Raw genomic sequence first — 70,322 nt, 5'->3', positions numbered from 1 at the left:
GCGCCGGTGGCGGGGAGGCTGACGGTCGCCGCAAAGCCCGCAGCCCCACGGGCTGTGGGGCCACGCGAGCGGCTGCCAAAGAGCTTTCCAACGAGGCACGGCTTTCCCTCCTGGCTCTTCGGGCGTGGGAGCTGTCGCCAGAGCCGCGGCCCTACCGGAAAATGCTTCGCAGGCTCGTGCGGCGGCGCCACGTGGGCGCCGGTGGCGCAAAGGCTGACGGCCGCCGCAAAGCCCGCAGCCCCACGGGCTGTGGGGCCACACGAGCGGCTGCCAAAGAGCTTTCCAACGAGGCACGGCTTTCCCTCCTGGCTCTTCATGCTTGGGAGCTGTCGCCAGAGCCGCGGCCCTACCGGAAAATGCTTCGCAGGCTGGTGGGGCGGCGCCACGTAGGCGCTGGTGGCTCCGAGGCTGACGGCCGCCGCAAAGCCCGCAGCCCCACGGGCTGTGGGGCCACGCGAGCGGCTGCCAAAGAGCTTTCCAACGAGGCATGGCTTTCCCTCCCTGCTCTTCGGGCGTGGGAGCTGTCGCCAGAGCCGCAGCCCTACCGGAAAATGCTTCGCAGGCTGGTGCGGCGGTACCACGTGGGCGCCGGTGGCGCCGAGGCTGACGGCCGCCGCAAAGCCCGCAGCTCCATGGGCTGTGTGGCCACGCGAGCGGCTGCCAAAGAGCTTTCCAACAAGGCACGGCTTTCCCTCCTGGCTCTTCGGGCGTGGGAGCTGTCGCCAGAGCCGCGGCCCTACCGGAAAATGCTTCGCAGGCTGGCGCGGCTGTAGCTGGTGGGCGCCGGTGGCGGTGAGGCTGACGGCCGCCACAAAGCCCGCAGCCCCACGGGCTGTGGGGCCACGCGAGCGGCTGCCAAAGAGCTTTCCAACGAGGCACGGCTTTCCCTCCTGGCTCTTCGTGCTTGGGAGCTGTCGCCAGAGTTGCAGCCCTACCGGAAAATGCTTCGCAAGCTGGCACGGCAGCGCCACGTGGGCACCGTTGGCGGCGAGGCTGACGGCCGCCGCAAAGCCCGCAGCCACACGGGCTGTGGGGCCACACGAGCGGCTGCCAAAGAGCTTTCCAACGAGGCACGACTTTCCCTCCTGGCTCTTCGGGCGTGGGAGCTATCGCCAGAGACGCGGCCCTACCGGAAAATGCTTCGCAGGCTGGCGCAGCGGCGCGACGTAGGCGCCGGTGGCAGCGAGGATGACGGCCGCCGCAAAGCCCGCAGCCCCACAGGCTGTTTCGCCAGGCGAGCGGCTGCCAAAGAGCTTTCCAACGAGGCACGGCTTTCCCTCCTGGCTCTTCGGGCGTGGGAGCTGTCGCCAGAGCCACGGCCCTACCGGAAAATGCTTCGCAGGCTGGCGCGGCTGCACCTGGTGGGTGCCGGTGGCTCCGAGGCTGACGGCCGCCGCAAAGCCCGCAGCCCCACAGGCTGTTTCGCCAGGCGAGCGGCTGCCAAAGAGCTTTCCAACGAGGCACGGCTTTCCCTCCTGGCTCTTCGGGCGTGGGAGCTGTCGCCAGAGCCACGGCCCTACCGGAAAATGCTTCGCAGGCTGGCGCGGCTGCACCTGGTGGGTGCCGGTGGCTCCGAGGCTGACGGCCGCCGCAAAGCCCGCAGCCCCACAGGCTGTTTCGCCAGGCGAGCGGCCGCCAAAGAGCTTTCCAACGAGGCACGGCTTTCCCTCCTGGCTCTTCGGGCGTGGGAGCTGTCGCCAGAGTTGCGGCCCTACCGGAAAATGCTTCGCAGGCTGGTGGGGCGGTGCCACGTGGGCGCCGGTGGCTCCGAGGCTGACGGCCGCCGCAAAGCCCGCAGCCGCACGGGCTGTTTCGCCAGGCGAGCGGTTGCCAAAGAGCTTTCCAACGAGGCATGGCTTTCCCTCCTGGCTCTTCGGGCTTGGGAGCTGTCGCCAGAGTTGCGGCCCTACCGGAAAATGCTTCGCAGGCTGGTGGGGCGGCGCCACGTGGGCGCCGGTGGCTCCGAGGCTGACAACCGCCGCAAAGCCCGCAGCCCCACGGGCTGTGGGGCCACGCGAGCGGCTGCCAAAGAGCTTTCCAACGAGGCACGGCTTTCCCTCCTGGCTCTTCGGGCTTGGGAGTTGTCAGAGCCGCAGCCCTACCGGAAAATGCTTCGCAGCCTGGTGAGGCGGCGACACATGGGCGCCGGTGGCAGCGAGGCTGACGGCCGCCGCAAAGCCCGCAGCCCCACAGGCTGTTTCGCCAGGCGAGCGGCTGCCAAAGAGCTTTCCAACGAGGCACGGCTTTCCCTCCTCGCTCTTCGGGCGTGGGAGCTGTCGCCAGAGCCGCGGCCCTACAGGAAAATGCTTCGCAGGCTGGCGCGGCTGCACCTGGTGGGCGCCGGTGGCGGGGAGGCTGACGGCCGCCACAAAGCCCGCAGCCCCACGGGCTGTGGGGCCATGCGATCGGCTGCCAAAGAGCTTTCCAACGAGGCACGGCTTTCCCTCCTGGCTCTTCGTGCTTGGGAGCTGTCGCCAGAGTTGCGGCCCTACCGGAAAATGCTTCACAGGCTGGTGGGGCGGCGCCACGTGGGCGCCGGTGGCTCCGAGGCTGACGGCCGCGGCAAAGCCCGCAGCCCCACGGGCTGTTTTGGCAGGCGAGCGGCTGCCAAAGAGCTTTCCAACGAGGCATGGCTTTCCCTCCTGGCTCTTCGTGCTTGGGAGCTGTCGCCAGAGTTGCGGCCCTACCGGAAAATGCTTCGCAAGCTGGCGCGGCGGCGCCATGTGGGCGCCGGTGGCGGGGAGGCTGACGGCCGCCACAAAGCCCGCAGCCCCACGGGCTGTGGGGCCACGCGAGCGGCTGCCAAAGAGCTTTCCAACGAGGCATGGCTTTCCCTCCTGGCTCTTCGGGCTTGGGACCTGTCGCCAGAGACGCGGCCCTACCGGAAAATGCTTCGCAGGCTGGCGCAGCGGCGCCATGTGGGCGCCGGTGGCAGCGAGGCTGACGGCCGCCGCAAAGCCCGCAGCCCCACAGGCTGTTTCGCCAGGCGAGCGGCTGCCAAAGAGCTTTCCAACGAGGCACGGCTTTCTCTCCTCGCTCTTCGGGCGTGGGAGCTGTCGCCAGAGCCGCGGCCCTACAGGAAAATGCTTCGCAGGCTGGCGCAGCGGCGCCACGTGGGCGCCGGTGGCAGGGAGGCTGACGGTCGCCGCATAGCCCGCAGCCCCATGGGCTGTGGGGCCACGCGAGCGGCCGCCAAAGAGCTTTCCAACGAGGCACGGCTTTCCCTCCTGGCTCTTCGGGCGTGGGAGCTGTCGCCAGAGAAACGGCCCTACCGGAAAATGCTTCGCAGGCTGGCGCGGCTGCACCTGGTGGGTGCCGGTGGCTCCGAGGCTGACGGCCGCCGCAAAGCCCGCAGCCCCACAGGCTGTTTCGCCAGGCGAGCGGCCGCCAAAGAGCTTTCCAACGAGGCACGGCTTTCCCTCCTGGCTCTTCGGGCTTGGGAGCTGTCGTCAGAGCCGCAGCCCTACCGGAAAATGCTTCGCAGGCTGGTGCGGCTGCACCTGGTGGGTGCCGGTGGCTCCGAGGCTGACGGCCGCCGCAAAGCCCGCAGCCCCACAGGCTGTTTCGCCAGGCGAGCGGCTGCCAAAGAGCTTTCCAACGAGGCACGGCTTTCCCTCCTGGCTCTTCGGGCGTGGGAGCTGTCGCCAGAGCCGCGGCCCTACCGGAAAACGCTTCGCAGGCTGGCGCAGCGGCGCCACGTGGGCGCCGGTGGCGGCGAGGCTGACGGCCGCCGCAGAGCCCGCAGCCCCATGGGCTGTGGGGCCACGCGAGCGGCTGCCAAAGAGCTTTCCAACGAGGCATGGCTTTCCCTCCTGGCTCTTCGGGCTTGGGAGTTGTCGTCAGAGCCGCAGCCCTACCGGAAAATGCTTCGCAAGCTGGCACGGCAGCGCCACGTGGGCACCGTTGGCGGTGAGGCTGACGGCCGCCGCAAAGCCCGCAGCCACACGGGCTGTGGGGCCACACGAGCGGCTGCCAAAGAGCTTTCCAGCGAGGCACGACTTTCCCTCCTGGCTCTTCGGGCGTGGGAGCTGTCGCCAGAGCCGCGGCCCTACCGGAAAATGCTGCGCAGCCTGGTGAGGCGGTGACACATGGGCGCCGGTGGCAGCGAGGCTGATGGCCGCCGCAAAGCCCGCAGCCCCACAAGCTGTTTCGCCAGGCGAGCGGCTGCCAAAGAGCTTTCCAACGAGGCACGGCTTTCCCTCCTCGCTCTTCGGGCGTGGGAGCTGTCGCCAGAGCCGCGGCCCTACAGGAAAATGCTTCGCAGGCTGGCGCGGCTGCACCTGGTGGGCGCCGGTGCCGGGGAGGCTGACGGCCGCCACAAAGCCCGCAGCCCCACGGGCTGTGGGGCCACGCGATCGGCTGCCAAAGAGCTTTCCAACGAGGCACGGCTTTCCCTCCTGGCTCTTCGTGCTTGGGAGCTGTCGCCAGAGTTGCGGCCCTACCGGAAAATGCTTCACAGGCTGGCGCGGCGGCGCCATGTGGGCGCCGGTGGCGCCGAGGCTGACGGCCGCGGCAAAGCCCGCAGCCCCACAGGCTGTGGGGCCACGCGAGCGGCTGCCAAAGAGCTTTCCAGCAGGCATGGGTTTCCCTCCTGGCTCTTCGGGCGTGGGAGCTGTCGCCAGAGCCGCAGCCCTACAGGAAAATGCTTCGCAGGCTGGCGCGGCAGCGCCACGTGGGCGCCGGTGTCGCTGAGGCTGACGTCCGCCGGAAAGCCCGCAGCCCCATGGGCTGTGGGGCCACGCGAGCGGCCGCCAAAGAGCTTTCCAACGAGGCACGGCTTTCCCTCCTGGCTCTTCGGGCTTGGGAGCTGTCGTCAGAGCCGCAGCCCTACCGGAAAATGCTTCGCAAGCTGGCGCGGCAGCACCACGTGGGCGCCGGTGGCGCCGAGGCTGACGGCCGCCGCAAAGCCCGCAGCCACACGGGCTGTGGGGCCACGCGATCGGCTGCCAAAGAGCTTTCCAACGAGGCATGCCTTTTCCTCCTGGCTCTTCGGGCGTGGGAGCTGTCGCCAGAGCCGCGGCCCTACCGGAAAACGCTTCGCAGGCTGGCGCAGCGGCGCCACGTGGGCGCCGGTGGCGGCGAGGCTGACGGCCGCCGCAGAGCCCGCAGCCCCACGGGCTGTGGGGCCACGCGAGCGGCTGCCAAAGAGCTTTCCAACGAGGCATGGCTTTCCCTCCTGGCTCTTCGGGCTTGGGAGTTGTCGTCAGAGCCGCAGCCCTACCGGAAAATGCTTCGCAAGCTGGCACGGCAGCGCCACGTGGGCACCGTTGGCGGCGAGGCTGACGGCCGCCGCAAAGCCCGCAGCCACACGGGCTGTGGGGCCACACGAGCGGCTGCCAAAGAGCTTTCCAACGAGGCACGACTTTCCCTCCTGGCTCTTCGGGTGTGGGAGCTGTCGCCAGAGACGCGGCCCTACCGGAAAATGCTTCGCAGGCTGGCGCAGCGGCGCCACGTGGGCGCCGGTGGCAGGGAGGCTGACGGCCGCCACAAAGCCCGCAGCCCCACGGGCTGTGGGGCCACGCGAGCGGCCGCCAAAGAGCTTTCCAACGAGGCACGGCTTTCCCTCCTGGCTCTTCGGGCGTGGGAGCTGTCGCCAGAGCCACGGCCCTACCGGAAAATGCTTCGCAGGCTGGCGCGGCTGCACCTGGTGGGTGCCGGTGGCTCCGAGGCTGACGGCCGCCGCAAAGCCCGCAGCCCCACAGGCTGTGAGGCCATGCGAGCGGCTGCCAAAGAGCTTTCCAACGAGGCACGGCTTTCCCTCCTGGCTCTTCGGGCGTGGGAGCTGTCGCCAGAGCCACGGCCCTACCGGAAAATGCTTCGCAGGCTGGCGCGGCTGCACCTGGTGGGTGCCGGTGGCTCCGAGGCTGACGGCCGCCGCAAAGCCCGCAGCCCCACAGGCTGTTTCGCCAGGCGAGCGGCCGCCAAAGAGCTTTCCAACGAGGCACGGCTTTCCCTCCTGGCTCTTCGGGCGTGGGAGCTGTCGCCAGAGTTGCGGCCCTACCGGAAAATGCTTCGCAGGCTGGTGGGGCGGTGCCACGTGGGCGCCGGTGGCGCCGAGGCTGACGGCCGCCGCAAAGCCCGTAGCCGCACGGGCTGTTTCGCCAGGCGAGCGGCTGCCAAAGAGCTTTCCAACGAGGCATGGCTTTCCCTCCTGGCTCTTCGGGCTTGGGAGCTGTCGCCAGAGTTGCGGCCCTACCGGAAAATGCTTCACAGGCTGGTGAGGCGGCGCCACGTGGGCGCCGGTGGCTCCGAGGCTGACGGCCGCGGCAAAGCCCGCAGCCGCACGGGCTGTTTCGCCAGGCGAGCGGCTGCCAAAGAGCTTTCCAACGAGGCACGGCTTTCCCTCCTGGCTCTTCGGGCTTGGGAGTTGTCGTCAGAGCCGCAGCCCTACCGGAAAACGCTTCGCAGGCTGGCGCAGCGGCGCCACGTGGGCGCCGGTGGCGGCGAGGCTGACGGCCGCCGCAGAGCCCGCAGCCCCATGGGCTGTGGGGCCACGCGAGCGGCTGCCAAAGAGCTTTCCAACGAGGCATGGTTTTCCCTCCTGGCTCTTCGGGCTTGGGACCTGTCGCCAGAGACGCGGCCCTACCGGAAAATGCTTCGCAGGCTGGCGCAGCGGCGCCATGTGGGCGCCGGTGGCAGCGAGGCTGACGGCCGCCGCAAAGCCCGCAGCCCCACAGGCTGTTTCGCCAGGCGAGCGGCTGCCAAAGAGCTTTCCAACGAGGCACGGCTTTCTCTCCTCGCTCTTCGGGCGTGGGAGCTGTCGCCAGAGCCGCGGCCCTACAGGAAAATGCTTCGCAGGCTGGCGCAGCGGCGCCACGTGGGCGCCGGTGGCAGGGAGGCTGACGGTCGCCGCATAGCCCGCAGCCCCATGGGCTGTGGGGCCACGCGAGCGGCCGCCAAAGAGCTTTCCAACGAGGCACGGCTTTCCCTCCTGGCTCTTCGGGCGTGGGAGCTGTCGCCAGAGAAACGGCCCTACCGGAAAATGCTTCGCAGGCTGGCGCGGCTGCACCTGGTGGGTGCCGGTGGCTCCGAGGCTGACGGCCGCCGCAAAGCCCGCAGCCCCACAGGCTGTTTCGCCAGGCGAGCGGCCGCCAAAGAGCTTTCCAACGAGGCACGGCTTTCCCTCCTGGCTCTTCGGGCTTGGGAGCTGTCGTCAGAGCCGCAGCCCTACCGGAAAATGCTTCGCAGGCTGGTGCGGCTGCACCTGGTGGGTGCCGGTGGCTCCGAGGCTGACGGCCGCCGCAAAGCCCGCAGCCCCACAGGCTGTTTCGCCAGGCGAGCGGCTGCCAAAGAGCTTTCCAACGAGGCACGGCTTTCCCTCCTGGCTCTTCGGGCGTGGGAGCTGTCGCCAGAGCCGCGGCCCTACCGGAAAACGCTTCGCAGGCTGGCGCAGCGGCGCCACGTGGGCGCCGGTGGCGGCGAGGCTGACGGCCGCCGCAGAGCCCGCAGCCCCATGGGCTGTGGGGCCATGCGAGCGGCTGCCAAAGAGCTTTCCAACGAGGCATGGCTTTCCCTCCTGGCTCTTCGGGCTTGGGAGTTGTCGTCAGAGCCGCAGCCCTACCGGAAAATGCTTCGCAAGCTGGCACGGCAGCGCCACGTGGGCACCGTTGGCGGTGAGGCTGACGGCCGCCGCAAAGCCCGCAGCCACACGGGCTGTGGGGCCACACGAGCGGCTGCCAAAGAGCTTTCCAGCGAGGCACGACTTTCCCTCCTGGCTCTTCGGGCGTGGGAGCTGTCGCCAGAGCCGCGGCCCTACCGGAAAATGCTGCGCAGCCTGGTGAGGCGGTGACACATGGGCGCCGGTGGCAGCGAGGCTGACGGCCGCCGCAAAGCCCGCAGCCCCACAAGCTGTTTCGCCAGGCGAGCGGCTGCCAAAGAGCTTTCCAACGAGGCACGGCTTTCCCTCCTCGCTCTTCGGGCGTGGGAGCTGTCGCCAGAGCCGCGGCCCTACAGGAAAATGCTTCGCAGGCTGGCGCGGCTGCACCTGGTGGGCGCCGGTGCCGGGGAGGCTGACGGACGCCACAAAGCCCGCAGCCCCACGGGCTGTGGGGCCACGCGATCGGCTGCCAAAGAGCTTTCCAACGAGGCACGGCTTTCCCTCCTGGCTCTTCGTGCTTGGGAGCTGTCGCCAGAGTTGCGGCCCTACCGGAAAATGCTTCACAGGCTGGCGCGGCGGCGCCATGTGGGCGCCGGTGGCGCCGAGGCTGACGGCCGCGGCAAAGCCCGCAGCCCCACAGGCTGTGGGGCCACGCGAGCGGCTGCCAAAGAGCTTTCCAGCAGGCACGGGTTTCCCTCCTGGCTCTTCGGGCGTGGGAGCTGTCGCCAGAGCCGCAGCCCTACAGGAAAATGCTTCGCAGGCTGGCGCGGCAGCGCCACGTGGGCGCCGGTGTCGCTGAGGCTGACGTCCGCCGGAAAGCCCGCAGCCCCATGGGCTGTGGGGCCACGCGAGCGGCCGCCAAAGAGCTTTCCAACGAGGCACGGCTTTCCCTCCTGGCTCTTCGGGCTTGGGAGCTGTCGTCAGAGCCGCAGCCCTACCGCAAAATGCTTCGCAAGCTGGCGCGGCAGCACCACGTGGGCGCCGGTGGCGCCGAGGCTGACGGCCGCCGCAAAGCCCGCAGCCACACGGGCTGTGGGGCCACGCGATCGGCTGCCAAAGAGCTTTCCAACGAGGCATGCCTTTCCCTCCTGGCTTTTCGGGCGTGGGAGCTGTCGCCAGAGCCGCGGCCCTACCGGAAAACGCTTCGCAGGCTGGCGCAGCGGCGCCACGTGGGCGCCGGTGGCGGCGAGGCTGACGGCCGCCGCAGAGCCCGCAGCCCCACGGGCTGTGGGGCCACGCGAGCGGCTGCCAAAGAGCTTTCCAACGAGGCATGGCTTTCCCTCCTGGCTCTTCGGGCTTGGGAGTTGTCGTCAGAGCCGCAGCCCTACCGGAAAATGCTTCGCAAGCTGGCACGGCAGCGCCACGTGGGCACCGTTGGCGGCGAGGCTGACGGCCGCCGCAAAGCCCGCAGCCACACGGGCTGTGGGGCCACACGAGCGGCTGCCAAAGAGCTTTCCAACGAGGCACGACTTTCCCTCCTGGCTCTTCGGGTGTGGGAGCTGTCGCCAGAGACGCGGCCCTACCGGAAAATGCTTCGCAGGCTGGCGCAGCGGCGCCACGTGGGCGCCGGTGGCAGGGAGGCTGACGGCCGCCACAAAGCCCGCAGCCCCACGGGCTGTGGGGCCACGCGAGCGGCCGCCAAAGAGCTTTCCAACGAGGCACGGCTTTCCCTCCTGGCTCTTCGGGCGTGGGAGCTGTCGCCAGAGCCACGGCCCTACCGGAAAATGCTTCGCAGGCTGGCGCGGCTGCACCTGGTGGGTGCCGGTGGCTCCGAGGCTGACGGCCGCCGCAAAGCCCGCAGCCCCACAGGCTGTGAGGCCATGCGAGCGGCTGCCAAAGAGCTTTCCAACGAGGCACGGCTTTCCCTCCTGGCTCTTCGGGCGTGGGAGCTGTCGCCAGAGCCACGGCCCTACCGGAAAATGCTTCGCAGGCTGGCGCGGCTGCACCTGGTGGGTGCCGGTGGCTCCGAGGCTGACGGCCGCCGCAAAGCCCGCAGCCCCACAGGCTGTTTCGCCAGGCGAGCGGCCGCCAAAGAGCTTTCCAACGAGGCACGGCTTTCCCTCCTGGCTCTTCGGGCGTGGGAGCTGTCGCCAGAGTTGCGGCCCTACCGGAAAATGCTTCGCAGGCTGGTGGGGCGGTGCCACGTGGGCGCCGGTGGCGCCGAGGCTGACGGCCGCCGCAAAGCCCGTAGCCGCACGGGCTGTTTCGCCAGGCGAGCGGCTGCCAAAGAGCTTTCCAACGAGGCATGGCTTTCCCTCCTGGCTCTTCGGGCTTGGGAGCTGTCGCCAGAGTTGCGGCCCTACCGGAAAATGCTTCACAGGCTGGTGAGGCGGCGCCACGTGGGCGCCGGTGGCTCCGAGGCTGACGGCCGCGGCAAAGCCCGCAGCCGCACGGGCTGTTTCGCCAGGCGAGCGGCTGCCAAAGAGCTTTCCAACGAGGCACGGCTTTCCCTCCTGGCTCTTCGGGCTTGGGAGTTGTCGTCAGAGCCGCAGCCCTACCGGAAAACGCTTCGCAGGCTGGCGCAGCGGCGCCACGTGGGCGCCGGTGGCGGCGAGGCTGACGGCCGCCGCAGAGCCCGCAGCCCCATGGGCTGTGGGGCCACGCGAGCGGCTGCCAAAGAGCTTTCCAACGAGGCATGGTTTTCCCTCCTGGCTCTTCGGGCTTGGGAGTTGTCGTCAGAGCCGCAGCCCTACCGGAAAATGCTTCGCAAGCTGGCACGGCAGCGCCACGTGGGCACCGTTGGCGGCGAGGCTGACGGCCGCCGCAAAGCCCGCAGCCCCACAGGCTGTTTCGCCAGGCGAGCGGCTGCCAAAGAGCTTTCCAACGAGGCACGGCTTTCCCTCCTGGCTCTTCGGGCGTGGGAGCTGTCGCCAGAGCCGCGGCCCTACCGGAAAATGCTTCGCAGCCTGGTGAGGCGGTGACACATGGGCGCCGGTGGCAGCGAGGCTGACGGCCGCCGCAAAGCCCGCAGCCCCACGGGCTGTTTCGCCAGGCGAGCGGCTGCCAAAGAGCTTTCCAACGAGGCACGGCTTTCCCTCCTCGCTCTTCGGGCGTGGGAGCTGTCGCCAGAGCCGCGGCCCTACTGGAAAATGCTTCGCAGGCTGGCGCGGCTGCACCTGGTGGGCGCCGGTGGCTCCGAGGCTGACGGCCGCCACAAAGCCCGCAGCCCCACGGGCTGTGGGGCCACGCGATCGGCTGCCAAAGAGCTTTCCAACGAGGCACGGCTTTCCCTCCTGGCTCTTCGGGCGTGGGAGCTGTCGCCAGAGTTGCGGCCCTACCGGAAAATGCTTCGCAGGCTGGTGGGGCGGCGCCACGTGGGCGCCGGTGGCTCCGAGGCTGACGGCCGCCGCAAAGCCCGCAGCCCCACGGGCTGTTTCGCCAGGCGAGTGGCTGCCAAAGAGCTTTCCAACGAGGCACGGCTTTCCCTCCTGGCTCTTCGGGCGTGGGAGCTGTCGTCAGAGCCGCAGCCCTACCGGAAAATGCTTCGCAGGCTATCGCGGCTGCACCTGGTGGGCGCCAGTGGCGGGGAGGCTGACGGCCGCCACAAAGCCCGCAGCCCCACGGGCTGTGGGGCCACGCAAGAGCCTGCCAAAGAGCTTTCCAACGAGGCATGGCTTTCCCTCCTGGCTTTTCGGGCGTGGGAGCTGTCGCCAGAGCCGCCTCCCTACCGGAAAATGCTTCGCAGGCTGGCGCGGCTGCACCTGGTGGGCGCCGGTGGCGGGGAGGCTGACGGTCGCCGCAAAGCCCGCAGCCGCACGGGCTGTTTCGCCAGGCGAGCGGCTGCCAAAGAGCTTTCCAACGAGGCACGGCTTTCCCTCCTGGCTCTTCGGGCTTGGGAGTTGTCGTCAGAGCCGCAGCCCTACCGGAAAACGCTTCGCAGGCTGGCGCAGCGGCGCCACGTGGGCGCCGGTGGCGGCGAGGCTGACGGCCGCCGCAGAGCCCGCAGCCCCATGGGCTGTGGGGCCACGCGAGCGGCTGCCAAAGAGCTTTCCAACGAGGCATGGTTTTCCCTCCTGGCTCTTCGGGCTTGGGAGTTGTCGTCAGAGCCGCAGCCCTACCGGAAAATGCTTCGCAAGCTGGCACGGCAGCGCCACGTGGGCACCGTTGGCGGCGAGGCTGACGGCCGCCGCAAAGCCCGCAGCCCCACAGGCTGTTTCGCCAGGCGAGCGGCTGCCAAAGAGCTTTCCAACGAGGCACGGCTTTCCCTCCTGGCTCTTCGGGCGTGGGAGCTGTCGCCAGAGCCGCGGCCCTACCGGAAAATGCTTCGCAGCCTGGTGAGGCGGTGACACATGGGCGCCGGTGGCAGCGAGGCTGACGGCCGCCGCAAAGCCCGCAGCCCCACGGGCTGTTTCGCCAGGCGAGCGGCTGCCAAAGACCTTTCCAACGAGGCACGGCTTTCCCTCCTGGCTCTTCGGGCGTGGGAGCTGTCGCCAGAGCCGCGGCCCTACAGGAAAATGCTTCGCAGGCTGGCGCGGCTGCACCTGGTGGGCGCCGGTGGCTCCGAGGCTGACGGCCGCCACAAAGCCCGCAGCCGCACGGGCTGTGGGGCCACGCGATCGGCTGCCAAAGAGCTTTCCAACGAGGCACGGCTTTCCCTCCTGGCTCTTCGGGCGTGGGAGCTGTCGCCAGAGTTGCGGCCCTACCGGAAAATGCTTCGCAGGCTGGTGGGGCGGCGCCACGTGGGCGCCGGTGGCTCCGAGGCTGACGGCCGCCGCAAAGCCCGCAGCCCCACGGGCTGTTTCGCCAGGCGAGTGGCTGCCAAAGAGCTTTCCAACGAGGCACGGCTTTCCCTCCTGGCTCTTCGGGCGTGGGAGCTGTCGCCAGAGCCGCAGCCCTACAGGAAAATGCTTCGCAGGCTGGCGCGGCGGCGCCACGTGGGCGCCGGTGTCGCTGAGGCTGACGTCCGCCGGAAAGCCCGCAGCCCCACGGGCTGTGGGGCCACGCGAGCGGCTGCCAAAGAGCTTTCCAACGAGGCACGGCTTTCCCTCCTGGCTCTTCGGGCGTGGGAGCTGTCGTCAGAGCCGCAGCCCTACCGGAAAATGCTTCGCAGGCTATCGCGGCTGCACCTGGTGGGCGCCAGTGGCGGGGAGGCTGACGGCCGCCACAAAGCCCGCAGCCCCACGGGCTGTGGGGCCACGCAAGAGCCTGCCAAAGAGCTTTCCAACGAGGCATGGCTTTCCCTCCTGGCTCTTCGGGCGTGGGAGCTGTCGCCAGAGCCGCCTCCCTACCGGAAAATGCTTCGCAGGCTGGCGCGGCTGCACCTGGTGGGCGCCGGTGGCGGGGAGGCTGACGGTCGCCGCAAAGCCCGCAGCCGCACGGGCTGTTTCGCCAGGCGAGCGGCTGCCAAAGAGCTTTCCAACGAGGCATGGCTTTCCCTCCTGGCTCTTCGGGCTTGGGAGCTGTCGCCAGAGTTGCGGCCCTACCGGAAAATGCTTCGCAGGCTGGTGGGGCGGCGCCACGTGGGCGCCGGTGGCTCCGAGGCTGACAACCGCCGCAAAGCCCGCAGCCCCACGGGCTGTGGGGCCACGCGAGCGGCTGCCAAAGAGCTTTCCAACGAGGCACGGCTTTCCCTCCTGGCTCTTCGGGCTTGGGAGTTGTCGTCAGAGCCGCAGCCCTACCGGAAAACGCTTCGCAGGCTGGCGCAGCGGCGCCACGTGGGCGCCAGTGGCGGCGAGGCTGACGGCCGCCGCAGAGCCCGCAGCCCCATGGGCTGTGGGGCCACGCGAGCGGCTGCCAAAGAGCTTTCCAACGAGGCATGGCTTTCCCTCCTGGCTCTTCGGGCTTGGGAGTTGTCGTCAGAGCCGCAGCCCTACCGGAAAATGCTTCGCAAGCTGGCACGGCAGCGCCACGTGGGCACCGTTGGCGGCGAGGCTGACGGCCGCCGCAAAGCCCGCAGCCCCACAGGCTGTTTCGCCAGGCGAGCGGCTGCCAAAGAGCTTTCCAACGAGGCACGGCTTTCCCTCCTCGCTCTTCGGGCGTGGGAGCTGTCGCCAGAGCCACGGCCCTACCGGAAAATGTTTCGCAGGCTGGCGCGGCTGCACCTGGTGGGCGCCGGTGGCAGGGAGGCTGACGGCCGCCACAAAGCCCGCAGCCCCACGGGCTGTGGGGCCACGCGATCGGCTGCCAAAGAGCTTTCCAACGAGGCACGGCTTTCCCTCCTGGCTCTTCGTGCTTGGGAGCTGTCGCCAGAGTTGCGGCCCTACCGGAAAATGCTTCACAGGCTGGTGGGGCGGCACCACGTGGGCACCGGTGGCTCCGAGGCTGACGGCCGCGGCAAAGCCCGCAGCCCCACGGGCTGTTTCGCCAGGCGAGCGGCTGCCAAAGAGCTTTCCAACGAGGCATGGCTTTCCCTCCTGGCTCTTCGTGCTTGGGAGCTCTCGCCAGAGTTGCGGCCCTACCGGAAAATGCTTCGCAAGCTGGCGCGGCGGCACCATGTGGGCGCCGGTGGCGCCGAGGCTGACGGCCGCCACAAAGCCCGCAGCCCCACGGGCTGTGGGGCCACGCGAGAGGCTGCCAAAGAGCTTTCCAACGAGGCATGGCTTTCCCTCCTGGCTCTTCGGGCGTGGGAGCTGTCGCCAGACACGCGGCCCTACCGGAAAATGCTTCGCAGGCTGGCGCAGCGGCGCCACGTGGGGTCCGGTGGCAGCGAGGCTGACGGCCGCCGCAAAGCCCGCAGCCCCACAGGCTGTTTCGCCAGGCGAGCGGCTGCCAAAGAGCTTTCCAACGAGGCACGGCTTTCTCTCCTGGCTCTTCGGGCGTGGGAGCTGTCGCCAGAGCCGCGGCCCTACAGGAAAATGCTTCGCAGGCTGGCGCAGCGGCGCCACGCGGGCGCCGGTGGCAGGGAGGCTGACGGTCGCCGCATAGCCCGCAGCCCCATGGGCTGTGGGGCCACGCGAGCGGCCGCCAAAGAGCTTTCAAACGAGGCACGGCTTTCCGTCCTGGCTCTTCGGGCATGGGAGCTGTCGCCAGAGCCACGGCCCTACCGGAAAATGCTTCGCAGGCTGGCGCGGCTGCACCTGGTGGGTGCCGGTGGCTCCGAGGCTGACGGCCGCCGCAAAGCCCGCAGCCCCACAGGCTGTTTCGCCAGGCGAGCGGCTGCCAAAGAGCTTTCCAACGAGGCACGGCTTTCCCTCCTGGCTCTTCGGGCGTGGGAGCTGTCGCCAGATAAACGGCCCTACCGGAAAATGCTTCGCAGGCTGGCGCGGCTGCACCTGGTGGGTGCCGGTGGCTCCGAGGCTGACGGCCGCCGCAAAGCCCGCAGCCCCACAGGCTGTTTCGCCAGGCGAGCGGCCGCCAAAGAGCTTTCCAACGAGGCACGGCTTTCCCTCCTGGCTCTTCGGGCGTGGGAGTTGTCGTCAGAGCCGCAGCCCTACCGGAAAATGCTTCGCAAGCTGGCACGGCAGCGCCACGTGGGCACCGTTGGCGGCGAGGCTGATGGCCGCCGCAAAGCCCGCAGCCACACGGGCTGTGGGGCCACACGAGCGGCTGCCAAAGAGCTTTCCAACGAGGCACGGCTTTCCCTCCTGGCTCTTCGTGCTTGGGAGCTGTCGCCAGAGTTGCGGCCCTACCGGAAAATGCTTCGCAGGCTGGCGCGGCGGCACCACGTGGGCGCCGGTGGCTCCGAGGCTGACGGCCGCCGCAAAGCCCGCAGCCCCACGGGCTGTTTCGCTAGGCGAGCGGCTGCCAAAGAGCTTTCCAACGAGGCACGGCTTTCCCTCCTGGCTCTTCGGGCGTGGGAGCTGTCGTCAGAGCCGCGGCCCTACTGGAAAATGCTTCGCAGGCTGGTGGGGCGGCGCCACGTAGGCGCCGGTGGCTCCGAGGCTGACGGCCGCCGCAAAGCCCGCAGCCCCCCGGGCTGTGAGGCCACGCGAGCGGCTGCCAAAGAGCTTTCCAACGAGGCACGGCTTTCCCTCCTGGCTCTTCAGGCGTGGGAGCTGTCGCCAGAGTCGCGGCCCTACCGGAAAATGCTTCGCAGGCTGGCGCGGCTGTAGCTGGTGGGCGCCGGTGGCGCTGAGGCTGACGGCCGCCGCAAAGCCCGCAGCCCCACGGGCTGTGGGGCCACGCGAGCGGCTGCCAAAGAGCTTTCCAGCGAGGCATGGCTTTCCCTCCTGGCTCTTCCGGCGTGGGAGCTGTCGCCAGAGCCGCGGCCCTACCGGAAAATGGTTTGGAGGCTGGCGCGGCGGCACCACCTCGGGCTGCGGGCTTTCCTGCTGCCTTCAGAGTCTCACAGCCACCCTTTCCCACTTGGCACCACGCCAGCCTCTAGCATTTCTATTATTAAGTCAAGACAGTGTACGACTTAACATCATACAGAGCGCTACACATCAATACATGCTCAAATTAAGCATAGCCACTGGAAAAATTGGCAATACAGTGCCATCGTATGTTACCCAGTGTCACATCTCATTGAAGACAATGACAGAGCGATGCAACGTCAAGCGTAACACAGTACTGGGCCGTGCGAGGCAATACGCCGTCACAGAATCACCAATAGAGAAATTCACAACGGAGTGCGGTCTTACGATAGAATCTCTAAAGCCACCGTTAAGCCAGTGACAGGCGGTACAATGCCACACGTTACAGTATACAGGGCAGTACAACCCGATTCGCAGACAAATAAATTAGAGCAAATTACAAGACTCCCAATACAGTACAGTACAATGCCAGACCGTCTCAGATGTCGGTCAAGACAATGCCAGGGCAATGCAGTGCAAGACATAACGTTATACAGGTCAGTACAAGGCAATACGCAGTCAAATGAAGAACAGTAAACTACAATACCCAAACCACACTGGCAAACACTGGCAAACAATCCCACACGTCGGTCGAGACAATGACAACGCGAGACAGAACACCGTGCAGGGCAGCGCAAGGCAGTACACAGTCAAATAGAGAACAGCTGACCAGAAAACCCGCACTACGCTGCCGTACGATCTCAAAACATCTCGGATGGCAGTCAAGGCAATTACAGGGCAAGACAAAGCACTACGTCGCAGTACACAAGGCAGTACAAGGCAATACTCAGTCAAATAAATAACAGACAGTCACAAAATTCACAGTGCAGTGAATTCACATGGGTCAGATGGCAACCAAAAGAAGGACAGGGCAATACAAGGCGAGAGGTAACCCAATACGGGGCCGGACAAGGCAATATGCAGTTGTGGCGGGTGGAGCGATTCACTTCAGTCCTGAGAGAAGTAGAGAAACATTTAGAAACATCAACACAGTGTTTCGACAAAGGCAGCAGTGAACGTAACATCCCTTTACCAGGTTCCGTGGCCACGTACCCCAGATCATTTATTGCACAGGGGCCAGGGTCAGACGAGCTGTTAGGGAGACCCTCCCGTCGAGCCACAACCCCCTTGCTTTCTAAACTCCTTCTTGAAGAGCAGTCTAAGTGCGGCTGGATCCAATTCCTAGCCCTGGACTTGGGCACCGGTTCACCTCTAAAGGATTGTATCCGCGCCATCAACCCTTTATATCACTGAGCTAAGGCTACGAGGTTTAGCGTGGTATTAGTCACTTACCGAGACTCTGTTGCGGCAAGGGATCTCTCAGCCTTGAGGAGCAGAACCTGAAGCAAGCGTCCCCGCTCAAGGGCACATCCTGGTGCTATGACAGACTATGACAGGCAATACTATGACAGGGCAATACAATGCGAGACGTAACTTTACACAGGGCAGTACAAGGCCAATACACAGTCAAATAGGGAATGACCGATCACAAAATTGATGCACGGTCAAATAGAGTACAACAGCCTAAGAAGCCCTCAATACAGTGCCTGTCAACGCCAGAATACATCAGATGGCTCGCAGCACGGTGAGAGGGCAATACGACGCAAGACTCAGGAAAATACAGGGCAGTACAAAGCAATACGTAGTCAAATATAGAACAGCCGATCAAAAACACCCTCAGTTCGGTGCGGTACAACCCCAGAGAGTGTAAAAGGACAGTTAAGACTATTTCATGGCAACACAACGCACAATGTAACACAATACAGGTTGCTACAACACGATACAGAATAATATAGGAAACAACCCATCAAAACGCCACAATACGGTGCAGTACGATCCCACACGGTCTCGGGTGGCAGTCAAAACAACTATAGGGCGACACGATCCAAGATGCAACATTACACGACAGAGCAGAACTGAAGACGCAGTCAACTAAATACCAACCAATTAGAAGAACCGCAATACAGTGCGGGAGAAAACAAAAATAAATGGAGATGCCAGTCAAGACAATGACAGAGCAATACAAGGCAAGAAATAACGCAATACAGGGCAGTACAGTGAAATACACGGTCAAATAAATAACTGATTAAGTATCCCGCAATACCGTGCGATGCAATGCCAAAACGCGTGAGACAGCAGTCGAGGCAGTGACAGAGCTATACAATGGAAGACGTAACAATGCAGGGCTGTACAACACCAAAATGTATCAGATGGCACTCAGAACAATAACATGGCGATACAATGCAAGCCGCAACACAATACAAGGTGGTAACAAGGCAATACACGGTCAAACACAGACTAACGAATAAAACCTGCACAATACGGATCGCTGCAATCCCAGAACATCTAAAGTGACAGTGAACGGAATGACGGGGCAGTACAATGCAAGATACAACACTAGACAGGGCAATACGCATTCAAATAACGCACAACCGATTAAAAAACCCACAATACACACCAGTACAATGCCGGAACAGATCAGATGGCAGTCCGGGCAAATAGAGGACAATACAATGCCAAACGTGATGCCATACAGGGCCGGACAAGGCAATACGCAGTTGTGGCAGGCCGAGCGGCTAACTTCGCTTCTAAGAGAGAAGCGGTGAAACATTCAGAAACATCAACACAGTGATTCTCCAAAGGCAGCAGCGCATGTGACGGCGCTTTACCAGATTCCATATGGCCACGCACCCCGGATTATTTACTGCCTAGGGGCCAGGGTCAGACAAGCTGTCAGGGAGACCCTCCCGTTGAGTCACGAGGCTCGGAAAGGACCCCCTTGCTTTCTAAACTCCTTCTCGGAGAGGAGTCTAGGTGCGGCTGGATCCAATTCCTAGCCCCGGACTTAGGCAACGGTTCACCTCTAAAGGATTGTATCTGCGCCATCGACCCTTTATATCACTGAGCTAAGGCTACAAGGTTTTGTATGCTATTAGTCACTTACTGAGAATCTGTTGCGGCAAGGCATCTCTATCTCGAGGAGCAGAACCTTAATTGAGCGTCCCTGCTCAAGGGGAGATCCTGGCACGGAGGCCCCTGCCATGCAGAAGTCAAAAGGCTCTTGGGCTGTCCACTATTTATGGGGTAAGCTAATTGACTTATAGTCACATCAGCACAGGAACAAAATATCTAGGTCCCCACTGTGTTGCCAACCATCCCCCAACTTCAAGTACCACTCAGAACAACTCCATGGATGATTGGGGCGCCAAAACGAAGGGGCGCCCGCACCACCCCAGCAGTCAAATAAGGAACAACCAATGGAACTTTCACAATAAATAAGTACAATCCCAGACAGTCCAAAGTAACAGCCAAGACAACGACAGACCAATACAGTGCAAGACCTAACATCACACAGAGCAGTAAAAGGCAACGCGCAGCCAAGTCAAGAACAGTTAAAATACCCATAATCCAGTGCAGCACTATGACACTGTCCCAAAACGCAGTCAAAACAATGACAGAGTAATGCAACACGAGCTGTAACACAATACAGGGCAGCACAAAGCAATACACAGTCACACAAAGAACAGCCAATTACAAAACCCACAACAGAACGCCCTACGATCTCAGGAAGTCTCAGAGGGCAGTCACGGCAAATACAGGGCAATACGGTGCAAGATAACACAATACAGGCCACTGCCAGCCAATACTCAGTCAAATAAATAACAGACAGTCAAAAAATTCACAATGCAGTGCACTACTATGACACCATGGGTCAGGTGGCAATCATGACAACGATAGGGCAATACAAGGCAAGACGTAACCCAACACGGGGCCGGACAAGGCAATATGCAGTTGTGGCAGGTGGAGCCATTCACTTCACTCCTAAGAGAAAAGTAGAGAAACATTCAGAAACATCAACACAGTGATTCTCCAAAGGCAGCAGTGCGCATGACGGCGCTTTATCAGGTTCCGTGGCCACGGACCCTGGATTATTTCCTGCCTAGGGGCCAGGGTCAGACGAGCTGTCAGGGAGACCCTCCCGTTGAGTCACGAGGCTCGGAAAGGACCCCCTTGCTTTCTAAACTCCTTCTCGGAGAGGAGTCTAGGTGCGGCTGGATCCAATTCCTAGCTCGGAGAGGACCCCCTTGCTTTCTAAACTCCTTCTCGGAGAGGAGTCTAGGTGCGGCTGGATCCAATTCCTAGCCCCGGACTTGGGCAACGGTTCACCTCTAAAGGATTATGTCTGTGCCGTCAACCCTTTACATGGCTCATAAAAAACAGCTGATGAAGGAAGTGACAATATGGTGGCCTACAACGGCAGAATAGATCAGATGACAATCAAGACAACAACAGAGCAATACAATGGAAGACGTAACACCACACGGGGCCGGACAAGGCAATACACAGCCACATCAGAACCCATGAGAGACATCAAACTACAGTCCAGACCTAGGACAGATTCTCTAACGTGACCGTCAAGACGACAGGGCAATGCAATGCAAGATGTAACACAGGCCATATGCAGTTGTGGCGGGCGCAATGATAAAATTCACTCCTAAGAGAGAGGTAGAGAAACATTAACAAACATAACAGTGATTCACTAAAGGTAGCAGCGCACGTGATGGCACTTTACCAGGTTCCATATGGCCACGCACCCCGGGTCATTTACTGCCTCAGGGCCAGGGTCTGACACGCTGTCTGGGAGACCCTCCTGTTGAGTCACGAGGCTCGGAAAGGACCCCCTTGCTTTCTAAACTCCTTCTCCGAGAGGAGTCTAGGTGCGGCTGGATCCCATCCTCGCCCCGGACTTGGGCAACGGTTCACCTCTAAAGGATCATATCTGCGTGATCAAACCCTTCGTATCGCTCAGCTAAGATGGCAAAGTCTGGCATGCTGTTAGTCACTTACCCAGAATCTGTTGCGGCAAGGCTTCTCTCAACCTAGAGGAGCAGAACCTTAAGTGAGTGTCCCCGGGAAACGCTGGCAAACAGGCCGCTGCCTTGCAAGGAAGCTCAAAGGGCTCTTGGTCTGTCCGCTAGGTCTATAGCAAGCTAACTGACTCACAGTGTCTTGACTCTGGTGCCAGCCACCCCACAAAGTTCAAGTGCCACTCGTAGCGACTCCTGCTGGTCGTTATAGCTCGAGCAGCAGCCTGGAGGAAAAAGGGGGGTGACATCGCAACAGCGGTCAAATACAGAACAACCGGTTAAAAATTGCACAATACTGTGCCAGAGACTCTAAAATAACTGGCAAGACAACGACAGGGCAACACCATGCAAGATCTAACCTTACACAGGGCAGTACAAGGCAACATACAATCAAATGCAGAGCAGACAATGAAAGAATTGACGGTACGGTGCCATACAACGGTAGAATATATCAGATGTCGGTCACCACAATGACAGAGCAATACAAGGCAAGACGTAACGCGATACGGGGCCCTACCAGGCGACACAGTCAAGGAAACAACAACCCATGAAAGAATTCACAATACAGCGCGGTCCTAGGACGGAACGTGTAAAATGACCGTCGAGACAGTGACAGGGCAATACAATGCAAGACACAACACCATACCAGGTGGTAACAAGGCAACATGCAGCCAAACGAAGAACAACCGATTAAGAAACCCAGCATACGTTCAACTGTAATACCAGAAAACATCAGAAGGCAGTCAAGACAACGACAGCACACTATAACATGAGAAGTAACACAATACACAGCAGTACAAGGCATTACACAGTCAAATAAAGAAGAACCGATTAAAAACCACACAATACAGTGCGGTGCGATGCCAGAGCGGATCAGAAGGCAGTCGAGACTATGACGGGGCAATATAATGCAAGATGTTACACAATACAGGGCGGTACAAGGCATTAGAAAGCCAGATGAAGAACAACCGATTAAAAAACCCGCAATACAGCGTGGTACGAGGCCCGAACAGATCAGAAGGCAGTCAAGGCTACGACGGGGCAATATAACACGAGACATAACGCAATAGAGGGCGGTACAAGGCATTACACAGTCAAAGAACAACCGATTAAAAAAAAAAAACCACGCAACACGGTGTGGTACGATGCCAGAATAGAACACAGAGCAATCAAGAGCGTGACGGGGCAACACGATGCGAAACCGATACTGAGTGAGGCGGAGCAATACTATTTCAAATATACAAGAACATAGTACGGAACCAAATTCTTAAGCGTACGACACAAGACCATCTCAAATGGCAGTCAAGGAAGTTACTGAGCAACGTAATCCCGATTTGCACAAAATGGTGCCATCAGGCACCATCACGTCCGTCAACACTAAGTTGTACTGCAACTGTACCCCGCATCACACGCGCCGTACCCTTCTGCTCACCTGCTCCGCATGGATTCTGGGTTTGGACTTTGTGGCACACTCTGGTTCTGGCACCTAAAACACCTAAGACACACAATATTACTCTTGAGCTTACGGGAAACCACCACCCCCATGCGCTACCTCTCTGCTACCCAGCTCACCTCCAACGCTCGTCCGGCTCCGGATGCCTGCGGCGCCTGCAAAACCAAAGACAAACACTCCCCTGAGCCGCAATGTAGCACTGGGCTATTAGACGCCAACGTGTCCACAACCGCCTCACTTGCTGGGACTACTCAGTGGGTGTGCAGCATCGCCCCTCTGACCCTGCATGTCACACCAACCGAAGAAACACACGCCGAGATACTGCCCAAAACCCTACCAAATTCCCCATCTCCCACTCCCTCACCTTGCCCGCCCATCCTCCCCCGAGGCGTGCAACCTGAAGGCTCGCAAACCACCCATAAAACCCAACAGACATGGGTTGCTTTAAAACTTGAAAGTTGCTCCCTCTGAGGCAGATGTGATAAGGTCAGCAGCGGCGGGTGGGCTGAAGTGACTGACTCATCCCCATCCCCACATCCCATGTCATTCATTGCTTCAAAACTTCAAATTGGAAAGAACCAATACATACAGTACTCAGAGCCACATCTTCTCTCTAATACCACGTGCTGACTCACCTTCTTACATTGCTCTCCTCTCCTACGCTGCCCCGCCAAGCTTGTCCTGTTGCATCTGCAAGAACGACATCAGAGAAATCACCCTGAGGCAGAGCAATAGAGTCATAACAACAAAAAGCCTTGCACCTTTTTACAAATACCATCTAAGGTCCAAATACAACCGTACACAAAGAAAATTACAAAAAAAAAAAATCCGCACCAAAACCAGCTGTACCCTCTTCCACATGAACTCTTCTTCACTGCTGCTGTATTGCCTTTCCAACATGCCTCTGCTCTTCCCAAACAAAACAGAAGAGGTGTCTACACAGCCTCCCAATGGCTACCCTGAGACAACTCTAACACCTTTGCCCCGATCTACTGGGATTCATGTACTACATATAGACTCTCCACAGGATTCCGCCCACCCTGGACACTACGTGCCCAGGCAGGGCAGCCCCGAGCCAAACACTCACGGTTACGGACAGACACTACACGGAACGCTACGAACGACACGCCTCAAAGATGAGAGAAAACTCTCAGCAAGAAAGATGACACGGGGACCAAAGTCACCGTCGTGCAAGAAAATCTGTGGGATCGTGATGATGTCAACATGAAGACGCTCTACGGAACCCCCTGAAGCAAACTGTAGAACGTGATGGTACGTAATAAGAATGGACTGTTGAGCCCGCTAAGATGGACGTGCAGGAAGTCTGGCTTCAAGACCTAAGAACGTAACGACGCAGGGAAGAACTCCCAGACGTGGAAGTGGGCCGTCCAGAAACTTCCGAGAGGCAAGATTGATGCACGCTTTAAGATGCTAACGCAAGAAGAGCATCAGATGAATGGTGCTACGCCCACAGGCCCAAGCATTCGAGACCCTAAGGATGACGCCCAGGGCCCCACGTCGTGCTCCTGGAGCTCAAAGATGACCTCGAGACCCAAGAAGGGGCGAAGATACACAACACAGACCACATGAACGACATGACAACACGCACGGGCTGGAACTGCCCTGCCCGGGACACGCTAGCGTCACACTGAGCAGTAAGCAACATCCTTTACCTTCCTAAATATGACTGTGCCCCGGGACAGCCCTCGCCACTACGCTAACGTCAAAGACCCCATTTTGCAATTGTCCACCTCGGCCCCTCTCCGGCGCCTGACTGTCAACTTAGCTTTTGGAGGGCCAGCCATCTGAATCCTTCTTCGATGCGGTCCGCAAAAACCAGCCATCCGATACATTTCCGCAGTCACCAGGTTCCTCCTCTTCCTCTGCAAAAGGAAAATAAAACATAATCCCAGAGGCCGCCACAGCACCAGCAATAAGCATCCTGAGAGGAGATGCCAACCTCTTCGACGACACGCTCAGCCTCCCGAATGCCGTGGCGTTCTGCTTGCCCGCTCTGCGCCGATTCCGGAGTCCGAGGCTGCAATGATAGTTATTCACAGCACCTAAGAGACCAAGAAACACAACATTACCACTGCGCTTCTGCCAAACCGCCACACCATCAACTCCTATCTTCTGTCTTCATTCACATGAAAAAAAAAGTACCCAATTGTATTCATAGAGGCGCCAGTCACATCTTCCCTCTAATGCCACATGCCGAGCCACCTCCGTACAGCGCTCCTCTCGGCTCCCCTACGTCACCCTGCACATCTCATCTCTCGGCATCTAAAAAGAGAAAAAAAAAAAAATCCAACATTACGCCGATGCAGAGCGATAGCTTAATTCCAAAGGTCTTGTTTCTACTTCGGAACACTGTTCAATTAGATCCAACTACAGCCTGCCATCAAAAAAAAAAAAAAACACAGAAAAAGCCCACAAACATTACACCCCACACAAAGCAGCCTGAACATCTTTGAGATACTGTGTCCTTCACTGACTGTGAACAGCCTCTCCGACTTGGCTCTGCTTATGCCAACACCCACTAATAAAACACCCACGCACCCAACCTACTGAGAGCAAATTAATTCCAGATGACTACCCAACCTTTGCCTCGGTCGCCACAGATCCACATATTAACTGTAGACTCTCGTCACTATTCTGCCTGCCCTGGACTCTACACACCCGGGCAGGGGGGCTCCGAGCCAGACACACACACAAGCACAGACCAACACTACACAAAACGCTAAAAACAACGCATCTCAAGGATGAGAGAAAACTCTCAGCAAGAAGGATGACACCCAGACGGAAGTCACCGTCGGGCAAGACGACCTGGAGACCGTGGTGGTGATGTGAAGAGGCTCTATGGAAGCCCCTGAAACAGAGTGTAGGACATCATCATCTGTGATAAGAAGGGACTGTCAAGACTGATAAGATGTATGCGGGGGAAGCCTGGCTTCAAGACCTAAGAACATAATGACATAGGGAAGAAGTCCCAGTTGTAGACGCGGGCCATCCGGAAACTTCCAAGACGCAAGACCAATGCAAGCTTTAAGCTTCTAACGCAAGACGACCAGCAGCCGAATGGTGCTATGCCCATGGGTGCAGGCGTTCGAGACCCTAGGGATGGCGCCTGAGGCGCCATGCCGTGCTCCTGGAGCTTAAAGACGACCTCGAGACCCGAGAAAGGTCTAAGACACAGAACACGGACCACACGAAAGACAACAACACACACAGGCTGGAACCACCCTGCCCGGGAATGCCGAACAGTAAGCCGCATCCCTTACGTGCCTAAAGGAGACTGCCCTCCAGGACAAACCTCTCCCCTACGCCAACTTCAAAGACACCTTTTTGCAATTCTCAACCTCGTCCCCTCTCGAGCGCCAGTCTCTCAACTTAGCTTTTGGAGGGCCAGGGGTCCGAATCCATCCTTGAGGCAGTCCACAGAAAACAGCCATCCAGTACGTTCCTGTGGTCACCAGCTTCCTCCTCTTCCTCTGCAAAAGGAAAAGAAAAAAAAAAGTTATCCCAAAAGCAGCCACAGCACCAGCAATAAGCATCCTGAGAGGAGATGCCAACCTCTTCCACAACACCCTCAGCCTCATGAACACCGAGGCATTCTGCTCGCCCGCTCAGCGCCAATTCCAGAGTCTGACGCTGCGGCAACAGTTATTCACGGCACCTAAGATACCAAGAAACACAGCATTACCACTGCGCTACTGCCAAACCACCAGTCCCGTGCTCCTCCTCGATACTATCTGGCTCGCCTCAAATGCGAGAGCCTAGAGCACACCAGGCTCCGACGACACCCGAACCCATCTGCAAAACCTGTCCAAGAAGGACTCATGAACCCGGCTACCTTTTCTAGCCCTCCCCCAGTGCCAAAACTTTAGAAACCCCTTCTCTTCTCCCTGAGCTGCCAGGGAAGGAGCCCCACTTCTTCCCCATAGATCCCACCCTTTATTTGCCAGCCCGAACACCCGGCGTTGGACACTTCTTGAGAGCCACTCTTCCCAGCCTCTCCCTGCGTCCCACCACCACCTCCTATCTTCTGTCTTCCCACGGACTCTGGGCTCTGCTGCAGACCCACAGAGTCAGTGAAGCCCTGATCTGACCTATACCAGGGGCCTGCCACAAGCCGCAAAGGCTCCAGGGACACGGCAAAACCCTGAGCACGGTGGGGGAAGGTGACAAGGCACCCCACATCCTGAAATACGTTATGCTTTATGGCCCTGCTGCTTTCCTGAGAAATGTGGAAACTCCATCTACAGCTGCAGACAAGGTGCTCACCCAGTCCCTGCAAAGTAATCTCATCATCTGCCCGATTGAGACAAATTCTATTGGCATCTTATCTGGGATACAGCAAAGCTAGTGGGGGAAAAAAAAAAAAACACAAACAAGAAAGTTCCGTCTTCAATACAGTCAGGGATTCCAGGAAAATGCGCCATGCCTGGAAGAGAGAAAACCATACCCTTAAACTATCTCACCGCCCCCTAAGACTCATTACCACGCGACTCACCTGAAAAACCACAAGGAAGAGAACCGGCACATGAGGCCGCTCTCTACTATACACGCTGCCAAACCTCACCTGGTCCTGAAGGTCTTGCCACCTCCAGCTTCTTACCTGCTATTCTCTAAATGGGATAACATCTCCACCCAAGGAGCTGAGCCGCCTCCAAAGCTGCAATCGACTGAAGGACAGGCAGAGCTCTGACCCTGGAGACACCTGGCAGCAGAACGAGCTGCCCCAGCAGAGGCTGTGGGTTATATACCCCGGGCCCCGCCCAACGCCCTTCCCACCAGCACCTGGGAAAGGGCCTGGCTGACCTCCACAAGGCATAGAGCCTGCCAGAGGAAAAGCTGCTCCTTTCCTCACAGGCCTGAGAAGTACAGCATGCAAAACACCAAAACGGAGAAAGCGACCCTTAGAGGAACGGACAATATGTGCTCTTTTATTACAACTACATCAACTGTGTCAGCAACAGGGCCCGGTAGGTAAGTAAACTTAATTAAACTTCTGCAGGGCGTAGACATAAAGAGAAAGACATCATCCTAACCTAAATAGGCCAGAAGATCATGAAGCACAGTAACAATATTTTTATCAAGACTCAATGTGCTTTAGTTTCCTTGTAAAAGAAACCCCACAACGAGTCATACAGCATTTCTAGCAAGACGACGCATATTATCCGACTTCTGCCAGAACTGTGTTCTGGATCGGACCGACAGACAGAGTGCAAGCAGAGGCTTGTGTGCCGCCTGTAATGCAGTGGCTGAGAAAGAACCAAGGCTTGGGGCCGCCGCTCTCCTCGGCCGAGTCTGCTCCGGTGCCCTGTCTGTCATCATTGCTGTTGTGCCTTAGGCCATGCAGTAAAACAAGTGACACATGCTCCCTTTTAACTTCTCTCCTGAGGCAGAAAAGAACAAGAGAGAGAGACTTAGGGACTGAAAGATAAACTGAACTGTAATGAAATCTTAACAGCAAAATAATACCAAGAAAAGACAACAGTAACAAGAAAACAATTAAATATATACAGGACATACACAACCCGATACAGAGCTCCCAGGATGACCGCTGCTTCACTGGCAAAGTCCGGAACCAGACTCCGTGACAGTCCGGAACCAGACTCCGGACCTGGTTGCATAAATGCACGGATCGAGGTCAAAGGACAATGAACAGACAGAGGAGTCTTCAGAGGCCAGACAACAGGTACCGACCCCTTTGATCCCTCCGCTTTTATACTGAGCGTGATGAGGATGGGATGGAATACCCTATCAGTCAGATTCGGGTCACCGGTCCCGTCTACTCTTCACTATGGGTACAACCCCTCTACGCTTTTCTGCTTCCAACCCTCCAACAGGGCATATATAAAAGTTAGCTGGGCTGTGCTGTTGTAGGAATAAGTATAAGCAAGAGCCTCTCCGCACGGCATCCCTTCGCATTAAGTGTAAATATAAGTTCTTGGTGCTCTGAAGGCAGATACTACCTGAAAAATACGTCATTATTTTCAGAGAGTTCACTTCATTGGAAGAGACTTACTTGAAAAGTAAAGTGACTGCAAACAACACCAGTTCTGTTGTACCTCAGACCAGCACTTCCACACATGGCTACGTAACCTCACATTCACATGAAAAAAAGAAGAAGTGGCCAAATGTATTCATGGAGCCGCCGGTCACATCTTCCCTTTAAGACCTCGGGCTCAGCCACCTTTGTCCTGCACCCCCATCAGCTCCCCTGTGTATCCCTGGCCACCTCATCTCTCTGCATCTGAAAAAAAAGCAACACACCAACATCAAACATTACCCTAATGCAGAGCAGTAGCTTAATTCCAAAGGTCTTGTTTCTACTTAGGAACCCTGTTCACATAAGTCCAACTACAGCCTGTCATCCAAAGAAGAGACGCCTGCAAACATTACACCCCACACAATGCAGGTTTACCATCTTTGAGATACTGTCCCCTCCACTAGCCATGAACACCCTCTCCAACTTGTCTCCGCTTATGCCAGCGCCCACTAATGAAACACCCGTCCACACAGCCTCTCGAAAGCTAATCAATTCGAGACGACTGAGCAACCTTTGCCTGGGTCTAGACAGATCCTCATATTCAGTACAGACTGCTGTCGTGATTCTGCCTACCCTGGACGCTACACACCCAGGCAGGGCAGCCCCAAGCCAAACACACACAGACTGACGCTACACAGAACACAACAAACGACGCGCCTCAAGGATGAGAGAAAACTCTCAGCAAGAAGGATGACACCGGGACCAAAGTCATCGTCGGGCAAGACAGCCTGCAGGACCGTGATGGTGACTATGTGAAGAGGCTCCACAGAACCCCCTGAAACAAAGTGTAGAACTTCACAGTTCCTGAGAAGGGACTGTTGAGCCTGACAAGATGGACACACAGGAAGCCTAGCTTCAAGACCTAAGAACTTAACGACACAGGGAAGAAGCCCCAGTCGCTGACGCGGGCCATCCAGAAAGTTCCAAGATGCAAGACCGATGCACGCTTTAAGATGCTAATGCAAGAAGAGAGGCAGACGGTTGGTGCTACGCCCACGGGTGCAGGTGTTCGACACCGTAAGGATGGCACCCAATGCACATTCCGTGCTCCTGGAGCTTAAAGATGATCTCAAGACCCAAAAAAAGGGTCTAGGATGCAAAACACAGACCACACGAACGACACGACAACACACACAGGCTGCAACTGCCCTGCCTAGGATGCGCTAACATCACACTGGACAGTAAGCTACATTGTTTACCTGCCCAAAGGAGACTGTGCCCCAGAACAGCCCTCCCCCCTACACTAACGTCAAAGACCCCATTACACAATTGTCAGCCTCCACCCCTCTCCAGTGCTGGTCTCTCAACTTAGCTTTTGGAGGGCTAGCATCTGATTCCATCCTCGACGTAGTCCACAAAACACAACCATCCGATACGTTCCTGCAGTCACCGGCTTACTCTTCCTCTGCAAAAGGAAAAGGAAAAGAGAAAGTCATCACAAAAGCAGCCACAACACCAGCAATAAGCATCCTGAGAGGAGATGACGACCTCCTCCACAAAACCCCTCAAGCCTCCTGAATGCTGATGCAGTCTGATTGCCTGCTCCACACAGATTCTAGAGTCGGATGCTGTAGCGACAGTTATTCACGGCACCTAAGATACCAAGAAACACAGCATTTGCACTGCGCTTCTGCCAAACCACCAGTCCTGTGCTCCTCCTCAATACTATCTGTCTTGCCTCAAATGCGAGAGCCTAGAGCAGACTAGATACCATCAACAACCAAACCCAATTACAAAACTGGTTTGAGAAAGACACATGAACCCGCGTCCCTTTCCTAGCCATCCCCCTCCTGAACCATCAGGGAAGGAGGCCCACTGCTTCCCCACAACTCCTGCCCCTTATTTTCCAACTGCTCCTCAGGACCTGCTGTTCTGAGCCCTGCCCTGTGTTTGGCAGGCGCCTCCTGTCTTCCGCCTTCATAGAGACTCCGGGCTCTGCTACAGACCTGGAAAGCCGGGAAAACAGTTACAGAACCTACTGGTAGCCTCCCGCAAGAGCTTTAGGGCCACCGTGATACCCTGCATGCTCTGGGGCAAAATGATGAGCCATCCCTGCTGCTTCCTCAAAACAAACAAACTCAATATATAGATACGTACAAAACACTCACCCTAAATCCTACTCCAGTATCTCATAACACACACAATTAAGACTAATAAAAACACCAACTAACATAGTGTACATCAAAATTGGAAAAAAACACAAGATTTTATCTTCAATGAAGTCAGAAATTATAGTAAAACACACCACCTGCCATAAGCAAAAAAAAAAGATACATACTATTAAGCCATTTAAACAAACCAAATGCTCCCTACAAAACTAAAGATATGGGGGGAAAAAAAAAAAGATAACATACAACTCCACTTTCTATGGCAACCACCCTTACATTGAGAAGCCTTACCTCTGATGTCTTACCTATGCTAGTTTAAACGCTAAAACAAGCCTTCCCAAACAGCTGCACAAGCTCCAAAACAACTCTTAAGAAGCTCCAGAGCTCCGACCCTGGAAAAGACCAGCAGCAGAACAAGGTCCTGCCCTGAAGCTGTGGCTCATATACCCCGGGCCCCACCTGAGGCCCTCAGGCCCCACCCACCACCTTTCCCACAATCCCCTGGGTAAAGGGTGGGGCCAACCCCCAGAAGCATAAAAGCACCTGAAGGTGCAGCAGGTGTTGTTATTTGCTTTAAGTTTACTATTTACAAAGTAGTGAAGAGTGACCCTTGATAGAAAAAGCATTATCTGCTCCTCCCTTGCAGCTACACCTATTCCATCAATGACATGTCCAGGTGAGCAATTAAGTTATTTTTTTATGGAATGTAAATAGAAAAAAAATAAACATCAGACTTATCTCTATAGAAAAGTAGCTTATTCAATGCAATGATAACAGTATTATTAAATTTTATGTACTTGAGTGTCCTTCAAAAAAAAAATACAAACCCAAACACAATCTATTACTATGGGGTCATTCCTTATTTCTAGCAAGACCGTGTGTACTAACGAACTTCTGCCAGAACCCCTTTTTGGATGGGAGTGAATAACAAAACAGAATCAGATTCTATGAGAAAACTTTCTCAAAAACATTTTCCTCTGTGAAATAAGTTATTTATTGTAAATTGCTAGCAATTTAAAGTCATATTGATAATCTCATTTTGACTTGTTACTCAACAGCACTACTTGAGTCCCAAAATACAGAAAGCAACAAAAAAGCATGGAATTACAAGTCATGTATTTCCTGAACCTGCATAAAGCACCCTAATTAACATCTAAGTAGCTAGAACAAAAACAAATTTATATACATAAACTCATATTTTACAATAGGTATAAAAATGAGAAATTCTTCTTTATTTCAATGCCTCATGCCCATATAGACAGGTTTTATTCCATTTTTAAACACACATTCCCCCCATGAATTTTCAGGCATTTTTAGGTTGTGAACTGCCTCTTTTGGGGGGGACCCAGTGTGACAACCCACACCCCCCCGGAAAAGGTCTTCTTTTGACTTAGAAATACCATCTGGAGTACAATTACAGCCTGACATTAAAAAAAAAAAAAAACAAACTACACAAACATCACACCCCACACAAAGCAGCTTTAACATCTTTGAGATGCAGTCTGCTTCACTACTGCTGAACAGCCCCTCCCACATAGCTCTGCTCATCCCAAAAAAACCCTTAATTAAAGAGCTGCCCACACCACCTGCTGATGGCTAACTTGATGGGAGTTGACTGTACCACCTTGGCCTCAACAGTCTCATTAGATCAATGTATTAACCATATACTCTTACTGCTGTTCCCCCTACCCCTGACTCTACAGCCCCAGGCAGCGCAGCTCCAAGCCAAACACACCCACGTGCAGCCCAACACCACACAGCACTAGAGACAACGTGACTCCAAGATGAGAGAAAACTCTCCACAAGAAGAGCGACTTTCAGACAAGAGACGCTGTCGGGCAAGAAGAGCGACTTTCAGACAAGAGACGCTGTCGGGCAAGAAGAGCGACAGGGCTGCAGCGCTGACACGACCAGGCTCTACAGCCAAGCCATAAAAGAGTCAAATGTAACGGACCATTCCAAGAAGTTCCTGTCAAAACGGAGATGACGTATGTGCAGGAAGCATGGCTTCAAGACCCGAGAACGTAAGGATGCAGGGAAGAAATCCCAGTGCGTAACAGCAGGTGGCTAGAACGGCTAGGGCTCAGAGAAGAGAGCTGCTCAGGCAGCCGGGAACGACGCTGCAGAAGAGGACCATTCAGAAACTCCTGAGAGGCAAGTCCTATCTGCACTTTAAAATTGTTATGCAAGAAAAGAAGTGCCCATTGGGCACTCTGCCAATTAGCACAGGCATTTGAGACCCTACAGGTGGTGCCCGAGGCACATGCTGTGCTCCTTGAGTGCAAAGAGAAATAAGGACACCAAAACTTAAGGAAAGTCCAAGACACAGAAGACAGAGCACACAAACTACACAACCAAAGACACAGGCCAGAACTGCCCTGCCCAGCACACACTAGCTTTGTGCTGAAAAGTAACCCACTCCCTTTACCTACTCAGAGGAGACTGCTCCCGCATAGCCCTCTGCTCTAGCCTGACTTTAAAACTCCTCCCTGAAACTGTCAACCTTGGCCCCCCTCCAGCACCTGTCCCTCTACTTCGCTTTCAGAGGGCCAGTGGTCTGAATTCATCCTTGACAAAAAAAAACACAACAAACAGCTAACTGATGTGTTCCTGCAGTCACCATGTTCCTCTTCATCAGCAAAACAAAAAGAAATCACAGCTCCAGCAGTGACCACCATGACAGTAGATGCCAACCTCTTCCACAACACCCTCATCCTCAGAGGTGCCATGGCAATCCACTCACCTGCTTCACGTCGATTCCAGTCGGAGGCTGCAGCAACAATTATTTATGGCACCTAAGATACCAACAAACACAAAATTACCATTGCATTTCTGCAAAATCATCAGTCCCGTGCTCCTCCTCCACACTGTCCAGCTCACCTCAAATGCAAGAGACTAGAACAGACCAGACCCTGTCGACACCCAAATCCAAATGCAAAACCGATATGACAGAGACTGATGAACCCACCTCCTTTTCCTAGCCAGCCCCCAGCGCCAAAACTTTAGAAACCCCTTCTCTTCTCCTCAACCGTCAGGGAAGGAGCCTCACTTCTTCCTGACAGCTCCCATCCTGTATTTGCAACCCTGAACCCCCTACGCCGGCTGCTTCTCAGGAGCAGCTCTTCTGAGCTGTGCCCTGCGTTTGGCAGGCACCTCCTATCTTCTGTCTTCCCACAGACTCTGGGCTCTGCATCAGACCCACAAAACAAATAATGTCCTGACACAATCTATGAGGGGCCTGCTGCCCGCTGCAAAAACTCTAGGGACACCGTGGCACTCCATGGGCAACGGGGAAAGGTGATGAGCCATGCCATACCCTGAACGACGCTATGCCTTACGTCCCTGCTGCTTTCTTGAGAAATGCTGGTGCCATATATGCAGATGCATACAAAACGCTCACCCTAACCCCCATAAGATAATCTCATCATCAACCCAATTAAGAGAAACAATATCAGCAATTTACACAGCATACTGCAAAACTGGTGAAAAACCCACAGTTCTATCTTCAATAAAGTCAGAAATTCTAGGAAAACGCAGTGCTCCTAGAACAAAGAAAAGCATACTATTAAACCATCTGGGCACCCCTTAAACACTCATCACAAAGTTATGACCCGAAAAAAAAAGGAGCATACCAGTCAACTTTCTACCATACAGGCAGCTGGATGTTTACTGCTCCCGAAGGTCTCAGCTCAGCCTTCTCACCTCTGCCTCCCTAAATGCTGAAACACGCCTGCCCAAACAGCTGAGCCTGTCCCAAAGCTGCAGCAAAGCGAGGGACCAGCAGAGCACCCACCCCACGGGGCCCAGCAGCAGAATGAGCTCCTGAGCCCGGGCTGGGGCTCGTGTACCCCGGGCCCCGCCCACCGCCCTCAGGCCCCGCCCACCGCCCTTCCCACAATCCCCTGGGAAAGGGGCAGGGCCAACCCCCAGAAGACGTGAAGGCGGGTGGCAGCGGGAGCAGCAGCTTTGCTTCTCCTGCCTTAAGTTCCCAGCAGGCGAAGTGCCTCCCCTTTTTATTTCCATTTGGGACTAACCTCTGGTGATTCTCTTACCGCTTTTGTGTGATTTCTGTCCAGTTGTTGCTGTGGAGAAGAGAGCTCTGCAGGGGTTGCATTATTTTTGCGATCTTCAGATATTTTTGTGGTTAACTGATAATCGTGTTTTATCGTTTTGGAAGAGTGTTGGAAGCATATGATTTCCAGAAGACTTATGAGCATTTACGGACGGGCTCCTGGAGGACTAAAGTGCCATAGAGACGTGCGTCGGAGGACTGAGGGGGCACTTCCGGGGTCGTGGAGGACCGAAGTGCCACGGAGACGCGCGTCGGAGGACTGAGGGGGCACTTCCGGGGTCGTGGAGGACCGAAGTGCCACGGAGACGCGCGTCAGAGGACTGAGGGGGCACTTCCGGGGTCCTGGAGGAACGAAGTGCCACGGAGACGCGCGTCGGAGGACTGAGGGGGCACTTCCGGGGTCCTGGAGGACCGCGAGGTCACGTAGATGGAAACCCGGAAAACTGCCGGGCACTGACGGGGCCGTGGTAACGTGTAAGAGCTGATGCGGAGGGGCCGATGGCCGCTCTGCAGGCCGGGCGGGCGGCACCGATGCCGCTCCAGGTGGCGCGGAGCTCGCCAGAGTCCCGGCGGTCCTGGTTCGCCCTCCGGCCGCCGCTCTCTTGAGACTGCGGCCGGACGGGCCTCCGCGAAGCCGCGCCTGCGCACGAGCTGCGGAACCCACGCGGCGCCGGCGGCGGGGGCCGAGGGGGGCCGGGAGGCGCGGGCACTGCGCATGCGCCGCCCCCCACCTGCAGGACGCGCCTTCAGCCGCCAGGCGGCAGCACCCGCTCCGGTATTGACACACATCTGTACGTTTAGGGAATTTACGTTGCCCATTTCCTACGTTAACGCTTTTGATACCGAATATCTATTTAGGCTGTCTGCCTACACACCTAGTTTGACACTAATATCTTTTTATAAACGCATCTAAGTATTTTTATATTCTAGGATCTTTCATATAACACAGAATCACAGAATCCTTAGAGACAGAGGTTTTTATTTTGAACTTTTACATACATAATTTATATATATGTATGTTTCTCATTCCCTATTTCAATGCATCCTGCCCATAGTTACAGGTTTTCACATTTTTTAATGCATCCCAAGAATTTTCAGACATTCTGGGGCCGCGACCCACTTCTTTTGGGGGGGCAACTCCACGTAACCCCCCCCCCCATCTCCCACTCACCTGCTCCTCTGCTGCATCATCGCTGCCCCAGTGACATCGGGGTGCCCCAAATGACACCATCACCCCCCAAGACACACACACACAGACACCCTTCTATTCACCCCAAAAAAAGGCTTAAAACGCCCAGACCCAGGGCTGGCCCCTTCTCCTCAGGGGGGCTCCGCCACCGGCTGCAAACCTGGGCTGGGGCATCTCTCGAGCAGCACGAGACGCCTACGACGAGGCACCTGGAAAACAAAAATCCCCAATTATAGCTCAGCATCCCAAAAAAACAGCACAGAAGAGAGCAGAGGAATTCCGTCAGACGGAGGGACGGGACAGGAGCTGGGGAAACAGCTCAGCTCGAAATACAGCACAGCCTTCAAAAGCCAGCGCCATTTGAACTCTTAAAAGTCAGGATTAAGACTAATCAGTGCCATTTTGAACACGTTCTTAGCATAAGGGCGAACCCTCCGGCTGGTGCTGGGAAACACCTGGCCCTTTCCCTTTCACTGAGAAGGTGTGCATGAAGTTTACATCCACCCAGTGAAAATACTTACCCTGTGAAAGTACTTGGCTTTCCTTCGGCGCTAATTTAACTTGCACAGCTGTGAACGGATACTATTAAACTATCCGTCTCCAAAATACACAGCTATGATTTGACCACGGGGGGTTTTTTGTGTGCTACACGAGGAGGAGGAGGGACATCGGGGCAGCAGCGCTGCCCGAGAGAGACACTACTGGCTGCCGGGAAAAGGCGGCACTGAAAGCCAGACAGAAGTACTTCAGAGCACTCTGCCAAAAAAACGGGGGGGAAAACCGCGTAACATTCAGTTGTCTCTCCTTTTAAACATTTCGAACAAATACCTAACTGCCCAGGTACACCTCATAAATTGTACACTACAGCCGTTTAGGCGGCTGCAGTTTAAACTACGCAAGTCAGTTTGTCGATTATACAACTCTCACTTTTTTTTTTTTAGCTTCATTTAACATAGAAAAATCAGTGAGAGAAAAAACTCCTCCAAATGGTTTTACTTTTGGGGGCGGGGAATCAAATCGCCGGCGCCGCGATCCGTAGGGCTACCAAAAAGGACCGGCAGATTCGCGAATGCTTTTGGCTGTGCTGAAGGCGCAGAGGAACGCGTTTTTATGGTATCTCGACTGTTCCAACCGAGAACCCAAAGGCCGGCGATGCCAGCAACTGGGGGGAGACGCGCGGCACTTGGGCCTGCGGAAGGAAATGAACTTCCTCCCGAGGTTACAGAAAAAGGACATTGTTGAAGCCGTAACTCACCAAAACCACAACCAAAACCACAGGATTCGCCGTCACGAGTTAAACGCTGCTGCTGCTTCACGGCAAAGCCTGGAGAACACAGAGAGGCGATGCCCGTTTGTCCCGTTTTGTCCATGTCTCCTCTTTGACCTCAATCGCCTTTAGGACAGATGCCAGTATCTCAGTGAGGTTTTCGAGTACCGCTGTGAAATATTTTAAAGACTTATTGACTGAGAAAGCATAAAGTTTTTATCGTGAAAGCAAAGCCTGCTTCTTCTGGACATGTGAACTCTTACAAACAGTTCCTTCCCTCTTCTAGTACAGAATTATTTTCACAGTATCGTTTGACAGTGAGCACCCAGAAAGAGAAGAATATGCTTTCAGGAAGAGAAAAATAAATGGAGGGAAGTAAGCTTTGCAGAGGCGTAACGTGCTCCAGGACAGACTTTATTTTGTTTTTAGGATTGTGAGGGACGGACTGTAAATTCCCTGCCGAGGGGCAGGAGCCCCTCCAAGCCTTCAGTGGAACGCCTCAAACACTCGCAAGGAAATAAATAACGCAGGCCTGGCCTTCAAACAGCTGATGAGGCTCACACTTCTGGCGGCTGAAAGTGTGGGAGAACTGTCTTGTGAAGACAGGTCGGTTCTGCCACTCGTGCCCTGAGCTCGCTCGTTCTCAGTTCTCGAGGCCGTTGTGTCCCATGAGTGACCTTTGCTTCATTATCCGCGAAACGCACGTGAAAGCGCACGCCCTGCATGTGCTAATGAAGATTACAGAGATCACGCTAAACATGTGTGACCATGGCACTCGTCTCTCCACCCAAATCATGGCACACGTCACCGGGGAGAAGGGAGAAACCTGAGCTGAGCCCGTCCTCAGCAAGGAGGGCGGACCGTGCTGATTCAGCAAACGTAAAAGGGGAAAATAAGTGCCCCGAGGGAACAAAAAAGAAACAAAAGAAATAGATAGTGCCTGGGAAGATTCTTCCCAAGAAAGAAGAAGATTATGCCTGGGAAGAATCCCTGAAAAAGACGCTGGAACCAGGACCCGCGATCTCTTTATCTCTGTCTTTTTCTCTGTCTTTTCCTCTCTCTGTCCCTCAGTTTCTCTTTTCTCTTGGAATTGTTAAGTAACAGTTAGAGCTGTGAAGTGATGACCTTAAGATGACCTTAAGTACGACCTTAAGCACCGCTTGCCATAAGTTGTCCTACACCTGGTGTTAACTAACACAATGTACACCCCAACACCTGCCATAATTTTTTATATACCTAACCAATTATCGTGGGCTTGTTAAGATCTATACTAACCATTTTGGTAAGCTAATAAATGTTTCTGTATGGACCTTGAGATTTATCTCACCTTAGTCCGTGCCGCTGAGAATTTACAAATCTGAAGTCACTTACCCTCCCCTCTTTCCTGACAGCGGGAAGCGATAAGGATTTTGTTAAAATATTTCACAGAAAAACTATAGGAGGAGCGCTGGCACATCCTTCCCGTTAACTTCAGAGTCCACACTACAAGTACCTCAGGAAAAAAGCAGACGCGCATCGCAGACGCACCTCGTACTCGCAGAGCACTCCGGATTCTTTCCGTCTGTCCTGTACCATCACGGCAGAAGGAAGGGCGACCACGGAGAAACGCTGGCAGCTGGAATTCTGCCAAGACAGGAAAAAAACTTCTGGCGTAAAGCTAGGTGGCAATCTAAAGCGTCCTTCTTTCGTGAAGGTCTGTGAAGACTGCAGCCAACGGAGGCTCCTGACGAGTGGGACACGGCCCCAAAGCCTGGGACTCACCGCAGCTCCTGCTTTCAGCGCTGCCCACAGAATTTTCCAGTTCAGGTGCCTCTCTCTTTCTCTGTCCCTTCCTCTTCTGCAGCGCTGGTCACTTGACCATCCTCCACCTAAGAGAACACAGCGGTGTCTTACAGCTCTTGCGATATGAAGCTTCCCAGATGTGCAGCCTTGCACGCACACAACCCTTCCCCATGGCCATACCGTGATTTTGGATACGCGTACGGACCCTGCGGTACATATCAGCAATCTGGTCTGCTGAGGACAACTCAGAGGGGACCCTTCCTCACCCAGAAATGCTTGGCTGTCTCTTCCCTGCCGCAGGAAGCACCTTCTGGCTCAATCACCTTGATGTTGTTCTCTGGCTGTTTCACGTTTTTCAAGCATCTTAAGCTTCACCCACAGCAGCTCCTGTTCAAAGCCAGTAAACGTCCACCAGTCCCAGGTCGCCCACACCAGGAGGGAGAACGGGGCTGAACGGAGACAGCCCAGGCAAGTCTGTGGCAAAGGCAGCCCACGACAACCCCGGGGAGGAGCGGACAACCGCGGCCTCCGGGAGAGAAAGAGAAGGGGCAGCAGTTCCCCGACCACTCGCCCCAGCGGGAGCCCCCCCTGCAGCAGGAGCTCCTGGAGACGCTGCTTTCCCCACCCGGATGCTCCTGGCACCTGCATCGAGAGGCGACCAAGCGCAGCCAGGGGCGGCCGCCGCTGTCGGGAACAGGACGGGGGGAGGACATCTGCCGGCAGTGCCTCGGCTGGGGAGGAGGGCCGGGGCCCGTCTCCTCGCAAAGGAACAGGGAGCGGGGGTGCTGCGGGCCCGGGAGCGGGGGGACGCCGGCCCGGGAGCAGGGGGGGGCCGGCCCGGGAGCCCGGGGACGCGGGGGGAGAACCGTCCCGATGGGGGGGTACGCGAGGGAGGGAGGGAGGGGGGGTCCGAGCCGGAGGACGCGGGGGGGGGGGCCGGGGCCAGGGCCGGCCTGGGAGTCAGGGGACGGGACGCGGGGGGGGAACCGTCCCGGGAGCGGGGGGGGGTCCGTCCCGGGAGCGGGGACCGCCTACCATCCTCCCGCCCGACGGAAACGCGACCGGCAGACGCCGCTCCCCACGTGACCACCCGGAAGTAACGTACCGGAAAATGCTTCGCAGGCTGGCGCGGCTGCACCTGGTGGGCGCCGATGGAACCGAGGCTGACGGCCGCCGGAAAGCCCGCAGCCCCACGGGCTGTGGGGCCACGCGAGCGGCCGCCAAAGAGCTTTCCAACGAGGCACGGCTTTCCCTCCTGGCTCTTCGGGCGTGGGAGCTGTCGCCAGAGCCGCGGGCCTACCGGAAAATGCTTCGCAGGCTGGCGCGGCGGCGCCACGTGGGCGCCGGTGGCAGCGAGGCTGACGGCCGCCGCAAAGCCCGCAGCCCCACAGGCTGTTTCGCGAGGCGAGCGGCTGCCAAAGAGCTTTCCAACGAGGCACGGCTTTCCCTCCCTGCTCTTGGGCGTGGGAGCTGTCGCCAGAGCCGCGGCCCTACCGGAAAATGCTTCGCAGGCTGGTGGGGCGGCGCCACGTGGGCGCCGGTGGCTCGGAGGCTGACGGCCGCCACAAAGCCCGCAGCCCCACAGGCTGTGGGGCCACGCGAGCGGCTGCCAAAGAGCTTTCCAACGAGGCACGGCTTTCCCTCCTGGCTCTTCGGGCGTGGGAGCTGTTGCCAGAGCTGCGGCCCTACAGGAAAATGCTTTGCAGGCTGGTGGGGCGGCGCCACGTGGGCGCCGGTAGCTCCGAGGCTGACGGCCGCCGCAAAGCCCGCAGCCCCACAGGCTGTTTCGCCAGGCGAGCGGTTGCCAAAGAGCTTTCCAACGAGGCACGGCTTTCCCTCCTGGCTCTTCGGGCGTGGGAGCTGTCGCCAGAGCCGCGGCCCTACAGGAAAATGCTTCGCAGGCTGGTGGGGCGGCGCCACGTGGGCGCCGGTGGCTCCGAGGCTGACGGCCGCCGCAAAGCCCGCAGCCCCACAGGCTGTTTCGCCAGGCGAGCGGCTGCCAAAGAGCTTTCCAACGAGGCACGGCTTTCCCTCCTGGCTCTTCGGGCGTGGGAGCTGTCGCCAGAGCCGCGGCCCTACAGGAAAATGCTTCGCAGGCTGGCGCAGCGGCGCCACGTGGGCGCCGGTGGCAGGGAGGCTGACGGTCGCCGCATAGCCCGCAGCCCCATGGGCTGTGGGGCCACGCGAGCGGCCGCCAAAGAGCTTTCCAACGAGGCACGGCTTTCCCTCCTGGCTCTTCGGGCGTGGGAGCTGTCGCCAGAGCCACGGCCCTACCGGAAAATGCTTCGCAGGCTGGCGCGGCTGCACCTGGTGGGTGCCGTTGGCTCCGAGGCTGACGGCCGCCGCAAAGCCCGCAGCCCCACAGGCTGTTTCGCCAGGCGAGCGGCTGCCAAAGAGCTTTCCAACGAGGCACGGCTTTCCCTCCTGGCTCTTCGGGCGTGGGAGCTGTCGCCAGAGCCACGGCCCTACCGGAAAATGCTTCGCAGGCTGGCGCGGCTGTAGCTAGTAGGCGCCGGTGGCTCCGAGGCTGACGGCCGCCGCAAAGCCCGCAGCCCCACAGGCTGTTTCGCCAGGCGAGCGGCCGCCAAAGAGCTTTCCAACGAGGCACGGCTTTCCCTCCTGGCTCTTCGGGCTTGGGAGCTGTCGTCAGAGCCGCGGCCCTACCGGAAAATGCTTCGCAGGCTGGTGGGGCGGCGCCACGTGGGCGCCGGTGGCTCCGAGGCTGACGGCCGCCGCAAAGCCCGCAGCCCCACAGGCTGTGGGGCCACGCGAGCGGCTGCCAAAGAGCTTTCCAACGAGGCACGGCTTTCCCTCCTGGCTCTTCGGGCGTGGGAGCTGTTGCCAGAGCTGCGGCCCTACAGGAAAATGCTTTGCAGGCTGGTGGGGCGGCGCCACGTGGGCGCCGGTGGCTCCGAGGCTGACGGCCGCCGCAAAGCCCGCAGCCCCACAGGCTGTTTCGCCAGGCGAGCGGCTGCCAAAGAGCTTTCCAACGAGGCACGGCTTTCCCTCCTGGCTCTTCGGGCGTGGGAGCTGTCGCCAGAGCCGCGGCCCTACAGGAAAATGCTTCGCAGGCTGGCGCAGCGGCGCCACGTGGGCGCCGGTGGCAGGGAGGCTGACGGTCGCCGCATAGCCCGCAGCCCGATGGGCTGTGGGGCCACGCGAGCGGCCGCCAAAGAGCTTTCCAACGAGGCACGGCTTTCCCTCCTGGCTCTTCGGGCGTGGGAGCTGTCGCCAGAGCCACGGCCCTACCGGAAAATGCTTCGCAGGCTGGCGCGGCTGCACCTGGTGGGTGCCGTTGGCTCCGAGGCTGACGGCCGCCGCAAAGCCCGCAGCCCCACAGGCTGTTTCGCCAGGCGAGCGGCTGCCAAAGAGCTTTCCAACGAGGCACGGCTTTCCCTCCTGGCTCTTCGGGCGTGGGAGCTGTCGCCAGAACCACGGCCCTACCGGAAAATGCTTCGCAGGCTGGCGCGGCTGCACCTGGTGGGTGCCGGTGGCTCCGAGGCTGACGGCCGCCGCAAAGCCCGCAGCCCCACAGGCTGTTTCGCCAGGCGAGCGGCCGCCAAAGAGCTTTCCAACGAGGCACGTCTTTCCCTCCTGGCTCTTCGGGCTTGGGAGCTGTCGTCAGAGCCGCAGCCCTACCGGAAAATGCTTCGCAAGCTGGCGCGGCAGCGCCACGTGGGCGCCGGTGGCGCCGAGGCTGATGGCCGCCGCAAAGCCCGCAGCCCCACGGGCTGTGGAACCACGCGAGCGGCTGCCAAAGAGCTTTCCAACGAGGCATGGCTTTTCCTCCTGGCTCTTCGGGCGTGGGAGCTGTCGCCAGAGCCGCGGCCCTACCGGAAAACGCTTCGCAGGCTGGCGCAGCGGCGCCACGTGGGCGCCGGTGGCGGCGAGGCTGACGGCCGCCGCAGAGCCCGCAGCCACACGGGCTGTGGGGCCACACGAGCGGCTGCCAAAGAGCTTTCCAACGAGGCACGGCTTTCCCTCCTGGCTCTTCGGGCGTGGGAGCTGTCGCCAGAGCTGCGGCCCTACAGGAAAATGCTTCGCAGGCTGGTGGGGCGGCGCCACGTGGGCGCCGGTGGCTCCGAGGCTGACGGCCGCCGCAAAGCCCGCAGCCCCACAGGCTGTTTCGCCAGGCGAGCGGCTGCCAAAGAGCTTTCCAACAAGGCACGGCTTTCCCTCCTGGCTCTTCGGGCGTGGGAGCTGTCGCCAGAGCCGCGGCCCTACAGGAAAATGCTTCGCAGGCTGGCGCAGCGGCGCCACGTGGGCGCCGGTGGCAGGGAGGCTGACGGTCGCCGCATAGCCCGCAGCCCCATGGGCTGTGGGGCCACGCGAGCGGCCGCCAAAGAGCTTTCCAACGAGGCACGGCTTTCCCTCCTGGCTCTTCGGGCGTGGGAGCTGTCGCCAGAGCCACGGCCCTACCGGAAAATGCTTCGCAGGCTGGCGCGGCTGCACCTGGTGGGTGCCGTTGGCTCCGAGGCTGACGGCCGCCGCAAAGCCCGCAGCCCCACAGGCTGTTTCGCCAGGCGAGCGGCTGCCAAAGAGCTTTCCAACGAGGCACGGCTTTCCCTCCTGGCTCTTCGGGCGTGGGAGCTGTCGCCAGAGCCACGGCCCTACCGGAAAATGCTTCGCAGGCTGGCGCGGCTGCACCTGGTGGGTGCCGGTGGCTCCGAGGCTGACGGCCGCCGCAAAGCCCGCAGCCCCACAGGCTGTTTCGCCAGGCGAGCGGCCGCCAAAGAGCTTTCCAACGAGGCACGGCTTTCCCTCCTGGCTCTTCGGGCTTGGGAGCTGTCGTCAGAGCCGCGGCCCTACCGGAAAATGCTTCGCAGGCTGGTGGGGCGGCGCCACGTGGGCGCCGGTGGCTCCGAGGCTGACGGCCGCCGCAAAGCCCGCAGCCCCACAGGCTGTGGGGCCACGCGAGCGGCTGCCAAAGAGCTTTCCAACGAGGCACGGCTTTCCCTCCTGGCTCTTCGGGCGTGGGAGCTGTTGCCAGAGCTGCGGCCCTACAGGAAAATGCTTTGCAGGCTGGTGGGGCGGCGCCACGTGGGCGCCGGTGGCTCCGAGGCTGACGGCCGCCGCAAAGCCCGCAGCCCCACAGGCTGTTTCGCCAGGCGAGCGGCTGCCAAAGAGCTTTCCAACGAGGCACGGCTTTCCCTCCTGGCTCTTCGGGCGTGGGAGCTGTCGCCAGAGCCGCGGCCCTACAGGAAAATGCTTCGCAGGCTGGCGCAGCGGCGCCACGTGGGCGCCGGTGGCAGGGAGGCTGACGGTCGCCGCATAGCCCGCAGCCCGATGGGCTGTGGGGCCACGCGAGCGGCCGCCAAAGAGCTTTCCAACGAGGCACGGCTTTCCCTCCTGGCTCTTCGGGCGTGGGAGCTGTCGCCAGAGCCACGGCCCTACCGGAAAATGCTTCGCAGGCTGGCGCGGCTGCACCTGGTGGGTGCCGTTGGCTCCGAGGCTGACGGCCGCCGCAAAGCCCGCAGCCCCACAGGCTGTTTCGCCAGGCGAGCGGCTGCCAAAGAGCTTTCCAACGAGGCACGGCTTTCCCTCCTGGCTCTTCGGGCGTGGGAGCTGTCGCCAGAACCACGGCCCTACCGGAAAATGCTTCGCAGGCTGGCGCGGCTGCACCTGGTGGGTGCCGGTGGCTCCGAGGCTGACGGCCGCCGCAAAGCCCGCAGCCCCACAGGCTGTTTCGCCAGGCGAGCGGCCGCCAAAGAGCTTTCCAACGAGGCACGTCTTTCCCTCCTGGCTCTTCGGGTGTGGGAGCTGTCGCCAGAGCCGCGGCCCTACAGGAAAATGCTTCGCAAGCTGGCGCGGCAGCGCCACGTGGGCGCCGGTGGCGCCGAGGCTGATGGCCGCCGCAAAGCCCGCAGCCCCACGGGCTGTGGAACCACGCGAGCGGCTGCCAAAGAGCTTTCCAGCGAGGCACGACTTTCCCTCCTGGCTCTTCGGGCGTGGGAGCTGTCGCCAGAGCCGCGGCCCTACCGGAAAATGCTTCGCAGGCTGGTGGGGCGGCGCCACGTGGGCGCCGGTGGCTCCGAGGCTGACGGCCGCCGCAAAGCCCGCAGCCCCACAGGCTGTTTCGCCAGGCGAGCGGCTGCCAAAGAGCTTTCCAACGAGGCACGGCTTTCCCTCCTGGCTCTTCGGGTGTGGGAGCTGTCGCCAGAGCCGCGGCCCTACAGGAAAATGCTTCACAGGCTGGTGGGGCGGCGCCACGTGGGCGCCGGTGGCTCCGAGGCTGACGGCCGCGGCAAAGCCCGCAGCCCCACGGGCTGTTTCGCCAGGCGAGCGGCTGCCAAAGAGCTTTCCAACGAGGCATGGCTTTCCCTCCTGGCTCTTCGTGCTTGGGAGCTGTCGCCAGAGTTGCGGCCCTACCGGAAAATGCTTCGCAAGCTGGCGCGGCGGCGCCATGTGGGCGCCGGTGGCGCCGAGGCTGACGGCCGCCACAAAGCCCGCAGCCCCACAGGCTGTGGGGCCACGCGAGCGGCTGCCAAAGAGCTTTCCAAAGAGGCACGGCTTTCCCTCCTGGCTCTTCGGGCGTGGGAGCTGTCGCCAGAGCCGCAGCCCTACAGGAAAATGCTTCGCAGGCTGGCGCAGCGGCGCCACGTGGGCGCCGGTGGCAGCGAGGCTGACGGCCGCCGCAAAGCCTGCAGCCCCACAGGCTGTTTCGCCAGGCGAGCGGCTGCCAAAGAGCTTTCCAACGAGGCACGGCTTTCCCTCCTGGCTCTTCGTGCTTGGGAGCTGTCGCCAGAGCCGCGGCCCTACCGGAAAATGCTTCGCAGGCTGGTGGGGCGGCGCCACGTGGGCGCCGGTGGCTCCGAGGCTGACAACCGCCGCAAAGCCCGCAGCCCCACGGGCTGTGGGGCCACGCGAGCGGCTGCCAAAGAGCTTTCCAACGAGGCACGGCTTTCCCTCCTGGCTCTTCGGGCGTGGGAGCTGTCGCCAGAGCCGCGGCCCTACAGGAAAATGCTTCGCAGGCTGGTGGGGCGGCGCCACGTGGGCGCCGGTGGCTCCGAGGCTGACGGCCGCCGCAAAGCCCGCAGCCCCACAGGCTGTTTCGCCAGGCGAGCGTCTGCCAAAGAGCTTTCCAACGAGGCACGGCTTTCCCTCCTGGCTCTTCGGGTGTGGGAGCTGTCGCCAGAGCCGCGGCCCTACAGGAAAATGCTTCGCAGGCTGGCGCAGCGGCGCCACGTGGGCGCCGGTGGCAGGGAGGCTGACGGTCGCCGCATAGCCCGCAGCCCCATGGGCTGTGGGGCCACGCGAGCGGCTGCCAAAGAGCTTTCCAACGAGGCACGGCTTTCTCTCCTCGCTCTTAGGGCGTGGGAGCTGTCGCCAGAGCCGCGGCCCTACAGGAAAATGCTTCGCAGGCTGGCGCGGCTGCACCTGGTGGGCGCCGGTGGCGGGGAGGCTGACGGCCGCCACAAAGCCCGCAGCCCCACGGGCTGTGGGGCCACGCGATCGGCTGCTAAAGAGCTTTCCAACGAGGCACGGCTTTCCCTCCTGGCTCTTCGGGCGTGGGAGCTGTCGCCAGAGCCGCAGCCCTACAGGAAAATGCTTCGCAGGCAGGCGCAGCGGCGCCACGTGGGCGCCGGTGGCTCCGAGGCTGACGGTCGCCGCATAGCCCGCAGCCCCATGGGCTGTGGGGCCACGCGAGCGGCCGCCAAAGAGCTTTCCAACGAGGCACGGCTTTCCCTCCTGGCTCTTCGGGCATGGGAGCTGTCGCCAGAGCCACGGCCCTACCAGAAAATGCTTCGCAGGCTGGCGCGGCTGCACCTGGTGGGTGCCGTTGGCTCCGAGGCTGACGGCCGCCGCAAAGCCCGCAGCCCCACAGGCTGTTTCGCCAGGCGAGCGGCTGCCAAAGAGCTTTCCAACGAGGCACGGCTTTCCCTCCTGGCTCTTCGGGCGTGGGAGCTGTCGCCAGAGCCATGGCCCTACCGGAAAATGCTTCGCAGGCTGGCGCGGCTGCACCTGGTGGGTGCCGGTGGCTCCGAGGCTGACGGCCGCCGCAAAGCCCGCAGCCCCACAGGCTGTTTCGCCAGGCGAGCGGCCGCCAAAGAGCTTTCCAACGAGGCACGGCTTTCCCTCCTGGCTCTTCGGGCGTGGGAGCTGTCGCCAGAGTTGCGGCCCTACCGGAAAATGCTTCGCAGGCTGGTGGGGCGGTGCCACGTGGGCGCCGGTGGCTCTGAGGCTGACGGCCGCCGCAAAGCCCGCAGCCGCACGGGCTGTTTCGCCAGGCGAGCGGCTGCCAAAGAGCTTTCCAACGAGGCATGGCTTTCCCTCCTGGCTCTTCGGGCGTGGGAGCTGTCGCCAGAGTTGCGGCCCTACCGGAAAATGCTTCGCAGGCTGGTGGGGCGGCGCCACGTGGGCGCCGGTGGCTCCGAGGCTGACAACCGCCGCAAAGCCCGCAGCCCCACGGGCTGTGGGGCCACGCGAGCGGCTGCCAAAGAGCTTTCCAACGAGGCACGGCTTTCCCTCCTGGCTCTTCGGGCTTGGGAGTTGTCGTCAGAGCCGCAGCCCTACCGGAAAATGCTTCGCAGCCTGGTGAGGCGGCGACACATGGGCGCCGGTGGCAGCAAGGCTGACGGCCGCCGCAAAGCCCGCAGCCCCACAGGCTGTTTCGCCAGGCGAGCGGCTGCCAAAGAGCTTTCCAACGAGGCACGGCTTTCCCTCCTCGCTCTTCAGGCGTGGGAGCTGTCGCCAGAGCCGCGGCCCTACCGGAAAATGCTTCGCAGGCTGGCGCGGCTGCACCTGGTGGGCGCCGGTGGCGGGGAGGCTGACGGCCGCCACAAAGCCCGCAGCCCCACGGGCTGTGGGGCCATGCGATCGGCTGCCAAAGAGCTTTCCAACGAGGCACGGCTTTCCCTCCTGGCTCTTCGTGCTTGGGAGCTGTCGCCAGAGCCGCGGCCCTACCGGAAAATGCTTCACAGGCTGGTGGGGCGGCGCCACGTGGGCGCCGGTGGCTCCGAGGCTGACGGCCGCGGCAAAGCCCGCAGCCCCACGGGCTGTTTTGCCAGGCGAGCGGCTGCCAAAGAGCTTTCCAACGAGGCATGGCTTTCCCTCCTGGCTCTTCGTGCTTAGGAGCTGTCGCCAGAGTTGCGGCCCTACCGGAAAATGCTTCGCAAGCTGGCGCGGCGGCGCCATGTGGGCGCCGGTGGCGCCGAGGCTGACGGCCGCCACAAAGCCCGCAGCCCCACGGGCTGTGGGGCCACGCGAGAGGCTGCCAAAGAGCTTTCCAACGAGGCACGGCTTTCTCTCCTCGCTCTTCGGGCGTGGGAGCTGTCGCCAGAGCCGCGGCCCTACAGGAAAATGCTTCGCAGGCTGGCGCGGCTGCACCTGGTGGGCGCCGGTGGCGGGGAGGCTGACGGCCGCCGCAAAGCCCGCAGCCCCACGGGCTGTGGGGCCACGCGATCGGCTGCCAAAGAGCTTTCCAACGAGGCACGGCTTTCCCTCCTGGCTCTTCGGGCGTGGGAGCTGTCGCCAGAGCCGCGGCCCTACAGGAAAATGCTTCGCAGGCTGGCGCAGCGGCGCCACGTGGGCGCCGGTGGCAGGGAGGCTGACGGTCGCCGCATAGCCCGCAGCCCCATGGGCTGTGGGGCCACGCGAGCGGCCGCCAAAGAGCTTTCCAACGAGGCACGGCTTTCCCTCCTGGCTCTTCGGGCATGGGAGCTGTCGCCAGAGCCACGGCCCTACCGGAAAATGCTTCGCAGGCTGGCGCGGCTGCACCTGGTGGGTGCCGGTGGCTCCGAGGCTGACGGCCGCCGCAAAGCCCGCAGCCCCACAGGCTGTTTCGCCAGGCGAGCGGCTGCCAAAGAGCTTTCCAACGAGGCACGGCTTTCCCTCCTGGCTCTTCGGGCGTGGGAGCTGTCGCCAGAGAAACGGCCCTACCGGAAAATGCTTCGCAGGCTGGCGCGGCTGCACCTGGTGGGTGCCGGTGGCTCCGAGGCTGACGGCCGCCGCAAAGCCCGCAGCCCCACAGGCTGTTTCGCCAGGCGAGCGGCCGCCAAAGAGCTTTCCAACGAGGCACGGCTTTCCCTCCTGGCTCTTCGGGCTTGGGAGCTGTCGTCAGAGCCGCAGCCCTACCGGAAAATGCTTCGCAAGCTGGCGCGGCAGCACCACGTGGGCGCCGGTGGCGCCGAGGCTGACAGCCGCCGCAAAGCCCGCAGCCCCACGGGCTGTGGGGCCACGCGAGAGGCTGCCAAAGAGCTTTCCAACGAGGCATGGCTTTCCCTCCTGGCTCTTCGTGCTTGGGAGCTGTCGCCAGAGCCGCGGCCCTACCGGAAAACGCTTCGCAGGCTGGCGCAGCGGCGCCACGTGGGCGCCGGTGGCGGCGAGGCTGACGGCCGCCGCAGAGCCCGCAGCCCCATGGGCTGTGGGGCCACGCGAGCGGCTGCCAAATAGCTTTCCAACGAGGCATGGCTTTCCCTCCTGGCTCTTCGGGCTTGGGAGTTGTCGTCAGAGCCGCAGCCCTACCGGAAAATGCTTCGCAAGCTGGCACGGCAGCGCCACGTGGGCACCGTTGGCGGCGAGGCTGACGGCCGCCGCAAAGCCCGCAGCCACACGGGCTGTGGGGCCACACGAGCGGCAGCCAAAGAGCTTTCCAGCGAGGCACGACTTTCCCTCCTGGCTCTTCGGGCGTGGGAGCTGTCGCCAGAGACGCGGCCCTACCGGAAAATGCTTCGCAGGCTGGCGCAGCGGCGCCACGTGGGCGCAGATGGCAGCGAGGCTGACGGCCGCCGCAAAGCCCGCAGCCCCACAGGCTGTTTCGCCAGGCGAGCGGCTGCCAAAGAGCTTTCCAACGAGGCACGGCTTTCTCTCCTCGCTCTTAGGGCGTGGGAGCTGTCGCCAAAGCCGCGGCCCTACTGGAAAATGCTTCGCAGGCTGGCGCGGCTGCACCTGGTGGGCGCCGGTGGCGGGGAGGCTGACGGCCGCCACAAAGCCCGCAGCCCCACGGGCTGTGGGGCCACGCGATCAGCTGCCAAAGAGTTTTCCAACGAGGCACGGCTTTCCCTCCTCGCTCTTCGGGCGTGGGAGCTGTCGCCAGAGCCGCGGCCCTACAGGAAAATGCTTCGCAGGCTGGTGGGGCGGCGCCACGTGGGCGCCGGTGGCGGGGAGGCTGACGGCCGCCGCAAAGCCCGCAGCCCCACAGGCTGTTTCGCCAGGCGAGCGGCTGCCAAAGAGCTTTCCAACGAGGCACGGCTTTCCCTCCTGGCTCTTCGGGCGTGGGAGCTGTCGCCAGAGCCGCGGCCCTACAGGAAAATGCTTCGCAGGCTGGCGCAGCGGCGCCACGTGGGCGCCGGTGGCAGGGAGGCTGACGGCCGCCACAAAGCCCGCAGCCCCACGGGCTGTGGGGCCACGCGAGCGGCCGCCAAAGAGCTTTCCAACGAGGCACGGCTTTCCCTCCTGGCTCTTCGTGCTTGGGAGCTGTCGCCAGAGCCACGGCCCTACCGGAAAATGCTTCGCAGGCTGGCGCGGCTGCACCTGGTGGGTGCCGGTGGCTCCGAGGCTGACGGCCGCCGCAAAGCCCGCAGCCCCACAGGCTGTTTCGCCAGGCGAGCGGCTGCCAAAGAGCTTTCCAACGAGGCACGGCTTTCCCTCCTGGCTCTTCGGGCGTGGGAGCTGTCGCCAGAGTTGCGGCCCTACCGGAAAATGCTTCGCAGGCTGGTGGGGCGGTGCGACGTGGGCGCCGGTGGCTCCGAGGCTGACGGCCGCCGCAAAGCCCGCAGCCCCACGGGCTGTTTCGCCAGGCGAGCGGCTGCCAAAGAGCTTTCCAACGAGGCATGGCTTTCCCTCCTGGCTCTTCGGGCTTGGGAGCTGTCGCCAGAGTTGCGGCCCTACCGGAAAATGCTTCGCAGGCTGGTGGGGCGGCGCCACGTGGGCGCCGGTGGCTCCGAGGCTGACGGCCGCCGCAAAGCCCGCAGCCCCACGGGCTGTGGGGCCACGCGAGCGGCTGCCAAAGAGCTTTCCAACGAGGCACGGCTTTCCCTCCTGGCTCTTCAGGCGTGGGAGCTGTCGCCAGAGTCGCGGCCCTACCGGAAAATGCTTCGCAGCCTGGTGAGGCGGCGACACATGGGCGCCGGTGGCAGCGAGGCTGACGGCCGCCGCAAAGCCCGCAGCCCCACAGGCTGTTTCGCCAGGCGAGCGGCTGCCAAAGAGCTTTCCAACGAGGCACGGCTTTCCCTCCTCGCTCTTCGGGCGTGGGAGCTGTCGCCAGAGCCGCGGCCCTACAGGAAAATGCTTCGCAGGCTGGCGCGGCTGCACCTGGTGGGCGCCGGTGGCGGGGAGGCTGACGGCCGCCACAAAGCCCGCAGCCCCACGGGCTGTGGGGCCATGCGATCGGCTGCCAAAGAGCTTTCCAACGAGGCACGGCTTTCCCTCCTGGCTCTTCGTGCTTGGGAGCTGTCGCCAGAGTTGCGGCCCTACCGGAAAATGCTTCACAGGCTGGTGGGGCGGCGCCACGTGGGCGCCGGTGGCTCCGAGGCTGACGGCCGCGGCAAAGCCCGCAGCCCCACGGGCTGTTTTGCCAGGCGAGCGGCTGCCAAAGAGCTTTCCAACGAGGCATGGCTTTCCCTCCTGGCTCTTCGTGCTTGGGAGCTGTCGCCAGAGTTGCGGCCCTACCGGAAAATGCTTCGCAGGCTGGCGCGGCGGCGCCATGTGGGCGCCGGTGGCGCCGAGGCTGACGGCCGCCACAAAGCCCGCAGCCCCACGGGCTGTGGGGCCACGCGAGAGGCTGCCAAAGAGCTTTCCAACGAGGCACGGCTTTCCCTCCTGGCTCTTCGGGCGTGGGAGCTGTCGCCAGAGACGCGGCCCTACCGGAAAATGCTTCGCAGGCTGGCGCAGCGGCGCCATGTGGGCGCCGGTGGCAGCGAGGCTGACGGCCGCCGCAAAGCCCGCAGCCCCACAGGCTGTTTCGCCAGGCGAGCGGCTGCCAAAGAGCTTTCCAACGAGGCACGGCTTTCTCTCCTCGCTCTTCGGGCGTGGGAGCTGTCGCCAGAGCCGCGGCCCTACAGGAAAATGCTTCGCAGGCTGGCGCGGCTGCACCTGGTGGGCGCCGGTGGCGGGGAGGCTGACGGCCGCCGCAAAGCCCGCAGCCCCACGGGCTGTGGGGCCACGCGATCGGCTGCCAAAGAGCTTTCCAACGAGGCACGGCTTTCCCTCCTGGCTCTTCGGGCGTGGGAGCTGTCGCCAGAGCCGCGGCCCTACAGGAAAATGCTTCGCAGGCTGGCGCAGCGGCGCCACGTGGGCGCCGGTGGCAGGGAGGCTGACGGTCGCCGCATAGCCCGCAGCCCCATGGGCTGTGGGGCCACGCGAGCGGCCGCCAAAGAGCTTTCCAACGAGGCACGGCTTTCCCTCCTGGCTCTTCGGGCATGGGAGCTGTCGCCAGAGCCACGGCCCTACCAGAAAATGCTTCGCAGGCTGGCGCGGCTGCACCTGGTGGGTGCCGGTGGCTCCGAGGCTGACGGCCGCCGCAAAGCCCGCAGCCCCACAGGCTGTTTCGCCAGGCGAGCGGCCGCCAAAGAGCTTTCCAACGAGGCACGGCTTTCCCTCCTGGCTCTTCGGGCTTGGGAGCTGTCGTCAGAGCCGCAGCCCTACCGGAAAATGCTTCGCAAGCTGGCGCGGCAGCACCACGTGGGCGCCGGTGGCGGGGAGGCTGACGGCCGCCGCAAAGCCCGCAGCCCCACGGGCTGTGGGGCCACGCGAGCGGCTGCCAAAGAGCTTTCCAACGAGGCATGGCTTTTCCTCCTGGCTCTTCGGGCATGGGAGCTGTCGCCAGAGCCGCGGCCCTACCGGAAAACGCTTCGCAGGCTGGCGCAGCGGCGCCACGTGGGCGCCGGTGGCGGCGAGGCTGACGGCCGCCGCAGAGCCCGCAGCCCCATGGGCTGTGGGGCCACGCGAGCGGCTGCCAAAGAGCTTTCCAACGAGGCATGGCTTTCCCTCCTGGCTCTTCGGGCTTGGGAGTTGTCGTCAGAGCCGCAGCCCTACCGGAAAATGCTTCGCAAGCTGGCACGGCAGCGCCACGTGGGCACCGTTGGCGGCGAGGCTGACGGCCGCCGCAAAGCCCGCAGCCACACGGGCTGTGGGGCCACGCGAGCGGCAGCCAAAGAGCTTTCCAGCGAGGCACGACTTTCCCTCCTGGCTCTTCGGGCGTGGGAGCTGTCGCCAGAGCCGCGGCCCTACCGGAAAACGCTTCGCAGGCTGGCGCAGCGGCGCCACGTGGGCGCCGGTGTCAGCGAGGCTGACGGCCGCCGCAAAGCCCGCAGCCCCACAGGCTGTTTCGCCAGGCGAGCGGCTGCCAAAGAGCTTTCCAACGAGGCACGGCTTTCTCTCCTCGCTCTTAGGGCGTGGGAGCTGTCGCCAGAGCCGCGGCCCTACTGGAAAATGCTTCGCAGGCTGGCGCGGCTGCACCTGGTGGGCGCCGGTGGCGGGGAGGCTGACGGCCGCCACAAAGCCCGCAGCCCCACGGGCTGTGGGGCCACGCGATCGGCTGCCAAAGAGCTTTCCAACGAGGCACGGCTTTCCCTCCTCGCTCTTCGGGCGTGGGAGCTGTCGCCAGAGCCGCGGCCCTACAGGAAAATGCTTCGCAGGCTGGTGGGGCGGCGCCACGTGGGCGCCGGTGGCTCCGAGGCTGACGGCCGCCGCAAAGCCCGCAGCCCCACAGGCTGTTTCGCCAGGCGAGCGGCTGCCAAAGAGCTTTCCAACGAGGCACGGCTTTCCCTCCTGGCTCTTCGGGCGTGGGAGCTGTCGCCAGAGCCGCGGCCCTACAGGAAAATGCTTCGCAGGCTGGCGCAGCGGCGCCACGTGGGCGCCGGTGGCAGGGAGGCTGACGGCCGCCACAAAGCCCGCAGCCCCACGGGCTGTGGGGCCACGCGAGCGGCCGCCAAAGAGCTTTCCAACAAGGCACGGCTTTCCCTCCTGGCTCTTCGGGCGTGGGAGCTGTCGCCAGAGCCACGGCCCTACCGGAAAATGCTTCGCAGGCTGGCGCGACTGCACCTGGTGGGTGCCGGTGGCTCCGAGGCTGACGGCCGCCGCAAAGCCCGCAGCCCCACAGGCTGTTTTGCCAGGCGAGCGGCTGCCAAAGAGCTTTCCAACGAGGCACGGCTTTCCCTCCTGGCTCTTCGGGCGTGGGAGCTGTCGCCAGAGCCACGGCCCTACCGGAAAATGCTTCGCAGGCTGGCACGGCTGCACCTGGTGGGTGCCGGTGGCTCCGAGGCTGACGGCCGCCGCAAAGCCCGCAGCCCCACAGGCTGTTTCGCCAGGCGAGCGGCCGCCAAAGAGCTTTCCAACGAGGCACGGCTTTCCCTCCTGGCTCTTCGGGCGTGGGAGCTGTCGCCAGAGTTGCGGCCCTACCGGAAAATGCTTCGCAGGCTGGTGGGGCGGTGCCACGTGGGCGCCGGTGGCTCCGAGGCTGACGGCCGCCGCAAAGCCCGCAGCCGCACGGGCTGTTTCGCCAGGCGAGCGGCTGCCAAAGAGCTTTCCAACGAGGCACGGCTTTCCCTCCTGGCTCTTCGGGCTTGGGAGTTGTCGTCAGAGCCGCAGCCCTACCGGAAAATGCTTCGCAGCCTGGTGAGGCGGCGACACATGGGCGCCGGTGGCAGCGAGGCTGACGGCCGCCGCAAAGCCCGCAGCCCCACAGGCTGTTTCGCCAGGCGAGCGGCTGCCAAAGAGCTTTCCAACGAGGCACGGCTTTCTCTCCTCGCTCTTCGGGCGTGGGAGCTGTCGCAAGAGCCGCGGCCCTACCGGAAAATGCTTTGCAGGCTGGCGCGGCTGCACCTGGTGGGCGCCGGTGGCGGGGAGGCTGACGGCCGCCGCAAAGCCCGCAGCCCCACGGGCTGTGGGGCCACGCGATCGGCTGCCAAAGAGCTTTCCAACGAGGCACGGCTTTCCCTCCTGGCTCTTCGGGCGTGGGAGCTGTCGCCAGAGCCGCGGCCCTACAGGAAAATGCTTCGCAGGCTGGCGCAGCAGCGCCACGTGGGCGCCGGTGGCAGGGAGGCTGACGGTTGCCGCATAGCCCGCAGCCCCATGGGCTGTGGGGCCACGCGAGCGGCCGCCAAAGTGCTTTCCAACGAGGCACGGCTTTCCCTCCTGGCTCTTCGGGCATGGGAGCTGTCGCCAGAGCCACGGCCCTACCAGAAAATGCTTCGCAGGCTGGCGCGGCTGCACCTGGTGGGTGCCGGTGGCTCCGAGGCTGACGGCCGCCGCAAAGCCCGCAGCCCCACAGGCTGTTTCGCCAGGCGAGCGGCTGCCAAAGAGCTTTCCAACGAGGCACGGCTTTCCCTCCTGGCTCTTCGGGCGTGGGAGCTGTCGCCAGAGAAACGGCCCTACCGGAAAATGCTTCGCAGGCTGGCGCGGCTGCACCTGGTGGGTGCCGGTGGCTCCGAGGCTGACGGCCGCCGCAAAGCCCGCAGCCCCACAGGCTGTTTCGCCAGGCGAGCGGCCGCCAAAGAGCTTTCCAACGAGGCACGGCTTTCCCTCCTGGCTCTTCGGGCTTGGGAGCTGTCGCCAGAGCCGCGGCCCTACTGGAAAATGCTTCGCAGGCTGGCGCGGCTGCACCTGGTGGGCGCCGGTGGCGGGGAGGCTGACGGCCGCCACAAAGCCCGCAGCCCCACGGGCTGTGGGGCCACGCGATCGGCTGCCAAAGAGCTTTCCAACGAGGCACGGCTTTCCCTCCTCGCTCTTCGGGCGTGGGAGCTGTCGCCAGAGCCGCGGCCCTACAGGAAAATGCTTCGCAGGCTGGTGGGGCGGCGCCACGTGGGCGCCGGTGGCTCCGAGGCTGACGGCCGCCGCAAAGCCCGCAGCCCCACAGGCTGTTTCGCCAGGCGAGCGGCTGCCAAAGAGCTTTCCAACGAGGCACGGCTTTCCCTCCTGGCTCTTCGGGCGTGGGAGCTGTCGCCAGAGCCGCGGCCCTACAGGAAAATGCTTCGCAGGCTGGCGCGGCTGCACCTGGTGGGCGCCGGTGGCGGGGAGGCTGACGGCCGCCACAAAGCCCGCAGCCCCACAGGCTGTTTCGCCAGGCGAGCGGCTGCCAAAGAGCTTTCCAACGAGGCACGGCTTTCCCTCCTGGGTCTTCGGGCGTGGGAGCTGTCGTCAGAGCCGCGGCCCTACCGGAAAATGCTTCGTAGGCTGGCGCAGCGGCGCCACGTGGGCGCCGGTGGCAGCGAGGATGACGGCCGCCGCAAAGCCCGCAGCCCCACAGGCTGTTTCGCCAGGCGAGCGGCTGCCAAAGAGCTTTCCAACGAGGTACAGCTTTCCCTCCTAGGTCTTCGGGCGTGGGAGCTGTCGCCAGAGCCGCGGCCCTACAGGAAAATGCTTTGCAGGCTGGCGCGGCTGCACCTGGTGGGCGCCGGTGGCGGGGAGGCTGACGGCCGCCACAAAGCCCGCAGCCCCACGGGCTGTGGGGCCACGCGATCGGCTGCCAAAGAGCTTTCCAACGAGGCACGGCTTTCCCTCCTGGCTCTTCGGGCGTGGGAGCTGTCGCCAGAGTCGCGGCCCTACCGCAAAAAGCTCTGCATACTTGCGCGGCGGCGCCACATGGGCACCGTTGGCGGAGAGGCTGACGGCCGCCGCAAAGCCCGCAGCCCCACAGGCTGTGGGGCCACGGAAGAGGCTGCCAAAGAGCTTTCCAACGAGGCACGGCTTTCCCTCCTGGCTCTTCGGGCTTGGGAGCTGTCGCCAGAGCCGCGGCCCTACCGGACAATGCTTCGCAGGCTGGCGCAGCGGCGCCACGTGGGCGCCGGTGGCGCCGAGGCTGACGGCCGCCGCAAAGCCCGCAGCCCCACGGGCTGTGGGGCCACGCGAGCGGCTGCCAAAGAGCTTTCCAACGAGGCATGGCTTTCCTTCCTGGCTCTTCGGGCTTGGGAGTTGTCGTCAGAGCCGCAGCCCTACCGGAAAATGCTTCGCAAGCTGGCGCGGCAGCGCCACGTGGGCACCGTTGGCGGCGAGGCTGACGGCCGCCGCAAAGCCCGCAGCCACACGGGCTGTTTTGCCAGGCGAGCGGCTGCCAAAGAGCTTTCCAACGAGGCACGGCTTTCCCTCCTGGCTCTTTGGGCGTGGGAGCTGTCGCCAGAGTCGCGGCCCTACAGGAAAATGCTTCGCAGGCTGGCGCGGCTGCACCTGGTAAGCGCCGGTGGCGGGGAGGCTGATGGCCGCCGCAAAGCCCGCAGCCCCACGGGCTGTGGGGCCACGCGAGCGGCTGCCAAAGAGCTTTCCAACGAGGCATGGCTTTCCCTCCTGGCTCTTCGTGCTTGGGAGCTGTCGCCAGAGTTGCGGCCCTACCGGAAAATGCTTCGCAGGCTAGTGGGGCGGCGCCACGTGGGCGCCGGTGGCTCCGAGGCTGACAACCGCCGCAAAGCCCGCAGCCCACGGGCTGTGGGGCCACGCAAGAGGCTGCCAAAGAGCTTTCCAACGAGGCATGGCTTTCCCTCCTGGCTCTTCGGGCGTGGGAGCTGTCGCCAGAGCTGCAGCCCTACCGGAAAATGCTTCGAAAGCTGGCGCGGCAGCGCCACTTAGGCGCCGGTGGCGCCGAGGCTGACGGCCGCCGCAAAGCCCGCAGCCCCACGGGCTGTGGGGCCACGCGAGCGGCTGCCAAAGAGCTTTCCAACGAGGCACGGCTTTCCCTCCTGGCTCTTCAGGCGTGGGAGCTGTCGCCAGAGTCGCGGCCCTACCGGAAAATGCTTCGCAGGCTGGCGCGGCTGTAGCTGGTAGGCGCCGGTGGCGCTGAGGCTGACGGCCGCCGCAAAGCCCGCAGCCCCACGGGCTGTGGGGCCACGCGAGCGGCTGCCAAAGAGCTTTCCAACGAGGCACAGCTTTCCCTCCTGGCTCTTCGTGCTTGGGAGCTGTCGCCAGAGTTGCAGCCCTACCGGAAAATGCTTCGCAGGCTGGTGGGGCAGCGCCACGTGGGCGCCGGTGGCTCCGACGCTGACAACCGCCGCAAAGCCCGCAGCCCCACGGGCTGTGGGGCCACACGAGCGGCTGCCAAAGAGCTTTCCAACGAGGCACGGCTTTCCCTCCTGGCTCTTCGGGCTTGGGAGTTGTCGTCAGAGCCGTGGCCCTACAGGAAAATGCTTCGCAAGCTGGCGCGGCGGCGCCACGTGGGCGCCGGTGGTGCCGAGGCTGACGGCCGCCGCAAAGCCCGCAGCCCCACGGGCTGTGGGGCCACGCGAGCGGCTGCCAAAGAGCTTTCCAACGAGGCATGGCTTTCCCTCCTGGCTCTTCGGGCGTGGGAGCTGTCGCCAGAGCCGCGGCCCTACCGGAAAATGCTTCGTAGGCTGGCGCAGCGGCGCCACGTGGGCGCCGGTGGCAGCGAGGATGACGGCCGCTGCAAAGCCCGCAGCCCCACAGGCTGTTTCGCCAGGCGAGCGGCTGCCAAAGAGCTTTCCAACGAGGCACGGCTTTCCCTCCTGGCTCTTCGGGCGTGGGAGCTGTCGCCAGAGCCGCGGCCCTACAGGAAAATGCTTCGCAGGCTGGCGCGGCTGCACCTGGTGGGCGCCAGTGGCGGGGAGGCTGACGGCCCCCACAAAGCCCGCAGCCCCACGGGCTGTGGGGCCACGCGATCAGCTGCCAAAGAGCTTTCCAACGAGGCACGGCTTTCCCTTCTGGCTCTTCGGGCGTGGGAGCTGTCTCCAGAGCCGCGGCCCTACCGGAAAATGCTTCGCAGGCTGGCGCAGCGGCGCCAGCCTGGGCGCCGGTGGCTCCGAGGCTGACGGCCGCCGCAAAGCCCGCAGCCCCAGGGGCTGTTTCGCCAGGCGAGCGGCTGCCAAAGAGCTTTCCAACGAGGCATGGCTTTCCCTCCCTGCTCTTCGGGCGTGGGAGCTGTCACCAGAGCCGCGGCCCTACAGGAAAATGCTTCGCAGGCTGGCGCGGCTGCACCTGGTGGGCGCCGGTGGCGGGGAGACTGACGGTCACCGCAAAGCCCGCAGCCCCACGGGCTGTGGGGCCACGCGAGCGGCTGCCAAAGAGCTTTCCAACGAGGCACGGCTTTCCCTCCTGGCTCTTCGGGCGTGGGAGCTGTCGCCAGAGCCGCGGCCCTACCGGAAAATGCTTCGCAGGCTGGTGGGGCGGCGCCACGTGGGCGCCGGTGGCTCCGAGGCTGACGGCCGCCGCAAAGCCCGCAGCCCCACAGGCTGTTTCGCCAGGCGAGCGGCTGCCAAAGAGCTTTCCAACGAGGCACGGGTTTCCCTCCTGGCTCTTCGGGCGTGGGAGCTGTCGCCAGAGCCGCGGCCCTACAGGAAAATGCTTCGCAGGCTGGCACAGCGGCGCCACGTGGGCGCCGGTGGCGCGGAGGCTGACGGCCGCCGCAAAGCCCGCAGCCCCACGGGTAGTTTCGCCAGGCGAGCGGCTGCCAAAGAGCTTTCCAACGAGGCACGGCTTTCCTTCCTGGCTCTTCGGGCTTGGGAGTTGTCGTCAGAGCCGCAGCCCTACCGGAAAATGCTTCGCAAGCTGGCGCGACAGCGCCACGTGGGCACCGTTGGCGGCGAGGCTGACGGCCGCCGCAAAGCCCGAAGCCACACGGGCTGTTTCGCCAGGCGAGCGGCTGCCAAAGAGCTTTCCAACGAGGCACGGCTTTCCCTCCTGGCTCTTCGGGCGTGGGAGATGTCGCCAGAGCCGCAGCCCTACCGGATAATGCTTCGCAGACTGGTGCGGCGGCACCACGTGGGCGCCGGTGTCGCCGAGGCTGACGGCCGCCGCAAAGCCCGCAGCCCCACGGGCTGTGGGGCCACGCGAGCGGCTGCCAAAGAGCTTTCCAACGAGGCACGGCTTTCCCTCCTAGGTCTTCGGGCGTGGGAGCTGTCGCCAGAGCCGCGGCCCTACAGGAAAATGCTTCGCAAGCTGGCGCGGCAGCGCCACGTGGGCACCGTTGGCGGCAAGGCTGACGGCCGCCGCAAAGCCCGCAGCCCCACGGGCTGTGGGGCCACGCGATCGGCTGCCAAAGAGCTTTCCAACGAGGCACGGCTTTCCCTCCTGGCTCTTCGTGCTTGGGAGCTGTCGCCAGAGTTGCGGCCCTACCGGATAATGCTTCGCAGGCTGGTGGGGCGGCGCCACGTGGGCGCCGGTGGCTCTGAGGCTGACGGCCGCCGCAAAGCCCGCAGCCCCACGGGCTGTTTCGCCAGGCGAGCGGCTGCCAAAGAGCTTTCCAACGAGGCACGGCTTTCCCTCCTGGCTCTTCGGGCGTGGGAGCTGTCGCCAGAGCCGCGGCCCTACCGCAAAATGGTTTGGAGGCTGGCGCGGCGGCACCACCTCGGGCTGCGGGCTTTCCTGCTGCCTTCAGAGTCTCACAGCCACCCTTTCCCACTTGGCACCACGCCAGCCTCTAGCATTTCTATTATTAAGTCAAGACAGTGTACGACTTAACATCATACAGAGCGCTACACATCAATACATGCTCAAATTAAGCATAGCCACTGGAACAATTGGCAATACAGTGCCATCGTATGTTACCCAGTGTCACATCTCATTGAAGACAATGACAGAGCGATGCAACGTCAAGCGTAACACAGTACTGGGCCGTGCGAGGCAATACGCCGTCACAGAATCACCAATAGAGAAATTCACAACGGAGTGCGGTCTTACGATAGAATCTCTAAAGCCACCGTTAAGCCAGTGACAGGCGGTACAATGCCACACGTTACAGTATACAGGGCAGTACAACCCGATTCGCAGACAAATAAATTAGAGCAAATTACAAGACTCCCAATACAGTACAGTACAATGCCAGACCGTCTCAGATGTCGGTCAAGACAATGCCAGGGCAATGCAGTGCAAGACATAACGTTATACAGGTCAGTACAAGGCAATACGCAGTCAAATGAAGAACAGTAAACTACAATACCCAAACCACACTGGCAAACAATGGCAAACAATCCCACACGTCGGTCGAGACAATGACAACGCGAGACAGAACACCGTGCAGGGCAGCGCAAGGCAGTACACAGTCAAATAGAGAACAGCTGACCAGAAAACCCGCACTACGCTGCCGTACGATCTCAAAACATCTCGGATGGCAGTCAAGGCAATTACAGGGCAAGACAAAGCACTACGTCGCAGTACACAAGGCAGTACAAGGCAATACTCAGTCAAATAAATAACAGACAGTCACAAAATTCACAGTGCAGTGAATTCACATGGGTCAGATGGCAACCAAAAGAAGGACAGGGCAATACAAGGCGAGAGGTAACCCAATACGGGGCCGGACAAGGCAATATGCAGTTGTGGCGGGTGGAGCGATTCACTTCAGTCCTGAGAGAAGTAGAGAAACATTTAGAAACATCAACACAGTGTTTCGACGAAGGCAGCAGTGAACGTAACATCCCTTTACCAGGTTCCGTGGCCACGTACCCCAGATCATTTATTGCACAGGGGCCAGGGTCAGACGAGCTGTTAGGGAGACCCTCCCGTCGAGCCACAACCCCCTTGCTTTCTAAACTCCTTCTTGAAGAGCAGTCTAAGTGCGGCTGGATCCAATTCCTAGCCCTGGACTTGGGCACCGGTTCACCTCTAAAGGATTGTATCCGCGCCATCAACCCTTTATATCACTGAGCTAAGGCTACGAGGTTTAGCGTGGTATTAGTCACTTACCGAGACTCTGTTGCGGCAAGGGATCTCTCAGCCTTGAGGAGCAGAACCTGAAGCAAGCGTCCCCGCTCAAGGGCACATCCTGGTGCTATGACAGACTATGACAGGCAATACTATGACAGGGCAATACAATGCGAGACGTAACTTTACACAGGGCAGTACAAGGCCAATACACAGTCAAATAGGGAATGACCGATCACAAAATTGATGCACGGTCAAATAGAGTACAACAGCCTAAGAAGCCCTCAATACAGTGCCTGTCAACGCCAGAATACATCAGATGGCTCGCAGCACGGTGAGAGGGCAATACGACGCAAGACTCAGGAAAATACAGGGCAGTACAAAGCAATACGTAGTCAAATATAGAACAGCCGATCAAAAACACCCTCAGTTCGGTGCGGTACAACCCCAGAGAGTGTAAAAGGACAGTTAAGACTATTTCATGGCAACACAACGCACAATGTAACACAATACAGGTTGCTACAACACGATACAGAATAATATAGGAAACAACCCATCAAAACGCCACAATACGGTGCAGTACGATCCCACACGGTCTCGGGTGGCAGTCAAAACAACTATAGGGCGACACGATCCAAGATGCAACATTACACGACAGAGCAGAACTGAAGACGCAGTCAACTAAATACCAACCAATTAGAAGAACCGCAATACAGTGCGGGAGAAAACAAAAATAAATGGAGATGCCAGTCAAGACAATGACAGAGCAATACAAGGCAAGAAATAACGCAATACAGGGCAGTACAGTGAAATACACGGTCAAATAAATAACTGATTAAGTATCCCGCAATACCGTGCGATGCAATGCCAAAACGCGTGAGACAGCAGTCGAGGCAGTGACAGAGCTATACAATGGAAGACGTAACAATGCAGGGCTGTACAACACCAAAATGTATCAGATGGCACTCAGAACAATAACATGGCGATACAATGCAAGCCGCAACACAATACAAGGTGGTAACAAGGCAATACACGGTCAAACACAGACTAACGAATAAAACCTGCACAATACGGATCGCTGCAATCCCAGAACATCTAAAGTGACAGTGAACGGAATGACGGGGCAGTACAATGCAAGATACAACACTAGACAGGGCAATACGCATTCAAATAACGCACAACCGATTAAAAAACCCACAATACACACCAGTACAATGCCGGAACAGATCAGATGGCAGTCCGGGCAAATAGAGGACAATACAATGCCAAACGTGATGCCATACAGGGCCGGACAAGGCAATACGCAGTTGTGGCAGGCCGAGCGGCTAACTTCGCTTCTAAGAGAGAAGCGGTGAAACATTCAGAAACATCAACACAGTGATTCTCCAAAGGCAGCAGCGCATGTGACGGCGCTTTACCAGATTCCATATGGCCACGCACCCCGGATTATTTACTGCCTAGGGGCCAGGGTCAGACAAGCTGTCAGGGAGACCCTCCCGTTGAGTCACGAGGCTCGGAAAGGACCCCCTTGCTTTCTAAACTCCTTCTCGGAGAGGAGTCTAGGTGCGGCTGGATCCAATTCCTAGCCCCGGACTTAGGCAACGGTTCACCTCTAAAGGATTGTATCTGCGCCATCGACCCTTTATATCACTGAGCTAAGGCTACAAGGTTTTGTATGCTATTAGTCACTTACTGAGAATCTGTTGCGGCAAGGCATCTCTATCTCGAGGAGCAGAACCTTAATTGAGCGTCCCTGCTCAAGGGGAGATCCTGGCACGGAGGCCCCTGCCATGCAGAAGTCAAAAGGCTCTTGGGCTGTCCACTATTTATGGGGTAAGCTAATTGACTTATAGTCACATCAGCACAGGAACAAAATATCTAGGTCCCCACTGTGTTGCCAACCATCCCCCAACTTCAAGTACCACTCAGAACAACTCCATGGATGATTGGGGCGCCAAAACGAAGGGGCGCCCGCACCACCCCAGCAGTCAAATAAGGAACAACCAATGGAACTTTCACAATAAATAAGTACAATCCCAGACAGTCCAAAGTAACAGCCAAGACAACGACAGACCAATACAGTGCAAGACCTAACATCACACAGAGCAGTAAAAGGCAACGCGCAGCCAAGTCAAGAACAGTTAAAATACCCATAATCCAGTGCAGCACTATGACACTGTCCCAAAACGCAGTCAAAACAACGACAGAGTAATGCAACACGAGCTGTAACACAATACAGGGCAGCACAAAGCAATACACAGTCACACAAAGAACAGCCAATTACAAAACCCACAACAGAACGCCCTACGATCTCAGGAAGTCTCAGAGGGCAGTCACGGCAAATACAGGGCAATACGGTGCAAGATAACACAATACAGGCCACTGCCAGCCAATACTCAGTCAAATAAATAACAGACAGTCAAAAAATTCACAATGCAGTGCACTACTATGACACCATGGGTCAGGTGGCAATCATGACAACGATAGGGCAATACAAGGCAAGACGTAACCCAACACGGGGCCGGACAAGGCAATATGCAGTTGTGGCAGGTGGAGCCATTCACTTCACTCCTAAGAGAAAAGTAGAGAAACATTCAGAAACATCAACACAGTGATTCTCCAAAGGCAGCAGTGCGCATGACGGCGCTTTATCAGGTTCCGTGGCCACGGACCCTGGATTATTTCCTGCCTAGGGGCCAGGGTCAGACGAGCTGTCAGGGAGACCCTCCCGTTGAGTCACGAGGCTCGGAAAGGACCCCCTTGCTTTCTAAACTCCTTCTCGGAGAGGAGTCTAGGTGCGGCTGGATCCAATTCCTAGCTCGGAGAGGACCCCCTTGCTTTCTAAACTCCTTCTCGGAGAGGAGTCTAGGTGCGGCTGGATCCAATTCCTAGCCCCGGACTTGGGCAACGGTTCACCTCTAAAGGATTATGTCTGTGCCGTCAACCCTTTACATGGCTCATAAAAAACAGCTGATGAAGGAAGTGACAATATGGTGGCCTACAACGGCAGAATAGATCAGATGACAATCAAGACAACAACAGAGCAATACAATGGAAGACGTAACACCACACGGGGCCGGACAAGGCAATACACAGCCACATCAGAACCCATGAGAGACATCAAACTACAGTCCAGACCTAGGACAGATTCTCTAACGTGACCGTCAAGACGACAGGGCAATGCAATGCAAGATGTAACACAGGCCATATGCAGTTGTGGCGGGCGCAATGATAAAATTCACTCCTAAGAGAGAGGTAGAGAAACATTAACAAACATAACAGTGATTCACTAAAGGTAGCAGCGCACGTGATGGCACTTTACCAGGTTCCATATGGCCACGCACCCCGGGTCATTTACTGCCTCAGGGCCAGGGTCTGACACGCTGTCTGGGAGACCCTCCTGTTGAGTCACGAGGCTCGGAAAGGACCCCCTTGCTTTCTAAACTCCTTCTCCGAGAGGAGTCTAGGTGCGGCTGGATCCCATCCTCGCCCCGGACTTGGGCAACGGTTCACCTCTAAAGGATCATATCTGCGTAATCAAACCCTTCGTATCGCTCAGCTAAGATGGCAAAGTCTGGCATGCTGTTAGTCACTTACCCAGAATCTGTTGCGGCAAGGCTTCTCTCAACCTAGAGGAGCAGAACCTTAAGTGAGTGTCCCCGGGAAACGCTGGCAAACAGGCCGCTGCCTTGCAAGAAAGCTCAAAGGGCTCTTGGTCTGTCCGCTAGGTCTATAGCAAGCTAACTGACTCACAGTGTCTTGACTCTGGTGCCAGCCACCCCACAAAGTTCAAGTGCCACTCGTAGCGACTCCTGCTGGTCGTTATAGCTCGAGCAGCAGCCTGGAGGAAAAAGGGGGGTGACATCGCAACAGCGGTCAAATACAGAACAACCGGTTAAAAATTGCACAATACTGTGCCAGAGACTCTAAAATAACTGGCAAGACAACGACAGGGCAACACCATGCAAGATCTAACCTTACACAGGGCAGTACAAGGCAACATACAATCAAATGCAGAGCAGACAATGAAAGAATTGACGGTACGGTGCCATACAACGGTAGAATATATCAGATGTCGGTCACCACAATGACAGAGCAATACAAGGCAAGACGTAACGCGATACGGGGCCCTACCAGGCGACACAGTCAAGGAAACAACAACCCATGAAAGAATTCACAATACAGCGCGGTCCTAGGACGGAACGTGTAAAATGACCGTCGAGACAGTGACAGGGCAATACAATGCAAGACACAACACCATACCAGGTGGTAACAAGGCAACATGCAGCCAAACGAAGAACAACCGATTAAGAAACCCAGCATACGTTCAACTGTAATACCAGAAAACATCAGAAGGCAGTCAAGACAACGACAGCACACTATAACATGAGAAGTAACACAATACACAGCAGTACAAGGCATTACACAGTCAAATAAAGAAGAACCGATTAAAAACCACACAATACAGTGCGGTGCGATGCCAGAGTGGATCAGAAGGCAGTCGAGACTATGACGGGGCAATATAATGCAAGATGTTACACAATACAGGGCGGTACAAGGCATTAGAAAGCCAGATGAAGAACAACCGATTAAAAAACCCGCAATACAGCGTGGTACGAGGCCCGAACAGATCAGAAGGCAGTCAAGGCTACGACGGGGCAATATAACACGAGACATAACGCAATAGAGGGCGGTACAAGGCATTACACAGTCAAAGAACAACCGATTAAAAAAAAAAAAACCACGCAACACGGTGTGGTACGATGCCAGAATAGATCACAGAGCAATCAAGAGCGTGACGGGGCAACACAATGCGAAACCGATACTGAGTGAGGCGGAGCAATACTATTTCAAATATACAAGAACATAGTACGGAACCAAATTCTTAAGCGTACGACACAAGACCATCTCAAATGGCAGTCAAGGAAGTTACCGAGCAACGTAATCCCGATTTGCACAAAATGGTGCCATCAGGCACCATCACGTCCGTCAACACTAAGTTGTACTGCAATATCCCCCGCATCACACGCGCCGTACCCTTCTGCTCACCTGCTCCGCATGGATTCTGGGTTTGGACTTTGTGGCACACTCTGGTTCTGGCACCTAAAACACCTAAGACACACAATATTACTGTTGAGCTTACGGGAAACCACCACCCCCATGCGCTACCTCTCTGCTACCCAGCTCACCTCCAACGCTCGTCCGGCTCCGGATGCCTGCGGCGCCTGCAAAACCAAAGACAAACACTCCCCTGAGCCGCAATGTAGCACTGGGCTATTAGACGCCAACGTGTCCACAACCGCCTCACTTGCTGGGACTACTCAGTGGGTGCGCAGCATCGCCCCTCTGACCCTGCATGTCACACCAACCGAAAAAACACACGCCGAGATACTGCCCAAAACCCTACCAAATTCCCCATCTCCCACTCCCTCACCTTGCCCGCCCATCCTCCCCCTCCTGGCTCTTCGGGCGTGGGAGCTGTCGCCAGAGCCGCAGCCCTACCGGAAAATGCTTCGCAGCCTGGTGAGGCGGTGACACATGGGCGCCGGTGGCAGCGAGGCTGACGGCCGCCGCAAAGCCCGCAGCCCCACAGGCTGTTTCGCCAGGCGAGCGGCTGCCAAAGAGCTTTCCAACGAGGCACGGCTTTCCCTCCTGGCTCTTCGGGCGTGGGAGCTGTCGCCAGAGCCGCGGCCCTACCGGAAAATGCTTCGCAGGCTTGTGCGGCGGCGCCACGTGGGCGCCGGTGGCGCGGAGGCTGACGGCCGCCGCAAAGCCCGCAGCCCCACGGGCTGTGGGGCCACGTGAGCGGCTGCCAAAGAGCTTTCCAACGAGGCACGGCTTTCCCTCCTGGCTCTTCGGGCGTGGGAGCTGTCGCCAGAGCCGCGGCCCTACCGGAAAATGCTTCGCAGGCTGGTGGGGCGGCGCCACGTGGGCGCTGGTGGCTCCGAGGCTGACGGCCGCCGCAAAGCCCGCAGCCCCACGGGCTGTGGGGCCACGCAAGCGGCTGCCAAAGAGCTTTCCAACGAGGCACGGCTTTCCCTCCTGGGTCTTCGGGCTTTGGAGTTGTCGTCAGAGCCGTGGCCCTACTGGAAAATGCTTCGCAAGCTGGCTCGGCAGCGCCACGTGGGCGCCGGTGGCGCCGAGGCTGACGGCCGCCGCAAAGCCCGCAGCCCCACGGGCTGTGAGGCCACGCGAGCGGCTGCCAAAGAGCTTTCCAACGAGGCACGGCTTTCCCTCCTGGCTCTTCGGGCGTGGGAGCTGTCGCCAGAGCCGCGGCCCTACAGGAAAATGCTTCGCAGGCTGGCGCGGCTGCACCTGGTGGGCGCCGGTGGCGGGGAGGCTGACGGCCGCCACAAAGCCCGCAGCCCCATGGGCTGTGGGGCCACGCGAGCGGCTGCCAAAGAGCTTTCCAACAAGGCACGGCTTTCCCTCCTGGCTCTTCGGGCGTGGGAGCTGTCGCCAGAGCCGCGGCCCTACCGGAAAATGCTTCGCAGGCTGGCGCGGCTGTAGCTGGTGGGCGCCGGTGGCGCTGAGGCTGACGGCCGCCGCAAAGCCCGCAGCCCTACGGGCTGTGGGGCCACGCGAGCGGCTGCCGAAGAGCTTTCCAACGAGGCATGGCTTTCCCTCCTGGCTCTTCGGGCGTGGGAGCTGTCGCCAGAGACGCGGCCCTACCGGAAAATGCTTCGTAGGCTGGCGCAGCGGCGCCACGTGGGCGCCGGTGGCAGCGAGGATGACGGCCGCCGCAAAGCCCGCAGCCCCACAGGCTGTTTCGCCAGGCGAGCGTCTGCCAAAGAGCTTTCCAACGAGGCACGGCTTTCCCTCCTGGCTCTTCGGGCTTGGGAGCTGTCGTCAGAGCCGCGGCCCTACCGGACAATGCTTCGCAGGCTGGCGCAGCGGCGCCACGTGGGCGCTGGTGGCGCCGAGGCTGACGGCCGCCGGAAAGCCCGCAGCCCCACGGGCTGTGGGGCCACGCGAGCGGCTGCCAAAGAGCTTTCCAACGAGGCATGGCTTTCCTTCCTGGCTCTTCGGGCTTGGGAGTTGTCGTCAGAGCCGCAGCCCTACCGGAAAATGCTTCGCAAGCTGGCGCGGCAGCGCCACGTGGGCACCGTTGGCGGCGAGGCTGACGGCCGCCGCAAAGCCCGCAGCCACACGGGCTGTTTTGCCAGGCGAGCGGCTGCCAAAGAGCTTTCCAACGAGGCATGGCTTTCCCTCCTGGCTCTTCAGGCGTGGGAGCTGTCGCCAGAGTCGCGGCCCTACCGGAAAATGCTTCGCAGGCTGGCGCGGCTGCACCTGGTGGGCGCCGGTGGCGGGGAGGCTGACGGCCGCCACAAAGCCCGCAGCCCCACGGGCTGTGGGGCCACGCGATCGGCTGCCAAAGAGCTTTCCAACGAGGCACGGCTTTCCCTCCTCGCTCTTCGGGCGTGGGAGCTGTCGCCAGAGCCGCGGCCCTACAGGAAAATGCTTCGCAGGCTGGTGGGGCGGCGCCACGTGGGCGCCGGTGGCTCCGAGGCTGACGGCCGCCGCAAAGCCCGCAGCCCCACAGGCTGTTTCGCCAGGCGAGCGGCTGCCAAAGAGCTTTCCAACGAGGCACGGCTTTCCCTCCTGGCTCTTCGGGCGTGGGAGCTGTCGCCAGAGCCGCGGCCCTACAGGAAAATGCTTCGCAGGCTGGCGCAGCGGCGCCACGTGGGCGCCGGTGGCAGGGAGGCTGACGGCCGCCACAAAGCCCGCAGCCCCACGGGCTGTGGGGCCACGCGAGCGGCCGCCAAAGAGCTTTCCAACAAGGCACGGCTTTCCCTCCTGGCTCTTCGGGCGTGGGAGCTGTCGCCAGAGCCACGGCCCTACCGGAAAATGCTTCGCAGGCTGGCGCGACTGCACCTGGTGGGTGCCGGTGGCTCCGAGGCTGACGGCCGCCGCAAAGCCCGCAGCCCCACAGGCTGTTTTGCCAGGCGAGCGGCTGCCAAAGAGCTTTCCAACGAGGCACGGCTTTCCCTCCTGGCTCTTCGGGCGTGGGAGCTGTCGCCAGAGCCACGGCCCTACCGGAAAATGCTTCGCAGGCTGGCACGGCTGCACCTGGTGGGTGCCGGTGGCTCCGAGGCTGACGGCCGCCGCAAAGCCCGCAGCCCCACAGGCTGTTTCGCCAGGCGAGCGGCCGCCAAAGAGCTTTCCAACGAGGCACGGCTTTCCCTCCTGGCTCTTCGGGCGTGGGAGCTGTCGCCAGAGTTGCGGCCCTACCGGAAAATGCTTCGCAGGCTGGTGGGGCGGTGCCACGTGGGCGCCGGTGGCTCCGAGGCTGACGGCCGCCGCAAAGCCCGCAGCCGCACGGGCTGTTTCGCCAGGCGAGCGGCTGCCAAAGAGCTTTCCAACGAGGCACGGCTTTCCCTCCTGGCTCTTCGGGCTTGGGAGTTGTCGTCAGAGCCGCAGCCCTACCGGAAAATGCTTCGCAGCCTGGTGAGGCGGCGACACATGGGCGCCGGTGGCAGCGAGGCTGACGGCCGCCGCAAAGCCCGCAGCCCCACAGGCTGTTTCGCCAGGCGAGCGGCTGCCAAAGAGCTTTCCAACGAGGCACGGCTTTCTCTCCTCGCTCTTCGGGCGTGGGAGCTGTCGCAAGAGCCGCGGCCCTACCGGAAAATGCTTTGCAGGCTGGCGCGGCTGCACCTGGTGGGCGCCGGTGGCGGGGAGGCTGACGGCCGCCGCAAAGCCCGCAGCCCCACGGGCTGTGGGGCCACGCGATCGGCTGCCAAAGAGCTTTCCAACGAGGCACGGCTTTCCCTCCTGGCTCTTCGGGCGTGGGAGCTGTCGCCAGAGCCGCGGCCCTACAGGAAAATGCTTCGCAGGCTGGCGCAGCAGCGCCACGTGGGCGCCGGTGGCAGGGAGGCTGACGGTTGCCGCATAGCCCGCAGCCCCATGGGCTGTGGGGCCACGCGAGCGGCCGCCAAAGTGCTTTCCAACGAGGCACGGCTTTCCCTCCTGGCTCTTCGGGCATGGGAGCTGTCGCCAGAGCCACGGCCCTACAGGAAAATGCTTCGCAGGCTGGCGCGGCTGCACCTGGTGGGTGCCGGTGGCTCCGAGGCTGACGGCCGCCGCAAAGCCCGCAGCCCCACAGGCTGTTTCGCCAGGCGAGCGGCTGCCAAAGAGCTTTCCAACGAGGCACGGCTTTCCCTCCTGGCTCTTCGGGC

The sequence above is a fragment of the Chroicocephalus ridibundus genome, chromosome 20 (genome assembly GCF_963924245.1).
Source record: "Chroicocephalus ridibundus chromosome 20, bChrRid1.1, whole genome shotgun sequence".
Taxonomy (NCBI): Eukaryota; Metazoa; Chordata; class Aves; order Charadriiformes; family Laridae; genus Chroicocephalus; species Chroicocephalus ridibundus.
The sequence above is the reverse complement of the archived record's forward strand: the minus strand, read 5'-3'. Positions refer to the sequence as shown.